The following is a 52,322-nucleotide window of genomic DNA, read 5'->3' as shown; positions in this document are numbered from 1 at the left end:
TTATGAATGAAAGTTCTGTCACAAAACGATATTGTTATGTATCCTCACGCTTTTTAAGTGGGTATACAGAAATCCTTGGCCTTTCCTAGTGGGTATACGGCGTATACCTGCATATCACATAGACTACACCAGTGTCTACAAGTGCACTAATTACTTTTGCACATTTCACTGAGTTAGGTAATGCAAAAATGAGAGCATGTAGTGATGTGTGTTTGAGCTATAAAAATATATATAGATAAGAAAACAGTATTCCACAGGTGTGCAATTCATTTCCTGGATTCACATACTGATGTGCACAATTTGGTCATGAATTGACCTTTTGATCCGAGTGTGTGAACGTGTTTTGCACCATATTTAGTGCAACTCGTGCAAAAGATATGCGCGTAAGAGTTTCTTAAATTTCTGATTTATAGAATAGAACATGTGATATAAAATATGAATATGAAAATATGAAATAAAGAATTTAAAAAGTTGTTGTCTTGTGTTTGTGGGAGAAAAAACAAACAAACAGATTGCAATTTTTTTCTCTGAACAGGTTTTTTTTTTCCAAATGTCCTGATACACAAATGGTACTATTATTAACAACTGCACATTCTATTGTTACGTGCTCAGTTGTCTTGCACAATCAAGATTTCTAGTAGATTACTAATTCAAACGTAATATAATCACGTGAATGAAACTGATGCTGGCCGAATTACACTTGGCCACGCCCACTTAGACCAGTTTTACCTTACAATCATGGCGGCGCAGACGGAGCGAGGAATACCTATAAGCGCAGTAAGTAAACTTCATGTTATAACTTATACATTCTGTTAGAACAGTAAAGAATATAGCTACACCGAACCGATGTGTAGTCCATGTGAAATTATATATACATGTTTGGGTATACATATTTATATGATATACACAAATACAAAATTTGTAATTATTTGACACCCATCAGATAAAAGCGTCAGTGACAATGCTGTTAAAGGACATTGTTAAACGACAGATGCTAAAATTATGATAAACAGCATAACACTATACACTACCGTTTGTTAGTGAAACATTTAAAATCCAAAAAAGCGTTAATGAAGTAGCAGCGTGTATAATGTATAATAAATACAGTGAGCGCGCCAAATAGAAATATTGCTATATTTAAAAAAAAATGCTGCTGAGGAATTTTTCACAAATTCTTCTTCTTAGTAGTAATAGTAGTAGTAGTGGTATTGCTTTTATTATTAGTCTTTTTTTTTTTTTTTTTATCTTATTCTAAGTATCATTAGTTTTGTATGCTATTAAATATTTTTAGTGGCATAGAATTGAGTCTTCTGCCTTTCAGTATTTATGTTTACATTAATGGACATTGGTAGATGCCTTTGTCCAGATTGTGCTTTTAAGGCTTTAACAATAAATACATCATCATGCTGGTTTACAAGGTGATGAACTAAGTGTGCTATCAGTCTAAAACCCTGTTGGAAGGTAATATAGTCTGAAAAACATCTGAAAATAGTTTTAAGTTGACATAATTTACATACATTAAGTCTTTACTTGGGACTAAAGAGGTTGGACTTTAGTCATTGTTTGAATACAGAGAGCAGACTCAGCTGTTCGAATATGTGTGGAAAGTTCATTCCACCAGCTAGGTGCTAGAACAGAGAAGAGTCTTGATTTATGTCTTACTTGTCTCCTGAGAGAAACCGGGTCCAGTCGAGCTGGTCCAGTTTTGTCTTTGTAGGCAAGCATCAGTGTTTTAAATATGATGTGTTTTAAATCACAGGATGCCAGTGGAGGGAGTTTAGTATTGGGGTGGTGTGGGAGAACATGAGAAAGTTGAAAACCAGTCATGCAGCCCTATTGTTAATCAGTTTGTTAGATTTTCCTTGTATTCAGCTGCACGGTCGTTGGGTGGCTCGCCAACGTACTAGAATGCTTCTATTGCATAAAAGAAAAGTAAGCTGGAACAAGTTTAGGGGAAAAGTGTTTATTGAAGATGTTCGTGTAGCATAAAAGTCTTCTTAAGGGCTAAACTAAATAACAAAGAACAAATACCCTGAACGCTATATCACATAATAAATGTTTTTTATATTCCACAAAACAGAATGATAACTGAATTTACACAAATGAACCAGTTATTGATTCTTAACTCTTTGTATTCTTATCTGGATGATTAATGTCTCTTTTTATATTTTGTGATAGTTTTTATTATTAGTTTTAGTCCCTGTCCTGACTGTTCTTCAGAAAAGTACTCCAGGTCCTGCAGATTTTGTTTTCCAGCTAAATAATCGAGCCCCTATTACCAGTGACTATATGATTTGACTATATGATTATGACTATGAGATTTGTCTCTTCACAAAGAGGACAAATGATGGACTTATACACAATAATATTCTAATATTCATATTTTGCATGCTATTCAACTTATATGGTGAAAACTTTGGTAACTTGGCTGAGTCACAAGGTGAATTTGATGAAGTGGATAATTTTAAAGAATGCTTAATGTGACATTGCAAGAGGTTCATGCCTCTGTTCAGACTACTGCTGGACACATGTATGTTTCAATTCTGAAGACTTTCAGAGCAGGGATTACCCATCACATTATAAAACAAAACATTGTTTCCCGCCTCCCCACATGCCTCACCGTGTCCGTCGCTTCACCCTATGTTCCTCGTTGTGTTCCTTGCATCCCCCCACGTGCTTCGCCGTGCACGCATAATTGCACTTTGGACTTTCGGCCGTGGTTCTGGGTTGGCCGGTCGTGAGCCATGCCTTGGGGTGGGGGTACTGTCATGGACAGCTTGGACTGTTCTCTGCCTGAACACCAAAGGAACATTTTGGCAGTGTAGTGGAAATTTTCACTTTAGACATGTTCACACGAATCTGTCCTTATATGCTTCTGATATTCCCATGGCTGGTAGTTATTGTGACTATAGTTTCTCTTCAACACTGTATCTATCAGACCTTTCCCGTGAGACCTTAGTTGTTCCCATGGGATTAGTTTGGTAGTTTGGATAAGCAGGCGATGTTTTGGCTTTTACATGTCCTGTTTCATTTCTTTTACTGTCTATAAAACCATGATGTTATCCATGATCGGCCCTTCCTCTCTGATTTTACTCGCGGAGTGTTGGGTCCTTCTGCAAAGCTGAACACAATAAACCGTGGAACCTTTTTTACTCTTGCCCATGCCTATCGTGTGATATTTTATGCTTTAATTCTCTCAAACCTCAAATCTTCCACAACAGCAGGCTTTGTCTTGTGTCATCTGTCTGTGTTTTTGTTTTGTGCTCACGTGCGTTCCCCCTGCCCGATCATTAATCTGTTCCAGGGGTGGCCAACCAGTCAGAGACCAAGAGCCACATTTTTTACTGTGTTACCGCAAAGAGCCACATCATACACATGGGCACATATGAACATCACCCTATCCCTTCCTCACACACACACACACACACACACACACACACACACATAACTTTGCTCAGCCAGATTTATTGTAAATGTCACAAACCAACATGATAATGACAGGAATTACTGTTTCTACATTACTAATTCCTACATTACTAAGACCATAGGCCAGTCATTTTCAACAATGAACATTATGTGCACTGTCTCACAGACAAACTTTCAGTTCAACCAAGTCCACAAAAATATAATAATTTACAATAGCGTTTTTCTTTTATTATGCATGTTACTTAGTGGGACTTCTGGCATTCCTTGCCTTGTACAATCCTCTTCAAATCCATTTTGCTGTGCATTTTTTCCCTACCATTTGTTTACTCAAATGATCTTGCTCCTACTGGACGTTTGACGATAACACCGTATTGCACTCAAGCAAAGCGAACACGCACATTAAAAAAACACAAATACAAACTTCGATATGAATGTAAGAGCCGCATGAAACCGGGCAAAGAGCCGGGTTGGCCAGGCCTGATCTATTCCCACCTCTTTTGATGACATTTAATGAGCTATAGAAATAGTAACATATTAGAATGAGCATATTAATCTAAACCTGTGACTTGACATGTAACCAGAACTCTATAGTAAGAGCTCTGCTCAGCAATCTTCTGACCAATCAGAATTAAGACCTCAAGGCTTTTGCATATTTTCTAAGCCAAAAGCAAAAATCAGACAGTCTTGTTAATCATTTAGTAGAACATATGTTTGGGTTAGAGCATTTTGTAATCATTTCAGCTTTCCATGCTTCCCTGTCTAGGCTTGACTGACAGAATAATTATTTCCTTGCAGTATGCACATTTTAGTAATTTATATAGAACATAATTACTGTAGCCAAAAATAATAGTAATATTGGATAATTAAATAATCATTTATGTCACATACAGTAATTTGATTTGTGTTTTTTTATTGGGTTAACTTTGGAGACATCAGAGCATTGCAATATCCTCTATCCTCCATTACAACATCAACACTATTATTTTCAAATGTTCATCATTAAAGGTCTAGGTGTGTAATTACTGATACTTCTTTGACATGTTATTTTTCCCTGATTAAAGGTAAGTCCACATTATCTGCATACAAACTCTACAAGCCACACTGGGCCCTTCAGCGCTATAGCAGAGCTGATTGGTGAGTCACCATTCATTCCAGTTTTATTACAACGTATATGTCTGTTTAAGCAGTTTCTTAGTGTTACAAAACTATAATTGGTCTGCATATTAATAAGTAATATAACTTTGGTATTTTCTGACAGAAAACTATTTATTGCCTGCTTTTTTGTAAATACCCCAATTCCCATTTTATAACTGCGTATCTTTAGAGTAGAGTCACTGAATTCATTTGTTGATAAAGGAAAAACAGTACTCTCAAGAACCTATATTTTACCACCCTATAATTTAAGCACTTCCTTCACACATTCCTACTACATTTGATACTTCCTTCACTTTGTTCCTTTGTTCTGTGTGGTCTAATTTCAATTTTGTTTGCTTATAGTATTTTGTACTATGTGATTGTATGAGAACTGATTAAAGAAAAGATTAATGAGATTTATTTTTTTTCTCTGCCTTCTGTTATTATTAGCCCATAGTTTAACTATACATGTTTTATTAGATTTTTAATATGTATCCTTTGAGCGTAATTGTATAACCTTTAAAATTAGTATTTTTATAAATTCTGTGCTATCATATTATTTTATAAAAAAAGGCATTGACTTCATTTCATGACATTTGTGCAGCAATATTTTTTTTGCAAGTTATTTTAACAAATGCAAAATGTTAGCTCTCTCTACAGATATTTTGTTTTACTCTATATATGTGTACATCCAAACATTAGCTGCCAGGGATGTGGTCTGGTGTTGATTTGTTTCAACCAGAACAATGGTTTAATTTGTGTTGATTTTCTTACACTGGTTTTTGTTCTTGGGTTGCTTGCGAAGACATGCATTATGGAAAAATAATAATTTTTAATATATTTTTTTGTAGTTTCTGTGCAATCCATCTGATCTTTCAGGACATTACATTCAGTTCATTGCCAATGTTTAAAAAATATTACAAAGTTATGTCACAGCATTTAAAATATACTGATTATTTAATATAATGAAATGGTTTGAACTGATCTTATTTTGCAGGCTTTCTTATCAGGCAAAATTTTCACACACGTAAATTCGCCATATTGTTATAGTTCAATGTATGTAGAAAGTACACATCTCTTTCCAAATAGATTTAAGCAAGGGTTACCATAAGAAGAACAAAAAAGGCAGGAGAACAAACTACATTTGAGCATGATGGAAATCTGTCATTTGACAGTAAAATAATGCTGGGTGTTTTTCCTCCAATAAATGCCCTTCAATATCAGTAATTCTGAGCACCTTTGCAGTATTACCTGTACATGTACACTGAAAATACAGTATAGTCACTATCCAATGTTTGCACTCATTTATTTTCTTTTACCAGTAATCAGTAGTCATAAAAAATGTGCAAGGCATTCTGGTGTGTGTGACAAGAACCTGATTTGCAGCATAGGGAATAAAATGTTCAGCTGGGTGCAGCTGTCAAATCAGAGGCAACAGTTGAGTCGATCCAGTCAGACTCCAGTGGGACCAGGATTTGTTTGTTTTGGGATTTGTTTGCATTTTTCAAATGCTTTTTACAGCTAAATAGGAATCCAAACACAAGTGGTGAACAGTCAAGTATCAGTGATAGTATTTGATTTTTCCTGTATTTCTTCTATATTGACAGACAATGCTTATGACCCAGATGTCAGTGCAAAGAAAATCTGGATAGATAAAACAGTGATCAAAGGCCAGGATTGCCTCATCTTCATGGATAATGGAAAAGGCATGGATTATGACAAGATGCACAAAATGCTCAGGTAGGAGAGTGTTTATGAAGTCTCCATTATCCTTTAGAGGTCTTTTAGATAATCTAGATAAGTAATACACTTTATCTGAAGATGTAGTTTGTTCAAATGTTTTTTAATTACAGGTACACATATCAAGCATTCATATTATCTCTTTCTCTCTCTTTCTCTCACTCAGTTTTGGCTTCAGTGATAAGCAAGCGGTAAAAGGCCATGTTCCAGTTGGTCTTTATGGTAACGGGTTTAAGTCCGGCTCCATGCGCTTGGGGAAGGATGCCATCGTGTTCTCAAAGAAAGACAACATCATGTGTGTGGGTCTCATGTCACAGACTTACCTCGAGAGGACAGGAGCACAGAATGTCATAGTGCCTATAGTCGCATTCACAACCACTGGAGAGACTGATATCCTATTTGTAGAGAGATTAATGAGAACTTTTGATTAGTGATGTGAGTGGATAAGTGCATTGAGGAAGAATTTCATAAAGCAGAAATGTTTACTACTACAGAAGAAAGAAGGTCATGAATGAATATTATGAATATTTAAATGCTTTCTGAGAGTTTAAATGTTCTTCTGTACAGTTTGGCCCTTAACCTTTTTGCTCACTCGGTGGTCCACGGAAGTATGAAGAGTGTCTCCATGATATTCTCACCCATTCTTTGTTTAGCACCAAGGAAGAACTGCAAACTGAGTTCAATGCCATTAATGGCCCATTCGGCACCAACTCCACTGGAACTCGCATCATCATCTGGAACCTTCGCAAGTAACCATGATTAAAGAGAGAGAAAGAAATAGGGGATAAAACACTGAAAAGTGAATAGAAAGTACAGAAGCTCTGTAGTTTATACCTTTGTCATGTTATTTTACAAAAGTAATGTTGAATACATTGTAGACCACACTGATTGATAAAGAGTAATGAGCAGTAAGAAGATTCTGGGTTAAATTATACATTTATCACACCATTATTTTCATATCATCATTCCATTTACAGTTCAGATATGTTTATTAAATGTTTGTCATTGGTTGTCAGGTGCTCTGTAAATGTCAGGTGCTCTTTACTGGATTTTCCGATAATTACCTTTGTTCTGCCTTAGAATGTCCTCGGGTGAATTGGAATTTGACTTCTTGAAGGATCGCTATGATATCCGGCTCCCTGTTGATGTTAATGAAGGCAGCAAAGAGCCAAACAAGGAGCCAGAGAGCCAGATATCACCACCTGAGAGTGAATATTCACTGCGGGTGAGATTTGAACCACTGAATATTAAAATCATTCATTTTCCTCATTTGCCATCTTACTGAGATATCAGTGCTGACCGCATGGTCACATTTGTGTTTATTTTTCTTTTAATTCAGGCATACTGCAGTATCTTGTACCTAAAGCCTAAAATGCAGATTATTATACGTGGGCAGAAGGTGAAATCTCAGCTCATCTCCAAAAGCCTAGCACTTATCATTCAGGACACATACAAACCCACATTTCTTGTATCCTTTTGCCAAATATTTGTAATAATATATAGAGTGTGTTATATGAAATCTGTTGAATAATTAAGATATTATTACTGTATAATGAAACAGATTTAATATTTTTATGGCATGATCCTTAAGTCTTTGTCTCAGAAAAAGGGAATTAAAATCACCTTTGGCTACAACACAAAAAGCAAAGAACATTATGGATTGATGATGTACCACAAAAACCGCCTCATCAAAGCCTATGAACCTGCTGCCTGTCAGCGTAAGGTAAAGATAATAAGAGTTTTTAATCCCTAACACAAGAACGCAGGACTCTATTTTTTAATTTTTAAGTTGAGAAGTTGGGAAGAAAAATGTTACATTTGAATGGTTGTACTGTATGTATATCCACCATGCACACTCTTATCGACAGCTAGAGGCTAGTGAAAGTTTTTATGACATGAGAGTAGACAGGACCCAACCAGGGACCCTGGAGTGTTTAAGACAGCAGTAAACCATGCTCTTACTCATTATCCACCACATTTTAGAGTTATTTTATGACTAGATTCTAACAAAGGATACATCTAGGTTCTTTTATATATAGGAACATTTACCTAAGTCTCTTTGAATAAATACATTGATACTTGTCTGCTAGACTAAGAATACCACATAATTCACATAATGTTTACATTGTTTTTTGTGTTCTGTTACCAGGCCAACAAAACAGGAGTGGGAGTTATTGGGGTAATAGAGTGTGACTACCTCACACCAATGCACAACAAGCAGGACTTTGAGAAGACAGAAGAATACAGGTGTGTATAGTTATCGTTTCAGGTGTATTGTCAGGAATGGCAGGTGAGGACCTAAATGTGAGATATAGACCAGACTTCAGATTAAGAGTCTTGAATATGAGCTGGCTTAAACAGGGGAGGCACAGTTCAGTAAAACAGATAGTCCAAAATCCAAAACTCTGACAAAGGGACAAAGCAGAACAAACAGAATCAGAAACAGTCCTTGTACAAGGGCAAACAGGGCAATGCAGGGCAGGCAGAAAACAGTGGGAATAAAATAGGGACAAAAAGGTAGCGTGGCATAGAGCAGGCAGAATCAAGGTCCAGGAACAGGCAAAGACAAAACCGGGCAGAACAGGAACAATGGCGGGATGATTAATCAGGAGGACAAGGCAGGTTCAAATTCTCTAAACTGGAGAGGGTTGCATTAGGAAGTGTCTGACAAAAAAAAACCTGTGCCAAATAAAATATGCAGATTATTGATCCACTCTGTCAACCCCTAAAGGAAACAGCTAAAAGGGAAAAAAATTGTCCTGTTAAGTTTTGATTGTCACGTCAATTACAAAGTAGGTGGAAAGCCAAATTTTGAGACAGATAAAAAGGCCAATGGTTGCTTAACATGGTGAAGGGCTCTGTCTATTTAGTGTCTTATGAGAGAGAGAACTATACACACGGATATCATTTTGGTGCATTACTTTGATTTTGTAACAGAAATAAGCATAAACCTTCACTTTAATAATCAGGATTAACTAAGTGGCGGAATGATTTTGTAGCTTTTAACTGCCCTTGAGGAACATACAACTTTCAAAACCTTTTTTTGAATTATGGCACTGTTGTAAGGATATTATATGTACTTAAACACTTCCCGTGTTCCTACATCTAACCAAACCTCATGTGTTGGAGACATGTTACTTGATTGGTGATTGGTGTAATGGTTTAAGTGTAAAGATAAACATTGGTCAATTTTCACAAGCCTGAAACCTGTCACCTCATTTCACTAAAATGCCTACTTACCTCATGTTGCTAATTTATATTTAACAGTTTATTTGCCATAATGATATCTCAAAGCCCCTATCAAATCGTGAAATCGTGGTCGAAATACTGGCAGAAAGTCAGGGCAGGCGGCAAACAATCAATAAACAGGAAAAACAGAGTAAAGTAATAAACCGGGGTATCACACAGGAAATAGAACGCTCAGACTGACAACCGTAGCAAATGAAGACTTCGCACTGAGGTCAAGTTCAAGTGCAACTGAAATGTGGGAACACTGGGAAATGTCTTCTGAAATGTGGGAACATTTTCATTTGATTTCGCCCAATAAGGTGGATATACATGGTTTTGTTGTGAAGCCTACATTTATAACTTCACTCATCATTGGGCAATTATAGGGCAGGCGGCAAACAATCAATAAACAGGAAAACAGAGCTAAGTAATAAACCGGGGTATCACACAGGAAATAGAACACTCAGACTGACAACCGTAGCAAATCAAGACTTCGCACTGAGGTCAAGTTCAAGTGCAACTTTATAGGAAGTGGGTGATTGGCAACAGCTGGCGGAGTAATGAGTCCCGGTGAGAGGATTATGGGGGATGCAGTCCGGAAACTGTCAGTACTGTCAGGAAGGTTCCCTCTGCTGTCGATCGGAGGGAGAGGCAGGTGCTTAAAATGACACTACATATCTGTAAGATACATATTCATAACATATTCACAATACATATTCATGACACTACATATCTGTAAGAATATTGTAATAATTGTACAATTTGTAAGAATTGGTTCCCTCTCTTTCTTCTTCTTGTTCCTCTGTATCTTCATTGCATACCTTTTGTATTGCATAGCTGTAGGGTACCTTATAACAAACATTTTAATGTAGAGATGTCATACAAATTGGTGAAACAAGGTGATGCTATGGTGCATATCAAAGCCTCTCTGCCTTTATGAATTTTAGGAATTATGTGTAGGGATTCTGGGATGAGAGTGCTAAATCTAGATTATTATAATCTGTAATTTAATAAGTAATGTAATAAGTGCACGTTAACAAGATATTCTAATGGCTGGGTCTTGGTGTGACCTTGTTTAAAAACAAGCATTTCCAAATGTATCTCCAAAATCAGCTGCTTACACTATTTTCTCTTCTGTGTATGGGAGTGCATCTGGTGTAATTAATGTTTTTTTTTATTCTCTGCAGGAAAACTATACAAAATGTAAGTACTAAGCTTGAGGAATATTGGAAGGAAGTCCGCTATAGACGTCAGAAATCCAATTGCAGTGTACCTGTTGAAGATGATGTGTGAGTAATTAAAACACACACACACACACATACACACACATGCAATTGTGACTTTGTCAAATCTACTAGTCACAAAAAATCTGTGCACAGGTGCTTTATTTGCATATATTGTTCGTTGTGGAGAAAATTGTTAATAGTGAACACAGCTCCAGGGTCCTCCATTGTTTTGCATTTTCTCCCTCTGTTCACATAAGTTTTCTCCAAGTTGACTGGTTTCCCTCCACCTCTCAATACATGCCAGTTGGGGGAGTGGGATGTCAGTATGCCAGTAGTTGAAATATCTGTATGTTCCTATTCCGGATGCTTTCCCACCCCACATTTAGTGTTATTTATGAACATGAAAAAGACATGTAGTAATGGAGTGCACATAAACTGTTATTGTAATGAAGCGTTGTGAGACGGAGGATCCATTTGTTCACTTTAATAAGAAACTCGTGGTACAACAAGCGTAGGTCAGAAACGGCAAACACAAAAACGTAGGAGACAAAATCAGAATCAATAACTAGTGACACTCCGAAGCTCCGAGGCGTGTGTCAAAAAAATGAACGCACAAGATCGCGTTCTGAAATGTGGGAACACTTTCATTTGATTTCGCCCAATAAGGAGGATATATATGGTTTTGTTGTGAAGCCTATATTTATAACTTCACTCATCATTGGGCAATTATACGATTCAGTGTAACATTTAATGTCGTTTATTTTGTCATATATATTTATTGGATAGTAGTAATAAGTTTAAAAATGAAAAGGAACCCCTCCTTGAAACGCTACCTTATTGTGGTGGAGGGGTTTGCGTGCCTGAATGATCCTAGGAGCTATGTTGTCTGGGGCTTTCTGCCCCTGGTAGGGTCTCCCAAGGCAAACAGGTCCTGGGTGACGGGCCAGACAAAGAGCGGTTCATTACCCCTTATGAAGAAAAATACAGCAAGGTCGTGCAGATGATACAGTGACGTCGCCCGGTATGGCGCAACCGGGGCCCCACCCTGGAGCCAGGCCCGGGGTTGGGGCTCGCATGCGAGCGCCTGGTGGCCGGGTCTTACCCCACGGGGCCCGGCCGGGCTCAGCCCGAAGGAGCGACGTGGGGCCGATCTCCTGTGGGCCCACCACCTGCAGGAGAAACCGTAAGGGGCTGGTGCAATGTGGATTGGGTGGCAGTCGAAGGCGGGAGCCTAGGCGACCCAATCCCTGGACACGGAATCTGGCTCTAGGGACATGGAATGTCACCTCGCTGGGGGGGAAGGAGCCTGAGCTGGTGCGGGAGGTTGAGAGATACCGACTAGATATAGTTGGGCTCGCCTCCACGCACAGCTTGGGCTCTGGAACCCAACTCCTCGAGAGAGGCTGGGCTCTCTACTACTCTGGAGTTGCCCGCGGTGAGAGGCGGCGGGCTGGTGTGGGCTTGCTCGTAGCCCCCCAGCTCAGCAGCCATGTGTTGGAGTTTACCCCGGTGAACGAGAGGGTCATTTCCCTGCGCCTTCGGGTCGGGGAGAGGTCTCTCACTGTTATTTGTGCTTACGTGCCAAATGGCAGTGTAGAGTACCCGACCATCTTGGTGTCTCTGGGAGGGGTGCTGGAAAGTGCTCCGACTGGGGACTCAGTCGTTCTACTGGGGGACTTCAACGCCCACATGGGCAGCGACAGTGACACGTGTAGGGGCGTGATTGGGAGGACACCCCCCCAGCCTCCCCCCCCCCGACCTGAACCCGAGTGGTATTCTGTTATTGGACTTCTGTGCTAGTCATAGTTTGTCCATAACGAACACCATGTTCAAGCATAAGGGTGTCCATCAGTACACATGGCATCAGGACACCCTAGGTCGGAAGTCGATGATCGACTTTGTGGTTGTTTCATCTGACCTCTGGCCGTATGTCTTGGACACTCGGGTAAAGAGAGGGGCGGAGCTGTCAACTGATCACCACCTGGTGCTGAGTTGGATCCGATGGCTGGGGAGGAAGTTGGACAGACTTGGCAGACCCAAACGTACTGTGAGGGTCCGCTGGGAACGTTTGGCAGAGTCTCCGGTCAGAGAGATCTTCAACTCCCACCTCCGGCAGAGCTTCAACCAGATCCCTAGGGAGGTTGGAGACATTGAGTCCGAGTGGACCATGTTCTCCACCTCTATTGTCGACACGGCCGCGCGGAGCTGTGGCTATAAGGTCTGTTGGTGCCTTTTCGCGGCGGCAATCCCGAAACCCGGTGGTGGACCCCGGAAGTAAGGGATGCCGTCAAGCTGAAGAAGGAGTCCTATCGAGCCTGGTTGGCTCGGGGGACTCCGGAGGCAGCTGATAGGTACCGGAGGGCCAAGCGAGCTTCAGCCCGGGTGGTTGCAGAGGCAAAAACTCGGGTCTGGGAGGAGTTTGGTGAGGCCATGGAGAAGGACTATCGGTTGGCCTCGAAGAAATTCTGGCAAACCGTCCGGCGCCTCAGGAGGGGGAAGCAGTGCCCTGCTCACACTGTTTACAGTGGGAGTGGGAATCTGCTGACTTTGACTGGGGACATTCTTGGACGGTGGAAGGAGTACTTCGAGGATCTCCTCAACCCCACCGACATGTCTTCCACTGAGGAAGCAGAGGCAGAGGGCTCGGTTGAGGACTTGTCGATCCCCCAAGCTGAGGTCACTGAGGTGGTTGAGAAGCTCCTCAGTGGCAAGGCGGTGGATGAGATCCGCCCTGAGTATCTCAAGTCTCTGGATGTTGTGGGGCTGTCTTGGTTGACACGCCTCTGCAACATCACGTGGCGGCTGGGGACAGTGCCTCTGGACTGGCACACTGGGGTGGTGGTCCCTCTGTTTAAGAAGGGGGACCGGAGGGTGTGTTCCAACTACAGGGGATCACACTCCTCAGCCTCCCCGGAAAAGTCTATGTCAGGGTACTGGAGAGGAGAATTCGGCCGATAGTCGAACCTCGGATTCAGGAGGAACAATGCGGGTTTCGTCCCGGTCGTGGAACACTGGACCATCTCTATACCCTCACCAGGTTGCTGGAGGGTTCATGGGAGATTGCCCAACCAGTCCACATGTGCTTTGTGGATCTGGAGAAGGCATTCGACTGTGTCCCTCGTGGTGATCTGTGGGGGGTGCTCTGGGAGTATGGGGTCCGGGGCCCTCTGCTAAGGGCTGTCCGGTCCCTATATGACCGGAGCAGGAGTTTGGTTCGCATTGCTGGCAGTAAGTCAGACTTGTTCCCGGTGCATGTTGGACTTCGGCAGGGCTGCCCTTTGTCACCGGTCCTGTTCATTATTTATATGGACAGGATTTCTAGGCACAGCCGAGCTTCTAGGCACAGCTTTGCAGCCGAGTGTGAAGCGGCGGGGATGAGAATCAGCACCTCCAAGTCTGAGGCCATGGTTTTCAATCAGAAAAGGGTGGCTTTCCCCCTTCAGGGTGGTGGAAAGCTCCTGCCTCAAGTGGAGGAGTTTAAGTATCTTGGGGTCTTGTTCACGAGTGAGGGAAGGATGGAGCGGGAGATTGACAGGCGGATCGGTGTATCTTCTGCAGTGATGCGGTCGATATACCGGTCTGTTGTGGTAAAGAAAGAGCTGAGCTGCAAGGCGAAGCTCTCTATTTACCAGTCGAATCTACGTTCCTACCCTCACCTATGGTCATGAGCTTTGGGTCATGACCGAAAGGACAAGATCCCGGATACAGGCGGCCCGAAATGAGTTTCCTCCGCAAGGTGGCTGGGCGCTCCCTTAGAGATAGGGTGAGGAGCTCGGTCACTCGGGAGGAGCTCAGAGTAGAGCCGCTGCTCCTCCACATCGAGAGGAGTCAGCTGAGGTGGCTCGGGCATCTGTTCCGGATGCCTCCTGGATGCCTCCCTGGGGAGGTGTTCCGGGCATGTCCAACCGGGAGGAGGCCCCGGGGAAGACCTAGGACACGCTGGAGGGACTATGTCTCTCGGCTGGCCTGGGAACGCCTCGGTATTCCCCCGGAGGAGCTGGAGGAAGTGTCTGGGGAGAGGTAAGTCTGGGTGTCCCTGCTCAGACTGCTGCCCCCGCGACCTGGCCCCGGATAAGCGGTAGAAGATGGATGGATGGATGGATGGATGGATGGATGGATGGATGGATGAAAAGGAATGCAAGAAAAGCCTTTTGTGCACCTCTTAATAGCATGATCTTTTTTAAATGGTTCACACTTTATACTTTTGAGACAAGGTCTATCCTTAATCTGTTTTTAGGTCCAGTGTTTGATTTGCTCCCAGCAGCTGGCCTATAATTAATAATACATCATCCAGGTTGAGGCATTTTCGTGCAAAGCATGACAGTGCCAGATCATCTGTCCAAGATGTAGCCAACAGCCAAGGTTAAAGCCTACTTTTAATTTTATTCACTTGTTTCAGTTTTAATTATTAAAATAATTAAGTGGTTTAAAAGGGCTGCTGTTATTTTATTATTATCAAAATAGGAACAAAGTCTCTCTCTGTCTCTCTCTCTCAATTTCAATTTAAGTGTGCTTTATTGGCATGACAAAAACTGTACATTTGTATTACCAAAGCATTTGCAGCTGTGCTGCATACAAATAGTACAAAAAGTTAAATTTAAACAAAGTACATTGTGCATAATTAAAAGTAAAATAGTAAATTATAGAAATACAATAAGAACGTACATTCTTGTATTTAATATTGATTCATTTATTTATTAATCTATCCTTAATTTGTCAATTCATTCATTTTTGCTTCTAAAATTAATACGTTGTTTGGTTGTGGAACATTCTGTGATAGCGCTTTCACCAGCAGAGGTCCTCATCGAGCTCTGATTAGAAAAGCTTTGAGTAATGAACCTTTTTCCGATACAATTGTGTTGAAAGCTTCACTGCTTCAAGAAAGCTTAACTTCACCATCACTATCAATAACACAGGCAGAGGGTCAAGGCAGGCGGCAAACTAGTGTTAATTTCGTCAGACGAGACGAGTCGTTAACAACCTTTTTTTTTTCATGACTAAGACGAGACTATGAGGAGACTGCACCACTGTCCAAAAACGCTGACTAAGACTAAATTAACATGCATTATTGTTGACGAAAAAAGACGAGACGAAAATGTTTTGTATAAAATAAAAGCTAATATAAAATCTCTCTTCATTTTCATCTACAATTGGCTCTGCTTTTTCATCATCTGTTACGCCTTTAAAATATTCACAACGAGTTCGCGGCTTCGCGCTGTTGCTCAAGTTTATTATATTGCTTATATATTATTTATAAGCTTATTATATTGCTACCTACCAAATAAATCCCGATGACCGGTCTTTGCATTACGATTAAAAGCAGCATCAATAAAGTAAAAAATGTGATGTGCAGTCAAGTTCGAGTGTATGCACTGTTTAAACGAGTGTTCTCAACTTCTCACTGATACTTTTGTAATTTGCGGAGTTTTGACAAGTTTTATAGCCACGATATTGTTTCTTATTCAAAAGTGGTGACAGAAAAAACTCAGCACCCCTAACCTGAAACCTCTTCCCACGCCCCTGTCACAATCACATCATAATCAAAATTAATAATTAGGCTTAAAAGCAAATGTATATGTAAGGGAATCAAGTTTATCAATTACATGTAATATTGCTCCAAATATCATCAATAATGGTGTGTGCAATACCATGTATAACTTGCATTAAGTCGGTAAATTTTATATATATATATATATATATATATATATATATATATATATATATATATATATATATATATATATATATATATATACACACACACACAACTACAGTTTTGATCTTAGGCTTTTCATTAAGTTTCATTTATTTCCACTATAACACTTGTGTTCCTGATATTATTGCATTTAATGAGGCCTCATTGTATTTATTCTTACAATAGATTCCAAATGTGGTCAAGCTACAATTTTTTGACTAAAACTAGACTAAAATTAAAAGACTTTTAGTCGACTAAAACTTGACTAAGATACCTTGAGTTTTCTTTTGACTAAAACTACACTAAAATGACGAGACTTTTAGTCGACTAAAACTAAGACTAACAAAAAAGATATGTGAATGACTAAATATGACTAAAACTAACAAGGACATTTGGCACAAGACTAAGACTAAATTAAAAATAGGTGACGAAATTAACACTACGGCAAGCAAACGTAAGTCAGAGCAAACAGAATAAAGTCAGAAACCGGGAAAACACAGGACATAAACGCTCAGACAGAGGCAAATTGAGACTTCGCACTGGAGTAAAGTTCTAGTTCAAGTTTTATAGGAAACTGGTAATTGGCTGCAGGTGGCAGTGTAATCAGGCTTGGAGCGGGAATTATGGGAGATGCAGTCCAGAAACACCTAGTACTCAGGCGAAGGTTCCCTCTGGTGGTGGTCGGGGGACGAGGCAGGTGTCTCGGCCATGACAGTTATCTTACCAGATTTACCCAATTTTATGCAAGCACTGTGCTGATAGGAATATTTGGGCACATGTTCTATGAAATAGACAGTGGAAGACCGATAAAGGGATGGTTGAGGTTTATGAGAATATAAGTGTATAAGAATCTGTATGTATGTGTTTACTTGCAGGAAGAAACCAGATCAAAACTGGGTGCAGTGTGATGATTGTAGGAATTGGCGAAAACTTCCTGATGGCATTGTTTTGTCACAGCTTCCAGATCAGTGGTTCTGCTACATGAACCCTGATCCCCAGTTCAGGTCTGTTTGTGTCTGCATAAGTCTGTGTACTGTATGTCTATTTTTGTGTGTTTCCCTGTTCCCATGTGAGTGTTTCTGTCTTTTTGTGTTTGTGTGTCTGTGTTACTGGAATGTAGAATATATTAAAAACTAGGTTTAAGTCACAAGGAAAGATTGCACTGCAATCATTTTTTACAAAATTAATTGTTATTTATACAGGGCTCCAGACTGCGCCTAAAATAGGCGCATTTGCGACTAAAAATATTAATTTGCAACTGATATTTTTGCTGAGGTCGCCAATGGCGACCAATCAAATTTACACATTATGATTATATCATTTTTACGTTATGTGCGTGTTCTGTGAACAGTAGCCTATCACATAATTTGTTGTGTTGACGTAATAAAATGAGATGCTGCACGTGAACATTTCACTGAGTTAGAGCGCCAAAATACGAATGAGAATCACCTGTCCGCGCCAGAAAAACTATGTCAAAACGAAAAATATACAAGTTTTTTAAACAATCCTCATCGAGCACCAACGCTGATGACACACCTACTTGTAAAAAAGCAGGCTCCAGCAGCTGTGCCACCACTCCCGCGAGAGAGAACGACAGAGACACAGGAGATCATCTTTCCGTGTCAGTCAATGTGCATCGTGCCGAAAGACATTTCAATGCTTATTGGATTCAAGAGTTTTCATGGCTGAGGTATGATCGCGAAACACTGAAAATGTTTTGTGACTTTTGATCCAGAGCGGGTAAAAAAATAGCAGGGAAAACGGATTTCATTACAGGAACTAACCATTTCAAAAATGAGACCGTGAGAAAACACGGTGATAGTCACAAGCATAAAAATGCTCGTGATCATGTTATCGCGAAGAGTGCTCCACAGACTACAGCGTTAGCATGTGCAGTTTCTCACGCATGCGAACTGCGTGACGAAAAAGAATGGAAGGATCTAAAAATTAAGTTTAACGCAGCCTATATGATCGCATGTGAGGAGCTACCATTCACAAAACTTTCCTCTCAGGTGTTACTTTTGAAGAAAAACGGACTTGATGTGATCAAAACGTATGACAACGACACAGCATGCGCTGAGTTTGTACAATGCAAAGAACATGCACTGACAGACGCCCATACAGCTAATTACATCTCCATTATCACTGACCATGGCACAGACGTTTCTGGGAAAGACAATGTGATTGCATACTGCAGGCACATTTCTGCAGGTGTAGCATTGAACTGGTTTATTGGTTTAGCTGAGCTTGAACACTGCCATGCACATGGAGTATTAGATAAAATAAAATGCTTGTTTAGTGATGCTAAACAAACTGATCATGATTGGTGGCAGAAGAAAATTACAGCCTTTGGAGCAGATGCCGTTAACATGGGTGTCTCAGGTGGTGTAGGTGCTCTTTTAAGAGAAGAAATAGGAGAGCACATTTTTCCTTTCATTGTATGCCACATAGACTGGAATTAGCCATGCTGGATGTTCAGAAGTCTGTTCCAATGATTGAAAAAATCTATGACTTGCTACAACTAGTATGGAAAACATACCATTTTAGCCCGAAAAGCAAGCGCGAGTTGAAAGCCATCGGTATGGAGTTAGGCTGTGCCATACGAACACCTTCTGCAGTGAAAACCCAGCGCTGGTTGCCTCACATTTACCGGGCCCTTTCTGTTTTTCTTGCATCTGATGTCACTACAGGCCAGGGTCAATATACAGCTGTGCACCTCCACATGCAACACCTTGCTGCCTCATCCAAAAACACTGAAATAAGAGGAAGAGCGAAGCACATCTCACAACAAATGGAAAAGTTGCCTTTTGTGGTGTTTTGTCACTTTCTCCATGACCCGTTTGGAGAAATCTCGAAGTTGAGTCTTATACTTCAGAAGAACTCCGTTATTCTTCCTCAGGCTATAGCAGCTATTGATTCCTGTGTTTGTACAATCAAGGGAATGAAGGACAAACCAGTGAGAAATGGAAAGTTGGAGGAATTTCTCAATTACACAAACTTAAATTCAGTTTCTCAGCATGATAATGTGGTGGAGCAGGACAAAGCTCAAAGAGAAAAACAGACCAGAAGGCAGAAGAAAGCGGCCTCATCTGACTACACGGGCATTTCCTTTCAAAACATACCACTAAAAGGCTGTGATCTCCCAGGTTTCAGTGAAGAACTAAACCACCTCATTGACAAAACTGTAGACATTACAGGTAAGGAACTTGAAAGGAGGTTTGAAATGATGAGAGACAGAGACAACACACAGCACAAAAACACAAAAAGGGCAGAGATCATTCGATGCTTCTCAGTCTTTTGTCATGATTCGTGTCCAGATGACATCCACACTTTTGGAGAAAATGAAATTGACACACTGCTGAAATGGTATCGAGACATCTTGCTGAAAAATGGTTGTGATATCAGTGCTGTGCAGGCTGAAAGGAGATTGCTGAAAGCTCTTGTAAAAGGACAGTTCTCAGATAAATCTTATTGCAGCTTGTGGGAGGTCCTACTTACAAAAGAGCCCTACTGCACAGATTTCCAGAACGCTTTGCATCTAGTTGAGATAATGCTTGCCCTACCAATTTCGGCTGCTCAGTGTGAACGTGGCTTTTCAGCTCAAAACAGGATCAAATCTAAAGTACGCAATTCACTTCATGTGTCAACACTGGAAGATCTGATCAGGATCAGCACCGAAGGTCCATCACTTGAACAGTTTGATCCAGAACCATGTGTCAAACGCTGGCTTTCTGCAAAAAAGAAGAGGAAGCGGCCAAAATACAGTAAGTGGCCAAGTGATGCTGAAATAATTATGGTCGGTGTCACTGGCTCGGATTCTGCATGAAGAGAAATTCTTTTGACAGTAGGGCCTATATAGTTTGTAAGTTGGAAAAGACATTAAGTTCCCACATGAACTTCAGTTCCCAGAACATTCAAGATAAAAATGCTGAAACTGTAAAAGTGGGGAGATGTACACACAACAGGATGAATAAAAGTAAGTAATTTAAAAAAAAGTTCATTGTTATGTGGCTCTTAAAAAAATGATTTGGCGCCTGGTTTTCCCCCTATAGGAGCCAATGGCTCCTTAATTGATTTTTTTGTCTGGAGCCCTGTTATAGGGTATACTGTATACAGTAGTGTGTATTAGCTTACTCATGTGAGTGCGTAATTCTCTCAGGTGTTGTACAGTTGAAGAGGAGCTAGAGGATTCGGATGATGAACAACCCAGAAACCAGAAAACTTACAAACAGGAGTGAGTAATACATCCTGTTGTTTACAATAAACATATATGTTTCATATAATGTTATATATAATCTTGCATATGTGTTTTGAAACAGTGAGAAAAATCAGAAGTTGCAGGAGAAGAACAGACAGCAGGTGGTTTATGATTTAACTTGATTTGTCAAGTGTCTTTTTGTTCTCTCCCTTTATAGAGCCAGTAAACACTTCATTTTCTATCTGGCATTTGGGTTCAATCTGAGCCACGTAGCACCTGAAGAAATTATAATAATATTTAGTAATACAGTGTTACTTCGCTTATTGACCGGCTCGGACATCGACCTTTTCCCTTAGTGAACATTTTTTCAACCGAAATTTGCACCCGCTGAACGACCAAATCCCCGCTTATCGACCTCGACCCACGTGGCGGGAGGGGAAGGTTCTTCCCAGTCTCGCCTCAGCCTTAAATTAACCGTAAATTAAACTTCGGTTTATGAACAATATTAGTGTTATTTAGCGTTTATTTTGGTTTGCAGTAACAGAAAAAAAAGTGTCGGTAGGTAGGTCTATATTTTTTTTTTTCAAGTTTCATGTAAAAAAAAAAGTACAATTTGGTGATGATTACGTAGGTATGACTTTAAACAAATTAGCATATCGTGACATCACTGACTGGGTCTTCAACCCGTGCCTTCGGGCGCATCATTGCAAACCTTATTTTGATGCTGGGCACAGTTTTACCAGAACTTCGTGCCAAGTTAAAGCGGTGTCGAGCTGTTTTAATGAATTTTTTTAGATGTATTATGGTGCCCGAACTCGTTAATATTATTTTATTGCTTTTGTATTAGTTGTTTGAAGAGTAAAAAAAAAGCCCGGTCTTAAGGTCTTAAATATTTTTAAGGATGGCCTTATTTAGTATTAGTACTGCTAAAAACGGGGCAAAAATTGTTAATTATTGGGTATCGGTGGAGGTCGGGAACGGATTAATTGGGTATCCATTATTTCCTTTGGGATAATTAAATTCGCTCTTCGACCTTTTCGCATTTCGACCGGTTTTAAGGAACGGATTAAGGTCGATAAGCGGGGTACCACAGTAGTATAATAATAAAATAATAGTATTTCAGATTTTTCAGAACTAATGCACATTTCCAAGAAACCTCTTTTTGCAGTTCATGGTAATTGCACACACATTGCAATAAAAGCTTTTTTAACTTTAAATGAGAGATTAAAAGTGATTTTTTTTTATTTTACAATTTTAAAAATCTAGCATTGTCCAAATATTACAGCGGCTTCCCTCACTTGCTGGAAATAAGTTCAGTTAAACATTATACAAAGCAGATACACACGTGGACAAAATTGTTGGCACCCTTCGGTCAATGAAAGGAAAACTCATGAAAAAATGGTCACAGAAAAAAAACTTTAATCTGACAAAAGTAATAATAAATAAATATTCTATGAATGTTACCCAGTGAAAGTCAGACATTGCTTTTCAACCATGTTTCAACAGAATTATTTAAAAAAATAAACTCTTGGAACAGGCCTAGACAAAAATGATGGTACCCCTAGAAAAGACTGAAAATAATGTGACCAAAGGGACATGTTAATTCAAGGTGTGTCCACTAATTAGCATCACAGGTGTCTACAATCTTGTAATCAGTCAGTGGGCCTATATATAGGGCTCCAGGTAGTCACTGTGTTGTCATGATGACATGGTGTGTACCACACTCAACATGGACCAGAGGAAGCGAAGGAAAGAGTTGTCTTAGGACATGAGAAAGAAAATTATAGACAAGCATGATAAAGGTAAAGGCTAGAAGACCATCTCCAAGCAGCTAAATGTTCCTGTGACTACACTTTAATATGCCAAACTACATGTTGACAAGCCACAAAGCTTCTGGGAGAATGTCTTACGGACAGATGAGACAAAAAATGGAACTTTTTGCCAAGGCACATCAGCTCTGTGTTCACAGACGGAAAAATGAAGCATATCAAGAAAAGAACACTGTCCCTACTGTGAAACATGGAGGAGGCTCTGTTATGTTCTGAAGCTGCTTTGCTGCATCTGGCACAGGGTGTCTTGAATCTGTGCAGGGTACAATGAAATCTGAAGACTATCAAGGGATTCTATAGAGAAATGTGCTGGCCAGTGTCAGAAAGCTTGGTCTCAGTCGCAGGTCATGGGTCTTGCAACAAGTTAATGACCCAAAACACACAGCTAAAACACCCAAGAATGGCTAAGAGGAAAACATTGGACTATTCTAAAGTGACCTTCTATGAGCCCTGACCTCAATCCTATTGAGCATCTTTGGAAGGAGCTGAAACATGCCGTCTGGAAAAGACACCCTTCAAACCGGAAACAACTGGAGAAGCTCATGAGGAGTGGGCCAAAATACCTGCTGAGAGGTGCAGAAGTCTCATTGACAGTTACAGGAATCGTCTGATTTGAAGCATGGTTGAAAAGCAATGTCTGACTTTCACTGGTTAGCATTCATAGAATTTTTATTTATTATTACTTTTGTCAGATTAAAGTTTTTTCTGTGACCATTGTGAGTTTTTCTTTCATTGACCGAAGGGTACCAACAATTTTGTCTACGTGTGTACACTGTGTAGGTTGTAGTCAGTGTGTTTGTCACATGTCAATATGAATGGCAACTTGACAAAAGAAAAACAAGTTAATCGTGATCAAGTGGCCTTAATTCCTAGGACTTAAGTAGAATGTGCACATTACTATTATAGGAAAATGGAACAAACACATTGCATTGCCTAGGCTAGTAAGTTTGTCTAATAATAAATTTAGTTTGTTCCAGGCTATGCTGAGGACTGCTTATGATGAAAAGTACTGTAAAAGCACAATACACAGGCTAATGCAACTACTGTATATGCAAATATCCTAGCACCTACCCCACAGTGTAGGAACCACTTTTATACCACACTCACTGTCTCAACAGAGCCCTGTCCAAGGAACACCTTACTCCTCCCTCAACTCCCGTCCCCAGAGACATGCAGGTAAGGACCAATTTTTCATGTGTGTATATACAGTATGTCTCTTTTATTTATTGGATTCAAGTATTACCAGTGTGAATCTGTCATTAACTGTACAGGCTTCGGGTCTCCTCAAGTTCCCGCTCCCTCACCTATTTCAACAAGGTATTGACATCTCTCTATCACATACCCTGTCTCCTGCTCCTTCACAATTACTTGCCATTTATTCTCAATTTTAGGAAGAAGAGACCCATGGGGCAGAGCAGAGAGAATAGAGAAATGAAGAGAGCCAGAGCAGGAGACAGTTTTGGAAGCAACACACCAAGCAGGCCATCAACATCCACAGCCTCACCTGAGTTCTTTTCCCCACCAATCCTAGACAATTCTGTTGCTGTTTGGGATCAAGTAACACGTCAATATAATGAAACAGCTTTGCCCCCTCTATCCTTAAGCGATACCAGCATTGCAACCCAGAATCAACAGGTAAAGGAGGAAGAGGGGGATACAGAAAGGATGGGAAAAGGAAAGGGTAGCAAAATTGGAGAAAATGTTATCAATTGTTTTGAATTTGAAAAAGCACTGGTGAGGAATACAAACAAACAACCGATAAAAAATGAGGAAATAAGAGTCCAACAGAAGAGTGTACCAAGCTCAAAACTATCTCCAAGTACAGTTGAGACAGAAAAAGAACCAAACCATATGGAGGTCTCAGATGATATAAGGCAAAGAGGTCAGACTTCATCAAAACTGGAAAACTCAATTCTTGATGTGTTGGAGGCCCAGAAGCAGCAAGACAACCTGCTGGAACTCCTGGAGGAGGTGACAAAGGAGAGGGATGAGAGCTGCGCTCAGTTGATTGTCCTCAACTCACAAGTGGATGAGCTGAGGATCCAGTTGCTTGAGCTCAACCAAAACATGGTGAAGAAGGAACAAAGCCACAATTACACACACACCAGCCAAGAGGAGGCACAAGACTACAAAGTGCTGTACTTGAAGGGCAAGGAGGAGATAAAGCTGCCCCAAGAAGAGCTTAGTGGGCTGAAGATGGAAAAACAAGAGAGGGAGAGAAAAGGCCAGCAATCTATGTTAGAGTGTGATGATGATCTGGCTTGTCAAATGGACATTCTGTTAAGGGAAATTGACCAGAGAAACAAGGAGCGAGAAGAGCTACAGGTGGGTGAAGACTATTTTTTTGTTGCTGTATGAAGATTAGTTTTCATTCACATTGCTTAGTAAAATCTTAAGTATGTAACCCATTGAGCCAGCATTAATGTATCCAATGATAGAGATTTAAGCACTTACTGTATATACGTCGCTCTGGATATGCGTGTCTGCCAAATGCTGTAAGTGAAAATGTAAAATACTATAGAAACATAGTGTGCATATTTAACACTTTCATGCACAGTGGTGACTACAGTGGACAGCTATGCAAAAAACATTTACAGCCTTTTGACCTAAAGTGGACATCATGCCCCAGTCAACTTAATTAGTATGAAAATATATATATATTTTTTTTTTTTACAGATTTAGCAATTGGCCGATTTTCCATGCTAATACGATTAGCTAACTTTATATATATCTATATATCTTTATCTATCTATCCATCTATACCTATACTATAATATATATATATATATATATATATATATATATATATATATATATATATATATATATATATATATTAGGTAAAGAATGAACTTGTTATCTTTGACTAATATTTAAATTTGTTTGATGATTTGAAACATTAAAATGTGACAAACATGCAAAAAATTTAAAAAATCAACTTTTTCACACCACAGTGTACTTTTCCTCTTTTCAACAGCACTCAGCAGCCACAGATTTAGTTCAGCGTTGTGCTGACAGTGGTGCATACAGGTACCACATGGGCATATTTTATTCTGTCCTTCACAATAATATATATATATATAAAACAAATATATTTTCTCTGGTAACATTACAAAATTACAAACACTGTTCTTTGATGCCTTTTCCTCTGCAGGTTTCTGTGCTCTCATTCTGGCGTGTTTTTCTGTAAAATGACCAACATTTCTTTTGAGATGAAAACGAGTGGAGAAGTGCTGTACACAGTAGTGCCCTGGGATAACAATCAGTTGCTGGGCATGGGCCAGTTCATACCTGCAGGGCCTCTGTATAACATTAACTGCTCTGAAGATTCAATTCTCAATCTGCACCTTCCACACTGTGAGATACCTACTGGTAAGTTAATTTAAGGTTATGATTATAATCAACCTAATAAAAGGGAAATACAGAGTTAAGTGTGAGAATTAACACAGATTAGGAGTGTTAGAGTAACATAACTGTATCATTAGTTGCATTCATATAAAAAAGTGGGAAACTAGTTTATTTACCTGTTCATGTTTAGAAGTGACACACAGATCAGTCATAACACTAAAACCATTAATAGCTGAAGTAAATAACAGTGTATCAAGCTCTGGTGGTTTGGTAAAAAGGAGACTGGAGCCAGGCATAAAGATTACAGCAAGATCTTTTCTTTTTTTATGCTTTTCAATGCATACCCTACACACACACACACACACACACACACACACACACCGACACAATTTTTTAAAGTACATACAGAACAATTGGACAAGTCACTGTGTGCACCACCAGCCTTGGGAGATCTCAATCTGTTCCATTCAACTACAGGACTAGACCACTTCCTCGCTTCCAAGCACTAATTATCTTGTTAAAGTGCCTTAGATAAGTAGGAACTGTAGAGTGTGGGCCCAGTTGTGCACATGTAAGAGAAACTAGGACATGAAGAATGTACAGGTAAGAAATACTGTATAAGAGCAAAAAAACAAGGCATTCCAACGGTGCACAGTGTAAATCCTATAAATGAATTCTAAACAAAAAACCTAAAACAGCAAATTTCCCTTCACTTATACATTATTTCACTCAATATGGTTAAATGGGATCCAAATGATCTAAAAGTTACAGCCATTAATATTCCTAATAGGCTGTTGGTCCTCTGCACGCCATCAAAACAGCTCTTTTGCCCGTTGCATGTGCTTTTGACACTGAACATGGATTAGCACAGGGGCGGTTCTAGACCTTTTTTTATGGTGGCTCCAGCCCCCCTGTCTGTGATCTCAGCCACCCTAAAACTATAAGTATAATTTTTACTTTCAAAAATAAAAAATGGACATGTCGTCGATGGGAAAGAAAATTATTTGTCAGTTTTATCCAAGAGCGAATTTTTTTACTTTACTTTTATGAGCGTGCGTTGTAGCCTTTCAAAAGTGCGTTATCAGCTGTCTGCTTTATTTGAACGGAGAAGCTCAGGCACGCGCAGCGTGCACGCGCAGTCAGAGCTGGAGGCGTTTATCTATAACAGAGGTATTCAACTAAAATTTAAAGAGGTCCAGTATGAGAAAACTTCTTGAAGCAAAGGTCCGGAAGATCATAATGTCTAACTAGTTAATGTGATATATATTTAAGTAGCCTAGTAGTTGTATCAACATCTGCAAGAAATCAAAACCTGACTGTCAAATAAAATAAATTCAGTACAAGTCAAAACCCTTTTGACAATATTTATTGTCACGTAACATAGAACTGAACATATGTATGATTGTAGACATGTATAACATTCTCTCATTAAATAAATAAAAGTAAGGCTACATTTCAAAATAAGAGAACATAAATAAAATGTGAAAATTTAAGTAAGTTTAAATAAAGTGCTTAATTTTCCCTTTTATATCTCAGTGAGAGAACTGAGCTCTAGCTTGGCAGGATGTTAAACCTGGGCTTGAATGGAGTCAAAGCCATTCTTATACACATGTGGAGGTGCTCATTAGTGACCCTGGAACAGTATTTAGTTTTGATTCTGTTCTTTGTAGAGAAAGCTGCCTCACAGTTGTATGTAGAGCCAAACATGGTCAGGATGTACAGGGCTACTTCCCTCAGAAGTCGCTGTCTCAAGGACGTTGTCTTCAGATTTGAGTGGATATGTTTGTTCAAAACCTTTGTTTTGTCTCATAATGGCGTTTCACATTGCCACTTTTAATAAGTGCCCCGGTTTCTGAACATATGAGACACACTGGTTTAGTGGGAAGTGTGAAGTGTGAACAGAAATGAATCTGTCCATTCTGGATTAAATGCTCTATTTTTGCTGTCCACTTTTCTTCTTTTGGAGAGCACCATTTGTTCTTGTTTCTCCCTTTCTCCATCTCACTCGTCTGTTTCTCCCTTTCTCCGTCTCACTCGTCTGTTTCTCCCTTTCTCCGTCTCACTCGTCTGTTTCTCTCCCTTTCTCCGTCTCACTCGTCTGTTTCTCTCCCTTTCTCCGTCTCACTCGTCTGTTTCTCTCCCTTTCTCCGTCTCACTGGTCTGTTTCTCTCCCTTTCTCCGTCTCACTCGTCTGTTTCTCTCCCTTTCTCCGTCTCACTCGTCTGTTTCTCTCCCTTTCTCCGTCTCACTCGTCTGTTTCTCTCCCTTTCTCCGTCGTCTCACTCGTCTGTTTCTCTCCCTTTCTCCGTCGTCTCACTCGTCTGTTTCTCTCCCTTTCTCCGTCGTCTCACTCGTCTGTTTCTCTCCCTTTCTCCGTCGTCTCACTCGTCTGTTTCTCTCCCTTTCTCCGTCGTCTCACTCGTCTGTTTCTCTCCCTTTCTCCGTCGTCTCACTCGTCTGTTTCTCTCCCTTTCTCCGTCGTCTCACTCGTCTGTTTCTCTCCCTTTCTCCGTCGTCTCACTCGTCTGTTTCTCTCCCTTTCTCCGTCGTCTCACTCGTCTGTTTCTCTCCCTTTCTCCGTCGTCTCACTCGTCTGTTTCTCTCCCTTTCTCCGTCGTCTCACTCGTCTGTTTCTCTCCCTTTCTCCGTCGTCTCACTCGTCTGTTTCTCTCCCTTTCTCCGTCGTCTCACTCGTCTGTTTCTCTCCCTTTCTCCGTCGTCTCACTCGTCTGTTTCTCTCCCTTTCTCCGTCGTCTCACTCGTCTGTTTCTCTCCCTTTCTCCGTCGTCTCACTCGTCTGTTTCTCTCCCTTTCTCCGTCGTCTCACTCGTCTGTTTCTCTCCCTTTCTCCGTCGTCTCACTCGTCTGTTTCTCTCCCTTTCTCCGTCGTCTCACTCGTCTGTTTCTCTCCCTTTCTCCGTCGTCTCACTCGTCTGTTTCTCTCCCTTTGTTTTCTACATGTATCGTTATCTTTCTTTCACGTGTAACTTTACTCTAATACTCTCTCATCTGTCTTGCACTGTTGAGTCGCAGTGTTTACTTCAGCAATGCACAGACTTGATTGGCTGAGTGGTATCACGTGGGATGGTTTAACTCGCATGCAATTGGTCTGTGCATTTCCACTACCTTTACCGTAAAGATTACAAAAGCTGCGCCGGTTAGAATAAAATAGAATCGCTTCGTCAAGTTTTAAATAGTAACCTTTTGTTTTGGCCGTAGGTCCGGGTCCAGATTGGACAGCTTCTGGGTCCGGGCCCGGACCGCGATCCGCCTGTTAGTGACCTATGATCTATAAGGTTAATCGGCGGAAACCCACAAAGACGGCAACCAAAAGCAGTGAAATGTCACTATTCTTATTACCAGAGTTGATAGCACAAACAAAATATTCAATATTAAATAAAAATAGCATTTATTGATTTGGTCTTTGTCTTGTGAATTTTTTTTTATTAATGACTGCATTAGTTGGACACAGTGTTCGTAGAGAATGCACACATACATGAACTGATTTGATTCAAGACAGGCATCATTACATCATGCATAAAATTTTGGTGTCAACTTTTTCCATTTTAAATAATACCCTAACTTTTGGCTTACTATGTACAGTAGTCATATAATATATAATGTAAAACTCTTCTTGTTTTAAATTCTCACTGAAGGCTAAGCCCCCCTAAAGATAAAATCAAAGAACCGCCCCTGGATTAGCATAAGCACTCTGACAGTTCTGAAGCTATGCATCCCCTTACACAGCAGGGTGTTGTGACACATTAATTCAGTGTATTTAAATTTTGTCACTTGTGCCACAGTGGCTCTTCTGTTGTTGTTTTTTTTTATCTAGACAGACAGCCTTACTGTAGCTGCCCCTAGGCATCAATGAGACTTTACCGGTTCATGTTTTGTCTCTCCTTGACCTCTATTGCTAAGCGCTCACAACCATTGACAAGATTCACCCCATCACAACACTATTCTTACATTATTTACTTAGAACACATACTTACTTATTTATTTCAATTTACACATTTATATTTCAATTTCGCACATTTTTCCACTGTACATACAACTGTCTATATTATATATGTGTTCATGTCTTGTCAATGTCATTCTGTTTACACTGTGGAGCTTCTGGACTAGAACAAATTCCTCGTATGTGATAACATACCTGGCAATAAAGATCTTTCTGATTTCTGATCATTTTTGCCACGATTCTTGTCAACTGTTTACCTATGCTTTGGTTGATTTGGGTATCTAATGACACAATATAATATAATAATTTTAAAAATAACTTACTTTTCCTTCTTATGTTTCAGATAAAAGTAAGATAGAACTGTCTGTGGCACATTTCAGTGAGGGTAATGTGGAGATCATTAAGCCCCTAAATATAACAAACACACATGTGATTTTCGAAGTTCAAGGTCTCTCGATCTTTGGTCTGTTTAAAAAATTGATCTACTCGGAAAACCCCATCAATGGCCAAGTCTTGCTCTTCTACAAAGAAAATATCAGAAAACTGCACATTCATTTGTTGCCAGGAAATGTGCCAGTTGAAGAGGTAAGCTACTAATCTTCTTTAGTCAATGTTCACACGTGAAGTGCTAAAAAATCGTGAAACTTTAGGCAGCATTTTTTGCTTAAGGTGAACTAACTGGTGACTCAGTTATTGGATTTATTTGTTTTTTGCTTTTTTTTCTTTTGTTTGGTTGTTTTTTTTCACATTTTAAGTAAGTTAAAAATTCACTTCAGAGTTTTCCTTGAATACTCTTCACTTTATCATGTAGGTACAGAAATTAAATCAGTGCAACACCTTCATTCAGTGCAGCTCCATATGTCAACTGACCCGGGGTAAAAAATACAGACCAATCTGTGAGCCTTATTCTTACCAGCCAAAGGTAAACCACAATTACATTTGTGGAGAAAGAAGATTTCTTAACACATTAAAGAAGTGTGTTTAGCTATCTTTTGTTTCTCTTAGGTTGAGACATTTGGCTGTGACTATTGTCCTAACTATCACCCCACATTTGAGGTGATCCTTAATACCAAGGTTGAAGACCTCACATTGGGTCTGTTGGATGAAAGTGGCCAGGAGGTGTGGGAACCTCGTCGGGTCTTTCTTACAGGTAGCCAAAAAGCATAGCTTTTGCATAGCTTTTAATCTGTCATAGCAAGTTCACACTCAATGATTTACAAATTCTGGGATGCTCATACACATGTATTGGGTTGACTTTACTAGAATACTGCTTGAGGTCTCATTAAATTATTTTTGCACTTAGTATTTATTTCTGTCTTACTTTCTCAGCTGAGAGTAAAGAAGCAGGTCCAGCAGATAAAGGTAACCATTTCAGACTGAAAATTGTGCTATTTTCCAGATCAATGTGTACATTGCAATATTAGATTTAGTTTTTTGCCTCACTGAACACTACTTATCAAATCAAATCTGAAAGAACTTCTGATCTTTCTTACGAAACATTTTTTAAACACTGTTATATTTTGACAATTTTTTTTTCTAATAAAATGTACATATGAATAATGTAGTAGAAAGCTTCATGCGGTGTACATTATTATAATTTAATGTTTATATCTATTTTAGGTGCTGAATTTGTAGATAAACACAGAGATACACTCATACAGAGAGTTCTTCCGGTATTGGAAATAGCAGACACTCTACTTACCAAGAACCTCATCAGAAATGAACTGTATAATGATATCATGGAGGCAACAACATCACAGATAAAAATGAGGATACTGTACAGTTGTCTTAACTCAGGAGGAAACGCAGTGAAAGCAGAATTCTATAAAATCCTTAAGCAGAAGCAGCCTGAAATAGTGAATTATCTGGATCCTTGATCAAATTACACAGATGATCAAAGAAGACTTTTACACAACCTGAAATGTGAATGTGAAAGTTAACTCAGGTAGTGATTAATACAAGCACATGCTCATTTCATTGAATTTGCTGGAAGAATTCTACAGAACACAAGCAAAACTTTATTGCTTTATATAATATATGAACATCATATACATTTTATACCATTTTATATAAAAATAGCCATTCAAATATTTTAACAAATCCTTTTCTTTACTTTGTATTTTGTACTTTTTTTTAACATATATGGGTGCATGGGGGCAGGGTGGCTTAGTGGTTAGCACGTTTGCCTCACACCTCCAGGGTTGGGGGTTCGATTCCCACCTCCGCCTTGTGTGTGTGGAGTTTGCATGTTCTCCACCGTGCCTCGGGGATTTCCTCCGGGTACTCCGGCTTCCTCCCCCTGTCCAAAGACATGCATGGTAGGTTGATTGGCATCTCTGGAAAATTGTGTGCCCTGCGATGGGTTGGCACTCCGTCCAGGGTGTATCCTGCCTTGCACACACCCTAATGCATGCCCGTGCTTGAAGAAACCCAAAAGGCATAAACAATTAAAGTACGATGTCATATAACAAGTCTCTCTTCAGTTTTTTCCCACTCTAGTAGAGCTCCTGTAAAATGTAGTGAGACACATATAAATTAATGTGGTTTGGTTATTTTCAGATCTCATCAGATTTTTTTGTCTGCTACTGTTCCTAGAAAGACTTTATTTTAATATTGAATTTCTATTCATAATTTAACTTACCCAATCCAGATATTTAAGATTTTAAATAATAATTTTTTGAATTAAGGTTGTCTATGATCTCAGTTAGAACTAGGGACCAGTTTTGACCTTCTGTAAGAAATGAGACAGAAAGTGTAGCTCTGTAGGCTTTAAGCTACAGTGCAGAAATCTACAGAGACGGAGCGTAGAGCTGTACACGATAACTGAATGTCCATTTAGAATCCTTTGTAGTGAACCCCAAGGAAGGAGTCTCCTACTGCTTCATATGAAGGTATATAATATAGATATATGACATAAGTATAACTAGACTCAACTCTAACCAGAGGCTTTGTAAACAATGTAGACTTTCAGCCAAAAAAATTTGAGTCAGTCTGCAGAGTAACTGTGTAACAATACACTGGTTCATCCTTGTATAAAATTGTAACACAGTTTTCTCACCAAGCTAGATTTTTCCCTTTTTTTTAATTTGGCCACACCATGGCCTCATGCCATATTTTGCTCTTAAGTCTGAAACTATCCTGTCTAACCAGGTTTTACACACAGATTACATTCCCTACAGATTTCACAATACATAGGCCCTCGGTTACTCTCTTGATTAATCGTCCTTTGATAATTTTTAATAGATTTTGCACTGGTCATGTATGAGTAAATATACCCTTTGATTGATTAAAATATTTCATAGCCCCTGGGTTTGTTTATATTGTAGCAATAAATGTTGAAAATAATTCATATGAAATTAAAGTCACAATTGTGTTTGTTGAATGTTTAAACTTTCCCTAATAAATTTAATTAAATTTAACAGGTGAGCACCTCAGCGCCATGACATCATTGTGGCTAGATAGATATTTCAGTCAAGAAAAAAACTAAAAACTAATCAACTAGTCAAGACTAAAACTAACTGCCGGCTTAGCTAAGCATGGAGTAGGTCGCATCGAGCTTCGCTCCTACAGAGTTTGTTTCTCCATTATTTTAGGCACGATTTGCTCACTTTTGGTAGCTTATAAGTTTTTCTAAACCTGTTTTGAACAAGAATTATTTTGATTTTCGGTGACTACAATGCCACACAAGGTCAACAAAAGCGCAAACGCCTCTCAGTCTCACCTGCGGCCTGTTGCCAACGCTGCATCCCCGCCTCGTGGTGAAACCTCGCTGTCGCTAGAGGCCACGCGGGCCGATGCCAAGGTTACTGCTCTCAGGACCGAACTTCTCTGCACCATTTGTGAAGAAATTCCAGCAATATTTAAAGCTGAACTTCACGCAGCATTAGGTGACAACCTCTCCTCGAGTAAATCTGAGCTGCTAGCACCGAAAACCGATCTTTCCTCCAATATTTCCGCTATGAAGCAAAACTATACCGGACTCAAAGACACTGTGTCAGAGATGGAGCAGTCCCTCTCCACTTGCACCGATGACATAGCCACTCTCCGTGCCAAGGTGGAGTACATATCTGGAGAACTGGTTAAATTGGAGAGCAAATGTGATGATTTGGAATGTAGGTCACGCCGTACCAATGTCTGTATTGTCGGTGTGCCAGAGGATACTCCAAATAATTTATCCACAGAGTATGTGTCAAAACCCTTGATGCAGGCATTCACACTTGAGAAGGAACCGCTTGTGGATCGTGCTCACCGGACCCTGGCTCCCAAACCCAAGCCGGGCAAAAGTCCGTGCGCGATAGTGGCAAGGCTCAACAATTATAAAGACTGTGCGAATATCCTCAAGAAAGCCAGGGAGCTACAGCGGAGCCCGCGCAGCTTTTAATGAGGTTCGACGCCAGCTACGGGACATCGAAGGAGTCCGGTTCGGCATCCTCCATCCAGCCAAGTTATGCATCACATACAAGGGAGTGCAGCGTGACTTCACTTCACCAGCTGAAGCTAAGGCGTTTATTAGAAAAATTACAAATAGACTGATTATATGAGGGTTGCGTATTGTTTATTTACAAATTTGGTTGGCCCAACAGGACTGTTAGTGAGTGTAATTATAACTTTGTTTTATTTAACTCAGTTTTTACCACGCTACCAGTGAGTGTCGGGGGTTATTTCATTTTGTATACGTGCCTTAAAATTACACGCGTGCCTTACAATTTTCTTTTTACTTTGAAATGGCTCTGTAGGAGCTTTCTTTATAGGTTATGGTTAGCTACAGTATACAGTTGTAAGCGTTTCCTTTTTTCTTGCTCCGCTTAGGAGCTTGCACTGCTGTCTCTGTCGTTTGGGGATGGGGAAATCTGCGGTGCAGGTGGGGGGAGCATGGGAAGGGGACGCGGTCCAATGTTCTGTGAAGTTCATTTCACTTTTCATGTTTGTTCATATCTATGTCTGTTTTATTTTGTTTGTGTGTCAGCGCGTGTGCATGCGCTTTTTCCCCTTTTCTTTTTATGGGGGTGGGAGGAATGACCTGTTTAAATGTGTAGCCTACTTCCAAACTAAAGTCTGTTAACTATGGCCAGCACTCATGGTCAAAAGTGTGGTGATTCGACTGGTATTCGATTTTTCGATTATACGATTCACTGGCTGTGTTATTGAGTTCTATAAGAATAGCCCCACTAAGCGGTCCAAAATATTTTCACACTTAAAGCGCCTGAAGAGTGATGTAATATTTCTGCAGGAGACCCATTTGCGGGACAGGGACCATGTTAGACTCAGATGTCCATGGGTGAGCAACGTGTTTCACTCGACGTTTAATTCTAGAGCCAGAGGGGTAGCTATTCTGATCGATAAAAGAGTTCAGTTTACTCCTTCAAAGATAGAGGCTGACAAGAATGGGAGACACCTAATAGTTGTTGGCACTCTTTGTAATAACCCTGTATTTTTGGCATTGTCTATATACAGTGGGAAAACTGTGGCATTAAAAGTTTTAAAGACCTGTATAAAGATCGCCTTTTCTCGAGTTTTTCCACTTTGTTTTCTGAAATGAATCTCCCGGCTGCTCTTTTATTTCGCTACTTTCTGGTTCAGCACTGTGCTTCGTCTCTCTTCCCTTCCCATCCTTCACTTCCTAATACTCAACTTTGGGAAGAGCTGCTGTCTCTTAAGCCCAACAAGAAATCTATTATATCAATAATATATAAACAGTTAATGGATTTAGACACCTATTCAACAGCTAAAATTCAGAGGTCTTGGGAACAGAAGCTAGGAATAACTTTTTCAGATCAGCAATGGGAAAAGGCAGGGCCGGCCCTGGCCAATTTGCTGCCCTAGGCAAGATTTCACCTGTTGCCCCTGGAATCACAGACAATTGTGTTCCGATCATGTTGTTCATAAACTTACACAGAAACAAACTACACAGCTTTGTCCTGTTTTTCTTTATTTTGAAAATATTTTGGAAACACACACAAACTATATTTAAAAAACTATATTACGGAGACCTTGCTTTCCTTGCCTTTCTTACAGCATATGTAACATTCCAAAAATTATAAATAAGAGCATTGCACAAAAAATAAATAACTATACACAAACTTGAATGCACTTAATGCAAAAGCTATAGCAAATGTTCTACAGCCTTACTCGCCTTGCCTTTCTAGCAGCAAAGTCATCTATGATATCATCATAAGACAGCTGTTGTGAGACCACATGATTTATGCTAATGACTGAAAGTCCACTGAGACGTTCTTGAGCCATTGTAGATCTCAGGTAGTTTTTAATCAGTTTGAGCTTAGAGAAGCTCCTTTCAGCAGCAGCGACTGTCACAGGTAGAGTGGCAGAGATTCTCAGAGCGACCCACATATTGGGGTAAATTTCCATCAGCTTCTTCTCGTGCAGGAAAGTCAGGAGCTTAATGTTTGTCATATTTTTTGATGGCAGATGTGGAAAGTTTTGCATTTCTAATACAAGTTCTCTGCAATCAATGTCTGGCTGTCCATCATGGCTTAAAGCTGTGCTCAGGGTTTGACAGTGCTCTAACAACTCTTCTTTGGACATGTTGGGAAAGTTAAGGAGAACTCCAAATTTGTCATTCACCTCCCCCAGGGTCTGTGATCTCGTATCTAGTGAAGAGAGGGCTGTATCCACGACTACATTAAAAAAATTTGTTTCCAATTTTTTAAGTGCATCACCAATAGACTCATCTGGAGCCTCGTAACCAAAGTGCCTTTTTGTGGTTCTCAACCACTTTTGTTTGATTACAGCTTCCACGTTCATCTCCTCACAGATTTCCTTTGCTGTTGCCTGTGCACTAGAAAATCCAGTATTTCTGTAGCCGTCAAGAGAATCTCTGTTTTTTTTCAGCATGTCAACTGCCACATCTAGCTGCATGGATGGTGATTGCATCTGTTTACTCACATGCTGGATCTTGTTGAGAATATCATACCAAATGACTGTGCAAATAGATAAGCGGTAGGATCCAATCTCCTCAGCCAAAGACTGGGCTTCAACTTTCACAACAGGGTCTTGAGTAGTTTCCCTCACCTCCAGAAGAGCCTCTCTGACTTGCCCAGCCTGGTACCTTACTGCCTGGATGCTGTCTATCCTGCTTTCCCACCTGGTCTCTGACCATGATTTCAGGGTGGTTTTGACGTGTTTCAGGAGGATATACCATCTATGGGTGGAGGCTGAGAAGAGTTTGAACAATTTGGCTACATATCCAAAGTAGCCAATGGCATCTAGTGAGCTCTTAGCGGCATCAGCTACCACCAAATTTAAGGAGTGGGCACCACATGGGACAAAAAAGGCCCTTGAGTTCAGTTGAAGCAGCCTAGCCTGAACACCTTTATTCTTTCCCTTCATGTTGGCACCATTATCGTAGGATTGTCCTCTGCAGTCCTCAAAGGGGATGTTCAGCTCCTCTAGTCTTTTGAGGATGAGAGCAGACAAACATTCCCCGGTTGACTCCTCTGCCACAAGAAAGCCCATGAAATGTTCTTTAATTTGTGGCAATTCTTCTTCCAGTGAAACAATCCTGACAATCACAGAGAGCTGTTCTTTATGACTCAGATCAGGGGTGCAATCTAAAATGATGGAGAAATACTTTGAGGTCTTGATCCAATATTTTTTCCAGTATTTTTGTGCTTATTGAGTCTATGAGTTCATTTTGGATTCTTTTGCCCAGGTAATGAGTGTTACTTCCAGGTCCAGTTTCCACCCTACCAACATGCTGCTTCATTATTGGGTCAAATTTGGCCATAAGCTCCACCTCTTTAAGAAAATTGCCATTGTCTGGTAAGCATCTCTCGCCACCTATTTCTCTCTGCCTCAGCGAGTGTCATCTCTAGCTTATCTATGGTCAACCCTTTTGCAAGACGAACCTCTAATTCCTTCCATGTTGCCATGTGTAATGAACACGGACGCAGGATAAAAGAGACCCAGATGCAGGATAGACAAATAGAAACGGGGTTTATTAACCAAAAGACACGAAACATAATGCAGACTAACAACAGGACAAAACAACAGTAGATTCCGCGCTGCACCAGGCAACGCGGACTAACTAACTAATACTAACAATCAAGACACATGAGGGACAGGTGTGCAGACAGGGAGGAGCAGATGAAGGCAGGGCAGACATGTGACAGGAAAATCATAAACAAAAGGCACATGGCCAGAGTCCGGGCCGAGTCCTGACAGAGCCCCCCCACAAGGCGCGGCTCCCGACGCGCCAACCCGTCTTGACAGTCCCGACGGGGTCCGGGTGGGGGAAGCAAGGCACACGGCGAGGCAGGTGGGGGGAGCAAAGCACATGGCGAGGCAGGTGGGGGGAGCAAGGCACACGGCGAGGCAGGTGGGGGAGCAAGGCACACGGCGAGGCAGGTGGGGGGAGCAAGGCACACGGTGAGGCAGGTGGGGGAGCAAGGCACACGGCGGCGCAGCCAGAGAGGGCCGAGCGACGTACACAGCCGAGCTGAAGGGCCGAGCGACGTCCACAGCTGAGCTGAAGGGCCGAGCGACGTCCACAGCCGAGCTGAAGGGCCGAGCACAACCCCCTTATCCGAGTCCAGAAAACCAGGAGGGGGGAGGGCGGGAAAAGTCCTCCATCAAGGGACAAACAAAAAAAAATAAAATAAACAAACAAATAAAACAAAAATCCCCCTAGGGCAAAAACACATGGGCCTGCCACACCCCCCGCGGACAGAAAGTGGGGCGGCGTCCTCCACGGGAAAACCAGGAAGTGGAGCGACGTCCCCCACCGGACAGATGCGGGGCGATGTCGCAGGAGACCGAAAGAAACAGAAAAACCAAAAAATCGGGCAGGTGACACGGACCGCAACCAGGAAGTGAGGCGACGCCCCCCGCCGAATACCGGAAGCGGAGCGGCGTCCCTCACCGGAAAAAATGCGGACCCATGTCACCCACAAAACAAAAATCCCAAAAAACAAAAACAGTCCAAAAGAAAATAAATACTCCCACAAAAAGCTGGTCCAAGCTGGGCGGTGCTGAGATGGAGATGTCTGCAACAGGTGGCCCAGGATTTGCAGGGACGGAGTTCAGATATTTCAAAAGTGCATCTGAAGAGAGAAGAGGAGGATTATATGTGACCATTGGGTGTTACATTTTATTATTAAAAAGCTGGTGATACTGAAACTATAAAAATATGGCAGCACCTAAACCACATTATAGCTTAAACACACAAACTGCAAGAATAATAACATCTGGTATTCATACCCAAAACTCTTTTCATACAGCACTTCTATAGCATATAGTAGTTACATTTTCAAAATTAATTTTGAAAGTGTTTGTTTTTCAATATATGGCATGGCAGCAATTTCCTACTAACTACACTTTATGACATGTTATAACCATGAAACAGAGGAGAAACGTAAATCCTTTATTTAAGTAGAATTTTAATGTTGCTATTTTTAATAAACCCATATATATATATATATATATATAAACAACATTTTATGTAGAACTCATTTTAAATAAAGATTTACGTTTATATAGCAACATTTTATGTAGAACTCATTTTAAATAAAGATTTACGTTTATATAGCAACATTTTATATACAGTAGAACTCATTTTAAATAAAGATTTACGTTTATATAGCAACATTTTATGTAGATCTCATTTTAAATAAAGATTTATGTTTACATAGCAACATTTTATGTAGAACTCATTTTAAATAAAGATTTACGGTTATATAGCAACATTTTATGTAGAACTCATTTTAAATAAAGATTTCCGTTTATACAGCAACATTTTATGTAGAACTCATTTTAAATAAAGATTTCCTTTTATATAGCAACATTTTATGTACAGTAGAACTCATTTTAAATAAAGATTTATATATATAAAACATAATTATATATTAATTAATTATGATAATTTAATTCATTAATTATTATCAAAACTAATTTAGCCAATTCAAATAAAAATACCATAAACTATAAGTTGAACTAATTATGTCATAAGCTAATTTAAATTAGCGAACGTTACTAGCATCGTCGAACTAACTTAATGCAACATAGATAAACTGATCATACATCATGATGTCATTACCTACCTCTGTCTCTTTCGCGTCTTTCTTCCTCTTCTCTTCTTTTTTTTTCTTCCATGGGCACCAGATGGCTTCGGTCTTTTTGACATAATTATAACTTAGTTATCAGTGTCAGTGAATTCGGCCATCACTCACATTCACACACAGGTAACTGATGTCTTTTTTCAGCAGGGCGGGGGTGATTGATGCGTCACTCACTCAGTCGGACCGGGGTGGATCGGGATTCGGGAAGCAATGTTGTAGTTTTGTCTTTGTGGGACGATCGCTTTTTTTAATCCATAATATTTAAGTTGTATTGGTAATAAAATATATATACATATATATTAATAATATATATATATATATATATATATATATATATATATATATATATATATATATATATATATATATATATATATATATATATAAATAAAAATAATAATTTGGGCGCCCGGGCGCCCCTAGTGGTGGGCGGCGCCCTTAGCATTTGCCTATTCTGCCTATGCGCAGGGCCGGCCCTGGGAAAAGGCATTATCATGTATTCGCTCCAGCACATCCTGTGCAAGGTTGCAACTAATTCAGTTTAAGGTATTATACAGGGTTCATTATTCAAGGTCCCGTTTATCATAGTGCACCATATATCAGCCTGAGCAGGGTGATATATTGACATTTACTTCACTTGTGGCTAGACGGCGCATTTTACTTCTCTGGAAAACCTCTAAAGCACCTTCAGTTTCTGTGTGGCTCCAGAATGTGATGTCATTGCTTAAACTGGAAAAGATAAAGTTTTCCTCCAGGGGTAATTCTGAAAAATTTCACCATAAATGGGGCTCATTCATGGATTATTTTAAATCGCTACAAACTCTACCATCTGATTGATTCTGCCTCCCCCCATTTGTACTTTTTTTTTTAACTTACTGTTTTATTGTGTTTTAAAATAACAAACATTTAAGGGGAATACCTGTAAACTGTTTGTACATGACTGTTTGTGATACTTCCTCAATAAAAAGATGAAAACTAATTAATTAAATGATATGAGAAATAACATTATTTGAATGCCGTTATTGGACAACTGCTACAGGGCTGTTGGATGACAGTTACATGTATGTAATCTTCATCATTTATATATACAGTATTATATTTTGTTTTTGAAAAAAAATTACTAAAAAATCTACATGCAAAGTATTAAGTGAAATAGTAAAAGGAATTAAAACAAACAATAATAAAAGTTTAGAAATAAATAAATAAAGCATTTCAAAATATTTGTTGGTGGTTATATTTTAAAGTGTTTTAAATTAAACCCTTTTTCAGTTTCTTTGAGCTCAGTTCTTTCTTGGTTCCACTTGCCTTTGTTGACAAGAGTTCAGTTTTCACTGTTGGGGCCCTTTTTTTTTAGTTTGTGTTAGTGTTCGTCCTACCACCACAAAGATGAAGAAGATGATCCTGGCAATCCATCTTAAGTCAGAGTCACAAACATGGTTGGCTCGCCACCCAGCCACCTGGACTGGGAATCTATGAATCTCTGGGGTAATGTCTGGAACGTGTGGGTTTCCTAGTTCTGTATAGTCAAGTCTCTTTTACGGCTGACGGTTTCTCTCTGATCTCCTGACTGTTGCATCCTTTCTTTCCTCTTCTGGTTCTTTACTTCCAGTGTGACTCATCTCCTCTTCACTCTCTAACATGTCACTGGAAGCTGCTCATTTCGGAGGTCATCATCAGGTAAGTTTTGTTCCTCCACAGGGTTTTCATTATCAGGCAAGTTATTTTCGGTCATAACTATTTCATCAAGCATGGCTCTTTCGGTAAGTAGGTCCTCAGTGTCATAGTGGTGGCAGTTAGGATCACTAAGTGTAAGAGGACTGTCTGAGGCACCATGGGACATATCAGGTGGTTGGTTAATTTCAGGAGTGCAGTTAACATTTTGAGCATTTACAGGACTCTCGAGAGGACAAATGCTTGAAGGTTCAGAATTCTGTGTATCCTGCACAGTAGACATAGTTTGATCAGTCTGCACTAGACTGTCATGGACTGTGGGAACCTGAGCATTTTGGGGTTCTCTGAAACAGTAAACAGGAATGATTTCATCCTCATCATCTGAGAATTGATTTTCATCCACAGTAGGATTTGCATGGGTTGCTGGCCTGCATCTTATGGGCTGCTGGTCAGGCCCCTTGTTGACCTGTTGGAAGTAGTAAGTCCCTATGCAGTGTTCTTAAAAGACCATCCTGATTTTCAGGTTTGACTGTGTAGATGGGCAGAGTACCTCCTCTCCTCACCACCACATGGACAATTGACTCCCACTTGTCTGAAATCTTATGTTTTCCTCGAATACGAACATTTCTGACCAATACTGTACACGGTCTCTAGGTTCCAAGTCCGAAGCAGTCACATGCCTGTCATACCTCATTTTGTTCTTGCGTGCTGTCTTTGCAGCATTTTCAATTGCTATCTTGTAGCTGTCTTCAAGTCGTGACTCAAGGTTTTGCACATACTCTGCGTGTTATGTATGCTGACCCCCTTGCACTGGCAATCCAAATGCCAAATCAACCGGCAGACGAGGCTGACGTCCGAACATCAGTTCATATGGTGTGAATCTTGTCACCTCATTCCTGGTGCAATTATAGGCGTGGACCAGGGCTTTTACAAAATCACGCCAATGAGATTTCTCTGGGCTTTGAAGAGTACCTAGCATGTCTAGTAGGGTGAATCGCTCAACGGGTTGCCCCTAGGGTGGTATGGGGTTCTTCTCACTTTATGTATGCCGGCCACTCGACAGAGCTCTTTTATCGTGCGGGACTCGAAATCGGGTCCCTGATCACTGTGTAACTTTTCTGGGATTCCATAAAGTTCTTCCACAGACACTTTGCCACTGTGCGGGCCTTTGGTTAGGCGTTGGCATAGCAGCCAAGATTCTGAGAGCCCACTTGGAGTCTCCGGTACAAGATGTTTTTAAGGAGTTCAAGGCGATTTAACTCCCTCAACAACAGTGGAAGCTCAGTGAGTTCATGTCGCACAGTTGGGGGTGGTTTATCTCCCTGCTCGATCTGGGAAATGACATGCCTTATACTTTGATCAGCTCTTTGTTTTCTCACAAGTTCTGCCTCAGTTAAGTGGGGGATAACTGGCCACCCACCAAGGTTATCTTCTTGCCCATAACTGTCAGGCACAGCAGTAGCTGAGATGGCAAGGGTTTCAACTAAAGCAACACCATCTGTAAAATCTTGGCCATCATAACTGACACTGTAAATGAGATGTCTCTCACAGATTGCTTGCACAACAGCTTGATCTACTGCATCTATATTTTCTGGATCAGAGAGGTGACCCTAAGTAAACTGTCTTATGGGCTCTCTCTCTCTTTTTGAGATTTAAGATCAACAGCCAACTTCCCATGAGACCTGCGGGACAGTCCATCTGCATCGCCATTTTGCTTTCCTGGACGATAGAGAAGTTTGAATGAGAACGTGGATAGTGCTGCCAACCACCTATAACTTGTCGTGTCAAGTTTTGCTGAGGTCAGTATATATGTCAGTGGTTGTTTGGGACTGGCCAAGTCTTAAGATCAATGATCTTCTCCGGATCAGTCTCGACTCCATTCCTGGAAACCACATGCCCAAGATAATGAACTGACGTTTGGAAGAAGACACACTTTTCAGGCGATAATTTCAACCCAAACTCTAACTAAGGCATGTGAGCACCTTCATCAGCCTTGCTTCATGCTCTTCTAGAGTCTTTGAAAACACAATCAGGTCGTCAATAAAGACTAGCACGTCATTTAAATGCATGTCCCCCATGCACTTTTCCATTAATCTTTGAAATGTACTTGGCACATTCGTCACTCCCTGAGGCATTCTGTTAAATTCCCAGAACCCAAGAGGACACACAAATGCAGTCTTTGGTTTGTCTGCTTCCTCAACTTCAATCTGGTAATAACCAGACTTTAAATCAAGGATGGAGAACCACTGGGAACCGCTGAGCGCTGAGAATGTGTCTTCCAGCTTTGGAAGAGAGTATGCATCTTTTATGGTCTGGAGATTTAGATGCCTGTAGTCTATGCACAACCGGACCTGGCCATTTTTCTTCCTGACCACCACTATTGGTGACAAAAATGGTGACTCTGACTCTCTAATGACTCCTGCATCAAGAAGCTCCTGAACGTGTTTGCTAACAGCTTCGATGTCTTGTGGGTGTATTGGTCTAGCATGCTGTTTAAAAGGAGTTTCATCTGAGAGATTTATGTTGTGTGCTACTTTATCTGTTCTGCCAAAATCCAAGTCATGTTGTGCAAACAAGTCGGGCATGTTGTTGAGCTGCAGAGTGATGTGTTCTTTCCATTCAGATGGAATTGGGGACTCACCGAAATTGAAGTTTAGGTCATGCTTTTTGTTTGACTGAGTCTCTGGTGACTTTGGGAGGGGTTCTGATTGTTTTACTACACTGTGCTCCTGTAACAAGATGCTCTGGTAAGCACTTATCTCTGCAATCGCACATTTAGCAGGAATGACTATATCATGGTCAGACTCATTACTGATGACCACTGGTAGCTTATAGGGCCGCTGCTGGGGAATGTCGACTAAAATAGCTGTTACCAGCAAGCCACCCGGCAAGGAGGGTAAGGATGGCTGCTCAATGACTACAGACTTCTCACTCTGCAAGCAATAAGCTACAGCAACTCCCTCAACTACTACAGTTTCATCAGCCGGAACGACTTTAGAGCTTCTGCCTTGCAATGTCACTACACTGTGGTGACTGTTGTTGGTCTGTTTTTGTCTAAGCTCAAGACCTAAACTCTTTTGAAAAAGTTACAGTCATTTCTATGTAACCTAAGTAGGGTACGGACTGTCCATTTGCTCCTTCCACCTCCAAGAGATCATGTAGTGGCTTAATCTCCTGCTCTGAAAAGTGCTGTTTATAAAATGACCGGGGAACTGTTGTTACTTGGGAACCCGTATCAAGTAAGCAGTTGACTTTTTCAACTTTTATGTTGACTTTAGCTGTACTCTTGGTGCCAACTAACTCCTTAGGAAGTTTAAAAGGTTTTTTCTTACATTATTTGAATGTTTTAGACTAGCACATACTTCAGCCTTGCCTTTGCTGTTTATGTCTGAGGGACATTGTTGACTCTCTTCAGCCCCTGTTTGTCCCACAACAGGAACTGCTAGTCATTTAAAGGTAAGTTGAGACTGTTTTGTGTTTCCCACATGTGCTGCTTCTCCTCTAACTGCTTTCTCTTTTCAGCTACTAAAGCAGGGTTTGCCTTGTCTGTGCAAACTGGGGCAATGTGCCCATCCTCCCCACAGTTAAATCAGTACCAGACTTTTTCTTGGTCTGTTTTAGCATGTCTGTGTTAGCACTGACTAGTTTTTGTACTTTGCCTGGACTTTTCCCTGCTGCTCCCCTGTTATCATCCCCCTTTGTCTTTTTCTGTGCCATAAAATAGGTTAATTGGCTTTGTAAACTGTCTACTTGCCTCCCAAGATCCTCAACAACACTGAGACTGACCCCTGACTTCTCTTTTGACTCTGCACAGGCCCACGCATTTTGGAGCTGAAGCTGGCCACGTTGCCTGATGGTGCCAATGTGTTTTTTTTCATGCAACTAGCTTTTGCTAACTGTTTGTCTTCTTCTGTTCTTAGTAACAGCAAGAGGTCAGCAGATGAAGGGGGGTGCTTTTCTTCTGCTCAAGCTGCAGGCCAGAAAACAAAGAATTTTCCCAGCATCCCCTACAGAACTGTTTGAGTAGGTGTTTATCTACCTTGGCAGGTGCAGCCCCACCCCTTCTCACAGCTAGGTTTAATGCTAATTTCAATCGATGAAGATAAGTGGAGGGTTTCTCACCCGGATCTTGAAGGGTGTTCAGAAATTGGACAAAAAGTTCTTCCCCATCCTCAACAGTACCAAAGGCTGAGTCCAAGAGCTACTGGTAAGCGGTGGGGGGTGATCCAGGCCATAGCCCTTTGACCACATCGGCTGCAGGCGAAATTCTTCTTGAGATCTGAAGATGGGTATCACTCCGTGGAAAGGATCTCTGCACGATGTTTCCAACTCTTTACCAAAACCTGACCATTTTAGCGGAATTCACTGCCTTTCGCCCCGTGGCAAACAGTGGATTCAGGCACAGCTCTCTTTTACACTCAAGTGGATAATGCAGCCTCCTATGCACAAGTGCTGGCGCCAAAAAAACGTGCAGAGACACGAAACTAGAGGCGTACCTGTAACGGAGCCTAGCTAGCAGCTGATTGGTCAGCTCACTGTCTCTTTTGCCCCTTTTCCACCAAAAAGAACCAGGTGCTGGTTCAGAGCTAGCGCTGGTGCTGGTTCAAAGTTGGTTCCACTGGTGAACCTTCTAAGAACCGGTTTGTCTTTCCACCGGCTAGAGAGCCATCATAGTGCCAAGTCTGATGTCACTGTATACGTGTCACGTGTGCCAGCAATGTTAGCGCAGCAGCGGCAAACACAAACACATCAACAATGGCGGATGTTGCTTTACTGTTAATGCTCATGGCTTTGTGAACCTACATTAGCATCCAAATGCGGCGAATCCAACGTGTACGTGCAGCTCCATGTAATTTGTATAAACGGAGGTTGTTATCGAGAAAGTACATAATGTTATTTTATCATTAACACAGAAAAAAGTTAGCCTTAGCATGTAGCTACTTACTATCATGTGTGCTGATAATGTATCATATCGCGGTAAAGTAAAAGTGTATTAAACATTAGTATACTTAAGCTACATTATCAAATGCGCTAACAGTAGCCGCGCCCACAGCCCCTGACACAAGCGGTTCTTCAGTCTAGACCAGCAACGTTTTGGTGCTGCTTAAGAACCACTTTTCTTGGTTCAGAGCCGGTGTTTTGGCTGTCGAAAAAGAAAGAACTGGTTCTAAATTAGGCTCTGGCTCTGAACCAGCACTCAAACTGCCTCGGTGGAAAAGGGGCAATAGAGTTCACCCATTTGCTCTATTACAAGTCAATCAAAGATACGAAAATAAAATTTAACCCTTTTGTGACTTGGTTAGACAGCTAAATAGGATTTCTCATTATTAAGCCTGGCTACATATCGATTATTCCACTGATTAATCGAGTAATCAGTTAAGAAATACTTTTTCTTTATTAAAGAGGAATACTAAATTTGCAGGAGAAAATAAGACAGGTGCCTGTCTTGGAATGACGAATTTAGCAATAGAGAGCGAGACTATGAACATGAATGACACTTAGGCTTTCAAAAAACTTAGCTAATTTGGGGACATCATATTGATTTACGGTCTTAAATAGTCACCACATATAGCTACAATCTACATATATTTTTAAGCAATCATAAATGTTTAGACTAAATGCGAAAGCTAACGTTACCTTGTGTCGACTTCTCTCAGTGGACTTGATGCGACGACAGAGTGTTTTTGGATGAGATGTTAACCCATTGAAATTTTGTGGTTCGTCAGCTCAATATTACAGAAAACACACTGCACTGAGTTTTAGTTTGGAAACTTTCTGCGGTTTTATTTTGTCTGAATCTTCTCCTTGCCTCTCTTGCCATTCCTCCGTTTTTCATTTTGCATTGTCTGTGTTTACATCACATGTCCAGAGTTTAGCAGGTTGTGCATCAGTAATAATGGCAGACAGGGAAACTCAGTGCTACTTGTGTAGTTACAGTAAATGGACTAAACGAAGCTAATTTTCCTCGATGATTCTTTTTGTATTCAAATAACTCAAAGAATTGTTTCAGCACTATATGTATGCATGTATGCATGTATGTATGTATGTATGGTAGGCAAGGGTAAAATGGATTACAATTTTATTGTACTGCTGCACAACAGGCTCCACATTTCTCCAAGAAATCTGAGAGAGAAAGGATCTCAATCCTTTTTTAAGCTGATGGGATTTTGCAGGTGTTACAACCCAGTCTAGAGTTGAGCTGCACAGAGTTATAGCTTGTGATTCAGTGGTTTGATACCTTTATAAATTGGGGCAAAGACCAAAAAAAGACACAAAATAGAATTCCTAGGAAAGGGTATTGGTATATTTTAGGAATAAAAAAGGAATAAGTAACATATACAAACAATGGCATCTCTTCAGGGTGGGCCCAAGCCAAGGTTATACTTGGAAAACTTTATACCCATAGTTAAGTAACTATTTGCACCTGAAAAGTAAGAAAAGAAAAACAGGGGGACCCACTCTCAAAGAAAAAAACGGCAGCCACACCCCCATTGCCAGTGAAACAGTGAGCAAAATTTACAGTGATAAATAAAAAAAATCCAAGGGAAAAGCCAGATCAGAATCAGAAACAGGTAGAAGTCAAAACCAGAACAGGAACTATAAAGAAACACAATAATGATTCTCTCAACAGCATTGCAACCCGTCGCCTCGCCATGTTCGCGGAGGATGTCGCCATCCTGGTTGGGCCCCCTTTTTTTTTTTTTTTTTGGTGCCCTGCGGCATCGCCCCGCATGTTTCCGGTGAAGGACGCCGCTCCGTTTCCGGTTTCTTCGAGGAGGAAGGTCGAGGAGGTCGCTTCACTTTTTCCGCGGGGGGTGCTGCAGGCCCGAGGCGGAGGATCCCTCCCGCCCTTCCGCCCTTTTCCTCAGTTTGTCGTGGCGAGGGTTTGGCCGCGGTGCGTCGGGGGATGCTGCTCGGCACTACAGCTCGACGGTGGACGTCACTCGGCCCTACAGCTCGGCTGTGGACTTCGCTCAGCCCTTCAGCTCAGATGCGGAGGTCGCCTCGGCCCTTCAGCTCGGCTGTGGACATCGCTCGGCCCTCTCTGGCTGCGCCGCCGTGTGCCCTGCTCCCCCCACCTGCCTCGCCGTGTGCCTTGGCTCCCCTCGCCTACCTCACCGTGGTCCTTGCTCCCCTCCACTGGCCTCGCCGTCGTCCTTGCTCCCCTCACCTGCCAATCGCCGTGGGCCTCGCCCCCCCCGTGTCTTAAGGGGGGGGTTCTGTCAGGGATCAGCGCGGACTTTTGGACACGTGCTAATGTTTTTGTCACGTGTCTGCCCCGCCTTCGTCTGCTCCTCCCTGTCTCCTCACCTGTTTCATTAATTGAAATTCATTAATTACATTAGTTCCCGTGTCGTGGTGATATGTTTGTCTGTCTTCCTCATGTATTAAACCCCTTTCATTTGAAGCTATCCTGCATACGGGTCTGTCTCCGTTCTTCCGTATCCGGGGGCCTGACAGTAAGTCAGATATTGAAGTGAATTGTTCTTTCTGTCATTGTGCTAAGGAAGATTTCATTCACTTGTTTTGGAAATGTACCCACACAGAGAAATTTTGGTCTGATATGTTGATGTTTATCCAGTCATATTTTATAAGTGACTTTTCTTTCTGTTTTAAAGATGTTTTCTTTGGATTGTTCGACTATTCTAAAGAGAATATAGGAAAATATTAATTAATTTGTGTTTCCTACTGGCTAAATTTCACATAATTAAACAAAAGAGATGATCTTGACAGGTATATTGAAACTATCGAATCCTCTATTAATCCCAAAGCTATGAAAACTGTTTCGCTTTATTTATCCTTTTTGTCCTCTTAAGGTTTATGTAACCTATATTGCATTGTTGTTGTATTATTACCCTGGCAACTTATTTGTGTTTATGTACTTTTTCTTTTTTGTGTTTCACATGTATTGATATAATGCTCTGAAGTTTTGTACTGTATAATAATAATAATAATAATAATAATAATAATAATAATAATAATAATAACTTAAATAACTAATTGTTGATGTAGTGAATAAGTGTGAGACACTAGATCTCCACAAAACCCCCACAAATGATTGTTTAAAACACTGAGTATTTATAAATGATCGTACTTAATGATGTTAAACTTTTTTTTACAAAGTAAAAATAAATTTTAAACAACATAGATCACAATCAGTCAGATTGCTAATATTCTTTAAAGTTTTGTATATTGGAATGTTTCTGGATATTTATTTATGCAAATACAGCTTATTCTTATATAATGGGAATACATGTGCATAAATCAATTCTTTAGAGGATGTTAATGTTTATTTTACTGTTAAGAAATTTCACACATTACAGTCGCTTTAATTTACATAGAACAGAAGAACATCCTGTGTGTGCAGAAGTGTCAATCCCCGATTGTTGAGTCATGTGGATTTTATATTATACGCAATAGCAGTTCTGTGTGGCTTCCTTGTAACTTTCTGAAACGTTTCCCTGTTTTGATCACGCATAAACCTAACACAATTTAATACAGTAGGTGTTTTGTAGTTAGGTTAGTTCCTCATGCTTTCTGAAAGGTAAAAGCTAACTTTAGGTCACTTTTGCTTCACATTTGCTTGTGAATGTTTTGCACCACATTCAAAGCAACTCTTGCAAAAGAAATGTGAGAGTAAGAGTTTCTTAATTTGTGATTTGTAGAATAGGACTTGTGCACCTGAAATAAATCATTTAAGAAGGTGTAACTGTTTTCTTTTTTTGTGGGAGAGAAAATTTTTTTTTCTTCTGTAACTTCAAATGTCCTGATGCGCAACTGCAAATTCTGCGTATTAACACATGCTCAATTGTCTCTCACCATCAAAACCTCTGTATTTGGTGCAATTGTTTTACACTGATTTCTAGTAGCTCTCAAATTCGAAAGTACATGAAATGAAACGGATGCTGGCCCCGCCCACTCAGACCTGCTTCATTCCCTTACAACCATGGCAGCACAGACAGAGCGAGAAATACCTATAAGTGCAGTAAGTAAACTTCATGTTATAACTTAAACTTATACTTAAATTTAACTTAAAGCATATATACTGTGGCCATGTGAGATTAAATAAACGTTCATATGTGCCTGAGTATCAGAGGCGGTTCTAGAGGCGGGGCCACAGGGGCCCTGGCCCCTGCTGAAATCTGATTGGCCCCCGTTCTATCAATCGTCGACGAGAAGAGCAACCAGAAAATTTTTCACGATCACAGATGCAATTCCACCCCCAAACAATTGCCGGCACTCGAGCGTTTGAAAAAGGAATGACTGCTGAAATGTATTTGCACCGTACTGAATAAATTATTTCATGTGCTTAAATGTACCCTGTACTTGGCCCCTGAATGTAACATGTGGCCCCTTAATGGCTCCTGTTACATAAAAATCCTAGAACCGCCACTGCTGAGTATACATATTTGGGTGATACACACAGTCATTATTTGTCCTTATTTGACACAAATCAAGTAAATGTGTCAGTGACATAATGTTGTTAAAGGACATTGTTGAACAACAGATGAACATTCTGGGTTTAACACTGCGTCCCTGAAATCCGGTTTGTTCGTGAAATATTTCTAATCCACCTTAAAACGCTAATGAAGTAGCAGCGTGTCGCCTGTAGATGGCGATGGTTAGTGTATAATAAACACCATGAGTGCTCAAAACAGAAATATTCTTATACTTTCTGTAACGCGAAAGCAAAATTTGTACATGTTCAATTCTTATATAAAAGAATAAAATAACTGCTGAGGAATATTATTTCATAAATTGTTATTATTATTATTAGTAGTAGTAGTAGTAATAGTAGTAGAAGAAGATGTTGTAGTAGTAGTAGTAGTAGTAGTAGTAGTAGTAGTAGTAGTATTGCTTTTATTATTAGTGACTTTTGTTTGTTTTCTTCTTAGTTTTATTACTATTAGTTTTATATGCTATTAAATATTTTAGTGGAATAAGTGTCTTCTGTATTTACGTTTACTGTACATTTACAGCATTTAGATGCCCTTCAGTGATGTGTTTTAAATCACAGGAAGCCATTTTGGGAGTTTAGTTTTGAGATGGTGTGGGAGAACATAAGAAAGTGTTCTGGGTCAGTTTCTGTGGTTTAATGCCATGTACAGGTAGACCATGTCATGTTGGAGTAGTACAGTCTCAAAAAGATAAGCGACTGAACAAGCACCCGTGTGGCATGTTTGGATAGAAATAGACAAATTTTTATGTTGCAAAGAAGAAATATTCATGTTTATGCAACTAAATGGATTGAACAGCAGTTCAGTTGAGTGTTAGCCACGTAACAATGGTATCAAAACCTATATGTGGATATACCCTCACCAAGAGATGATTGAGAACAAAAGATGATGCAGTATCCTCATTTTTTATTTCCAGTTGAAATAACTTATACTTTTGCATTTCAGCCTTTACCCCAGTCCTTTATTTTCTTTTTGGTTTGCATCTTTATTTGTGTACAATTTTGAAGCTAAGTATAAATTTCTGGGAAACTATTTAACAGTGGGATTTATAAATTCTAAATGCCTAAATCTGGAGAGCATATTCTTTCAACAGTTTCATTTCTGATGAAGAGACACTGTTTTAAGGTGACCAGTAAATTCTAAAATAAAACTGATGGGTGTTCCAGTGTAAATGAAAATAAAAAGATCTCTGACCATTTTAAAAAAAATTTCTCAAGGCTTTTTTGTGTTTCGAATGCCAAAAACAAAGCAAGGTCTATTAAGCGTGATAACTAAAACTGTTTTTTTTTAAAGGGGTTAACTTTAGAGACATTGAAACATGCTCCATGTTTCTTC

General features: G+C 40.3%; 1 protein-coding gene across 1 annotated transcript; it reads left to right on the top strand.

Moving 5' to 3' along the window:
• The first annotated feature begins 715 nt into the window (after positions 1-715).
• On the top strand, positions 716-32,292 carry LOC132849982 (MORC family CW-type zinc finger protein 3-like). The gene is made up of 23 exons (XM_060876034.1): positions 716-777; positions 4,488-4,560; positions 6,168-6,300; positions 6,467-6,690; positions 6,893-7,049; positions 7,381-7,525; positions 7,640-7,768; positions 7,904-8,023; positions 8,450-8,547; positions 10,716-10,817; positions 17,325-17,453; positions 20,609-20,683; positions 20,769-20,808; positions 23,595-23,652; positions 23,748-23,793; positions 23,868-24,801; positions 25,454-25,506; positions 25,631-25,848; positions 30,129-30,370; positions 30,597-30,707; positions 30,791-30,935; positions 31,115-31,147; positions 31,406-32,292. Exons 1-23 carry the CDS (start codon positions 739-741, stop codon positions 31,660-31,662), a joined length of 3,561 nt encoding a protein of 1,186 aa, XP_060732017.1. The 5' UTR covers positions 716-738; the 3' UTR covers positions 31,663-32,292.
• Positions 32,293-52,322: the final 20,030 nt, after the last annotated feature.

The sequence above is a fragment of the Tachysurus vachellii genome, chromosome 8 (assembly GCF_030014155.1).
Source record: "Tachysurus vachellii isolate PV-2020 chromosome 8, HZAU_Pvac_v1, whole genome shotgun sequence".
In the NCBI taxonomy this organism is placed as follows: Eukaryota; Metazoa; Chordata; class Actinopteri; order Siluriformes; family Bagridae; genus Tachysurus; species Tachysurus vachellii.
This window is presented reverse-complemented; position numbering and strand designations above follow the sequence as displayed.

Excerpts from the sequence above, each read along its gene's own strand:
- LOC132849982 (XM_060876034.1), top strand. The coding sequence starts at position 739 with ATGGCGGCGCAGACGGAGCGAGGAATACCTATAAGCGCA. Across the intron at positions 24,802-25,453 it reads AGGAGCGAGAAGAGCTACAG|CACTCAGCAGCCACAGATTT; the intron begins GTGGGTGAAGAC and ends TCTTTTCAACAG. Across the intron at positions 25,507-25,630 it reads GCTGACAGTGGTGCATACAG|GTTTCTGTGCTCTCATTCTG; the intron begins GTACCACATGGG and ends TTTCCTCTGCAG.